The sequence below is a fragment of the Neovison vison genome, chromosome 7 (assembly GCF_020171115.1).
Source record: "Neovison vison isolate M4711 chromosome 7, ASM_NN_V1, whole genome shotgun sequence".
Taxonomy (NCBI): Eukaryota; Metazoa; Chordata; class Mammalia; order Carnivora; family Mustelidae; genus Neogale; species Neogale vison.
This window is the reverse complement of record NC_058097.1, coordinates 57,707,473-57,760,869: the sequence shown is the minus strand read 5'-3', so window position 1 is coordinate 57,760,869 and position 53,397 is coordinate 57,707,473. Positions and strand designations below refer to the sequence as shown.

Here is a 53,397-nt window from a genome sequence, read left to right as displayed (position 1 = left end):
CGTTGTAAACTGTTGGCTTTATTCATCCATTTGTGGATTGGGCAGTATCCCATCTGGCAAGTAGAGGGGAGCGCCAAAGCGCTACAGGAAAGGAAAGGTTTTTAAAGGTTGGACAAGAATATCATAAACAGATAAAAAGGGATTATGTCAGATGAGGTCACCTTATTGTAGGAACAAGAGAGTCCTGTTAGGAGAATCCCTCATCTTTCTTTGGAGGGTGGAGAGACCCCATCTATGTAGATTGTCTTTTTGGTACTAACCAGAAAATCCCTGAATGAGCTCAGAAACTATTTCTGGGGGAAGTTAAAAGGGCAGTGTGCTTTGGTATTATGCCCTGGTTTGATGACATGGTCTAGCTGAAGTGACTGCATTTGGGCCCATGGTTTCCTCTTTCACACCCCTTACAGGTCTGGTGAGATTTAAGGACAAGGATGGTAGGTCACACTGAATTTCAAGGACAGTGATGTAGTTAGCCTCTGGTTCCACACTAAAACTCTCTTGCCTGTATTGTGATTGTGTCCCATCTATTGAGGAACATTTTTTAAAAGATTTTATTTATTTATTTATTTATTTTAAAGATTTTATTTATTTATTTGACAGACAGAGATCACAAGTAGGCAGAGAGGCAGGCAGAGATAGAGGAGGAAGCAGGCTCCCTGCTGAGCAGAGAGCCCGATGCGGGACTCCATCCCAGGACCCTGAGATCATGACCTGAGCCGAAGGCAGCGGCTTAACCCACTGAGCCACCCAGGCGCCCCAGAAGATTTTATTTATTTATTTATTTGACAGGCAAGGATCACAAGTAGGGGGAGAGGCAGGCAAAGAGAGAGGAGGAAGCAGGCTCCCTGCTGAGCAGAGAGCTCCATGTGGGGCTTGATGCCAGGACGCTGGGATCATGACCTGAGCCGAAGGCAGAGGCTTTAACCTACTGAGCCACCCAGGCGCCCCAATTGAGGAACACTTTTTAAAGATTTTATGTATTTGTTAGAGAGAGATTGCACACAAGCACAGGGAGCAGCAGGCAGAGGAAGTAGCTGAGCAAGGAGCCCAATGAGGGACTGGATCCCAGGACCCTGGGATCATGACCTGAGCTGAAGACAGATGCTTAACTGACTGAGCCAACACTTTTATCCATATATTTCCATGTACTCAGTACCTTTTAGGAGTCTGACATTATCCCAAACATAGTGCAATTTAACCAATGCTGTTTTGGGTACTGAACACTTGTTTGGAGTGTTGCAGTTGGAGCAAGTGTGCAAAGGGAGAATCTGAGCCCTAAAATAAAGGGTTATATGAACCCGATGAACTCACCTCCTTGCTGGGAACTGGCTCTTCTTTCTTGAGGCACTGGCATTAGTGTCACTTTAGGAATTGAAGTTATCTCCAAAACCAGTGGTGAAATGCACATTTTGGGAAGCATTTCATTAACGTTTATTGAGCTACTTCAAGACAGTGGCAGGGTAGCTATGGGGAAAGCCACATTCCATTTTCCTACACATTGATAAAAGCTTAGAAACAATCATAATCTCAGAGTACTTTTATTTATTTTTTTTTTATATTTTATTTATTTATTTGACAGACAGAGATCACAAGTAGGTAGAGAGGCAGGCAGAGAGAGAGAGAGAGGAGGAAGCAGGCTCCCTACGGAGCAGAGAGACCGATGCAGGGCTCGATTCCAGGACCCTGGGATCATGACCTGAGCTGAAGGCAGAGGCTTTAACCCACTGAGCCACCCAGGCGCCCCTCAGAGTACTTTTAGAAGAAACCTTAAGAAGTGGGAAAGGATAGAATCAAACTGAGCACGTGACTCTGCTAGACTAATGTGGCTGGTCATTCTGTGGCTTTTATCTCCAAATTTTGACCTTTTCATTCTTGAAAATATTGAACAATGCTGCTGTCATCCTTCAAAGTAAACAGCCAGTCATTTTACTAGCAAATTGAGTTTATTCAGGAATGACAAGAATTTCAGGACAGCAGGGCAAAGCACAAGCAAGTCTGAAGATGTAGAAGGAAAGTCAGCTTGTATGAGGGTTTAAGAGAAGCATGGGGAGGTTTGATCTCAATAAAGGTTTATTGAAAAAAATGAATTTCTAGTTGTGACAATGTTTCATTGGCTGCGTGGCGGCCCTGGTTAGTGTGTGGTTGCTGGGGCACCATCCTTTTGGTTCAAAGAAGATTAAATTCCTACTGAGAAAGCAACCTCCCTTGTCAAGTAAAAATAATATTGCTATTTCCGGCTGCTTAATCATTCCTCCCTGTGTAAATGCTCCATTTTATTTTTTTAATAGTTCTTACTTATTTATTTATTTGGGCAAGAGAGAGAAGTGGGGGAGGGGAGAGGGAGAGACAGGGGCTAGATCTCATGATCCCAAGTTCATGACCTGAGCCAAAATCAAGAGTCAAATGCTTAAGATTGAGCCACCCAGGTGCCCCATTAAAGGTCCATTTTGAATGTGGTTTCCTTCACTAATTTTAACACCACTTTGGAGACTTAAGGAGGAAATTTATGATACCCAGAATAGTTAAAATGAGAGGGAAATTGAAATGTCATGTTTAGGGGCACCTGGGTGGCTCAGTAACCTGGACCAGTTAAGTATCTGCCTTGGGCTCAGGTCATGACCCTGGGGTTCTAGGACCAAGGCCTGTGTCAGGTTTCCTGCTCAGTGGGGAATCTGCTTCTCCCTCTCCCCCGCCCCTCCCCCTGCTTGAGCTCTCTCCCTCTCTCAAATAAATAAAATCTTAAAAGAAGATTTTATTTATTTATTTGAGAGAGAGAGGTCACAAGTAGGCAGAGAGATAGGCGGAGAGAGGGGGATGCAGGCTCCCCGCTGAGCAGAAAGCCCGAAGCAGGGTTAGATCCCCGGACCCTGAGATCATGACCTGAGCTGAAGGCAGAGGCTTAACCCATTGAACCACCCAGGCTCTCTCCCTCTCCCTCTCTCAAATAAATAAAATCTTAAAAAAAAAAAAAAAAAAAAAGAGGGCGCCTGTGTGGCTCAGTGGGTTAAGCCGCTGCCTTTGGCTCAGGTCATGATCTTAGGGTCCTGGATGGAGTCCCACATCGGGCTCTCTGCTCAGCGAGCCTGCTTCCCTCTCTCTGCCTGCCTCTCCATCTACTTGTGATTTCTCTCTGTCAAATAAATAATAAAATCTTAAAAAAAATGTCAAAAAAAGAAAAAGAACTGTCATGTTTATTCACTGTTCTAACAAATGTGCACTGACACATACTCGTGTCTCAGGAGCTCTGGTAGATGCGTAGGAGAAATTCAGGCACAAGACAAGCAGTCCTGCCTTCAAATGCCTTGTATTATGCTCAAGGAAAACTCAGGAAACAGGAAAGCAGAATTACTGCTATAGTCTATGTTAGAATGAGGTAGGCACAACGGAAACAAGGAGCACACTTGCACACTTGCTCCAACGGCAAATGGCAATGATTTTGCGAGAAAAGGAGTCCAGGTATAATAACCCACTGGGCAGAAAGGAAGCCCTCGTTAATAACAGCATCACTGAACAAGGATGAGTCCTGCAGTTTTTATTTTTTTCAGCTGAAAATTTCAAAGACCTTATTTGTGCAAACACCAAATGCATTCAGATGGCTCCAAACCAAATTAGGTAAAGGCTTTTGTAGACCAGAAGGGAAAGCAAAGCAACACATTATGTGACTGCCTATTGCTTAAGGAATTGTCTTACTTGGAAAACCAGGTGACTGTTTTGTGTGTATGTGTTTTGTTTTTTTTTTAAAGATTTTATTTATTTATTTGACAGAGAAAGATCACAAGTAGGCAGAGAGGCAGGCAGAGAGAGAGAGAGGAGGAGGAAGCAGGCTCCCTGCTGAGCAGAGAGCCCGATGCGGGACTCGATCCCAGGACCCTGAGATCATGACCTGAGCCGAAGGCAGCGGCTTAACCCACTGAGCCACCCAGGCGCCCTGTGTGTATGTGTTTTAGGTAGGCTCCCTGCCCAGCACGGAGACCAACGTAGACAGCTTTGCATGACTGGGCATTTGTAGGTCTCACCATTTACGCACTTATAAGACTTTGCTCCCGGTTGGGTTTCAGTTTGCCTCTGTAGGTGGTAGAGCATTGGAGCACTGGCATCCAGGGACCTCTTTGCTGATTTGCAGTTCCAAGCAAAAGAAGCCAGTGGCTGGTGGCTTCCTGTGGCCTCTCTGCCCTGGAGACCCTGGGACTCCAGCCCTTTAAGCCTTTATCCTGCTTGGCTCACTGCAGAGGCACTCAGCAGATGTGCGTGAGAACCCTTGGCTCTGCTGCTCCTCACAGAATCCCTGTACTGGAGCGTGCAGGGAGGCAGCCTGGCCTTCTCGGAAAAACCTGTTTTCAGTTTCACCTCTGCCCTGTCCTCTCCATCAGCTTTACCTCAGCTCACTGGAAATGCTCATTCTCATGCACCTGGGTGGCTCAGTGGGTTAAGCCCCTGCCTTCAGTTCAGGTCATGGTCTCAGGGTCCTGGGATCGAGGCCCACATCAGGCTCTCTGCTCAGCAGGGACCCTGCTTCCCCCGCTCTCTCTGCCTACTTGTTATCTCTCTGTCAAGTAAATACAAATCTTTAAATTAAAAAAAAAATGCTCATTCTCAGCCCACAGCCAAGACCTCTTGACTCTTTGGTGGTAGCCCAAAAATTAGGTTTTTAAGAAATGTCTTGATAGAATAGATGCAGAGTAAAATATTCCATCTGCTAGTTGTGGTTCCTGAAGACAGGGCACTTATCTTTGTCATTTACATGAGTCTTTTCTATAGTGGCAGGATTTCAGAACAGAGGCTGCAAAATTTATTAGCACACATTTATTCTCTTAATTAAAAAGTAGTGTTTAGAATGTCTGATTGTCGGGGCACCTGGATGGCTCAGGGGATTAAGCCTCTGCCTTCAGCTCAGGTCATGATCCCAGGGTTCTGGGATCGAGCTTCCCCCCCTCTCTCTGCCTGCTGCTCTGCCTACTTGTGATCTCTGTCAAATAAATAAATAAAATCTTAAAAAAAAAGAATGTCTGATTGTCTGCTATTAATTGGCTACTACTCCTTTATGAACATTGAAAGTGAAAAGCTTCTAACTGAAAGATCCCCCCGGGGCTCCAAGCACCCCGGAATGGACCCCTTCGGACCCAAAAACCGAGCCGAGTCCACTGGTCAGATGCAAACAGCACGAGGTTTATTGAGTAGACACAGGCACCTGCGGGCGGTCAAGTCTTAGGAGAACTCGCGCGCCAGCCCTTTGTTCAGGGCCTTTTTATGGGGTTTGGGGAAGCGAAAGCATACGTACAGAAGCGGAAGCATGGTTACAAAGTTTTCATTGGCTGGTTTGAATGTAAAGGCATACTTGGCGCGCGGGAATACCCCTGATTGGTTCGCTCAGCATCCTTCATTTACATAGTGGGAAGTTACTTTCATTGGTCGTTAACAAAAGGGAAACAGACAGTATTGGCTAGATTTCAATCCTTCCTTAGCATGTAGACTGACCATCGGCATTGGCCAGACTACAATCCCTTATTAGCATGTAGACTGACCATCGGCATTGGCCAGACTACAATCCCTTATTAGCATGTAGACTGACCTTTCAACATTCCTTGTAGTATCTTATCACTTTTTACAACATGGGAGGATTGTTTAAGGGAGTGGGAGAAGGGGGTGTTGGCTAAGCAAAGAGAAGGGGGAAGGAGGGGGAAAGGGAGGGAGAAAACCCTTTTCATAACCACTCTACCTGGTGCAGAAAAACAATGTTTGCAGTATGGTATACTTTTAAAATTGCCTTTTCATATGAATGGATCACTCTGTGTGTGTGTCTGTTTTCAAATACCTGTTTCCAAAACCCAGTTTTGGCTGCCTAGCACTTCAAAAGTCAATACTGAAGAGACAAGTGGTGATTGGAAATGATCATAATCTTTACTCAGGAGGCTGGCTACCTAGGGAGAAGGTGGACTCTCATACAAATGCCAGCTCTGAGGTTTCTGCCTTGCCGGCGGGTTTTTAAAGTTAGGACACTGAACCAGTATAGGGAGTACATTGGTCCACAACATTTCTTGACTACATGCAGATTTGATGGTACTATCTATAGATGGGATCACAGTGCTGGGAGGTTGTGCAAGGGGTCTGGTTCCTTAGTACTTACAGGTTGTGCAAAAGGATCTGTATTGCTTTGTGGCATTCACAAGTGCTCAGCTCATCCTAGGAGAGAATGCATGATCTACAGATAAACAGGTGAATCAATCATGTAGGCTAAGGTGCTTGTTAAACCTTCAAGATTAATAGTTTGCCTGGAGGGCCTGAGGTGGCTTCACCCATAGTTTTTCTTACTATTAAACTTTCTAGTCAGGTTCTTCTTTCCAGCTTGCCTCTTCACTCAGATGGAAGACCCTGCTGGCAAGGCATCCCCGAATGGGAACCAAAACTACACCCTGTAGCATGAAGGACTGCCCTGAGCCAGTAAGTCCCCACCCATAGACTGACACCAGGACAAGGATCTGTTTGAGTTTCTCTGCCTACCTGCAAGTGAAAGATCCCCCCGGGGCTCCAAGCACCCCGGAATGGACCCCTTCTCAGGAGGAGACCCCCGGACCCAAAAACCGAGCCGAGTCCACTGATCAGATGCAAACAGCACGAGGTTTATTGAGTAGACACAGGTACCTGCGGGCGGTCAAGTCTTAGGAGGACTCGCGCGCCAGCCCTTTGTTCAGGGCCTTTTTATGGGTTTGGGGAAGCGAAAGCATACGTACAGAAGCAGAAGCATGGTTACAAATTTTTCATTGGCTGGTTTGAATGTAAAGGCATACTTGGTGTTTGTAGATTGGCTAGTTCAAATGTAAAGGCATACTTGGCGCGCGGGAATACCCCTGATTGGTTCGCTCAGCATCCTTCATTTACATAGTGGGAAGTTACTTTCATTGGTCGTTAACAAAAGGGAAACAGATAGTATTGGCTAGATTTCAATCCTTCATTAGCATGTAGACTGACCATCGGCATTGGCCAGACCACAATCCCTTATTAGCATGTAGACTGACCATCAGCATTGGTCAGACTACAATCCCTTATTTGCATGTAGACTGACCATCGGCATTGGTCAGACTACAATCCCTTATTTGCATGTAGACTGACCTTTCAACATTCCTTGTAGTATCTTATCACTTTTTACAACATGGGAGGAATGTTTAAGGGAGTGGGAGAAGGGGGTGTTGGTTAAGCAAAGAGAAGGGGGAAGGATGGGGAAAGGGAGGGAGAAGACCCTTTTCACAAGTACCCACTTACCTTGGCCCCACATTTTCCTTCTATAAACCCGGAAGTGTTTGGAGCACTTTGGAGTCAGTCTTTGGGAGGTTAGTCCACTGTCTTCCTTCCATTGTCCTCACTAAGATTCCTTTCTTAGCCCCATTTGTTCCTCGGCCTCTGGATTTTGTCATGAGACAGGGACCTAACCTAGTACAATTGGTGCACTAAGGGTAGGTGCTCTCGCACCCCTGTGCCCGGACACACAACCAAGTCATAATTTGTGGACAAACTCGGGCCTCACGTTTTTCCCTTAAAATGATCGCGGACAACCTAATCCGCTGTTTATTCCAGTCTACACCCTGTCACCCGAAAGAGGCGCCGGAGCGGTCCTGAAGGTGCACACAGGAGGAATGAAGGACTCACCTGCGGACTGTGCTGTGTCCCTGAGGGGCACGGATGGCCAGAGCTCTGGACAGAGCACTGCCTTAAGGACTGATGGTGGGAACTTCGCCTCCAGCTAAGTATGGGTACTCAACAACTTCGAGGTGTCTCCTCTGATGAAGTTCTAGAACCTAGGTGAGGTTCGGTGGGCTGAGGTCCGGAGCCGATGACCAAGAAAGAATTCTTGAGACATCTTTGGTGCAAAATGGTGGTTTATTAAAGCACGGGGACAGGACCCGTGGGCAGGCAGAGATGCAGCCGCCGCCGGTTGTGAGGGATGGCAGGTTATGTACCCTGCAGTTGGGGGAAGGTGGGGGGGAAGGTGAGGGGAAGGGAGGTTTCAATGGAGTTTTCATATGCTAAAGAGGGCCTACAAGGTGCCAGGACGTCAGAGGCATACCGGAGGCCTTGCCCTTGTGGCTTGATCAATGTTGTCTTTAGACCAGCTATTAACATTAAGATAGCTGGGAGACTTTTTGGTGGGATGTCACAATCCTGCTATCAATCGCCTTTGTTAGTGAGATTTAGGACATTTGTAAACCAAGGGAGACTCCTGTCTAGCAGGATTGTGAGCTCTGCAAGTTAACTATTTGCTTATTGTTCATGGCAGTCAGGGCTGCCTGAGGGATGCTACACATATGACAGAGGGGGAGCGGATGGAGAGGGGGGTGCAAGGCGCCAGCTTTTGTTTGGTCTTCAGCCATCCCCGTGCTCCCTCATCATCCTCTGTGCACCACCCCTGCCTCCCAGACGGTACCAGGGCCTCCCAGCCCGCACCAGGACCCCCTGGCAGACCCCTTCCTGGCATAGCCTCGGAGATGAGACCATGATTCCGCGTGTGTCCGTGGGGTGGGAAAGGCCTCCGCATGTTCCCACACGCCCCCCTTAAGGACCCCTTTCTTTCTGGTAGAGGCCCCACAGGGCCTCCACTCCTTTACTTTGAGTGGAGAGGGAGGCCAGCCCCCACCCCCGCCGCCGGGGCGGAAATCCCTGTCTTTTCCGGGAGAGGCCCCGCCCCACCCGGCTCCCAATCCTTCCTGGCCCGGTGAGTGGGGGGAGACCGGAAGTGGCCCAGCGCCCGTGCCCCATCTCCCGCCCAGCGGGCTTCTCCGTGAGACAGCAGTCTGGAAACACAAACCAGATTGGCTGCGAGATGCACGGAAGGTCGACACTGGGGACCCGCAGTCAACTACTACAGAAAGAGATGGAATTAAATCACTTGGAGGCTGGCGTTCTACGGTGAGAATTTCTTCCAGGGTACTGGGTGGGATCGGAGGATGCGACTCTGAACTCAGCAGGTGGACACGAAAACCTTGTCGCTCTCAGGTGAGACCGTCCAGACAGATCACCAGTCAGGGTGTTCAGGGACGTCCCTTCACTCTGGACTGTCAAGATTAACGTCTTCTGCCTCTGAGGTTCCTGAAGACCTCCAGTCAGCTCCCAGCCCCCACAGCTGTTGTCTGCCTGGCCTTGTCACATCTCCTGCACACGCCAAGGTTTAGTTTTCCTCCAAACACCCAAGTAGTTTTTCAGCGCCTTCTCAGCACATCCATTCTCACCATGGGAGAATTTAGTTTGTAAATAGGCAAATACTATAGAGTGGGGCTGGATTTTTTGTATTTCTGAATCTGCACGTAACAAAGTCCCGACGTGATGGTAAGAATGCACCCTAAACTTAAACGTGTGTTTTTTTGGTCATGACAGTGCAGGATACAAAAGTACCCGAGGAAAAATAATGAATAGCCTTCTAGTATTCAGAAACAGTTACTCCATATAGAAAAATGATGATCAACCTATTTAAAACCCAGGACAACTCCAAAATAGCGCTACTAAAAAACAATACCCTTGAACTCTACACCAAAACTAGTGTGCTATATTAGTTTTAGCTAATTGCATTTAAATAAATAAAATACTCAACTTAGTAAGTCTGAAGATCAGATTGTCTCTACTGAACCATTATGAATTGGACAGCATCCCATCTAACAAATAGAAAGGGAATCAAAGGGCCAGAAAAGTTTTAAAGGCAGGACAAGCAGGACAAGGACGTCATGAAAACAAAACAAAACAAAACAAAAATTATTTTGGCAAAGTCACCTCCTTTTGGGGGAAAGTGGAGACTTCTTAGGAGAATTACCTTACCACCGGGACCAGGAAACTTTAGACTGACTGAGGAAAAGTGAAAAATTGCAATCACATTAGCTATCAAGTCCCGGTTTGGCGATACAGTTGTAGCAAAGTGACTCCATTCCAAGCCTGTGGTTTTCTTTTATTTATATATATATTTAAAGATTTTATTTATTTATTTGACAGAGCAAGATTACAAGTAGGCAGAGAGGCAGGCAGAGAGAGAGAGAGGAGGAAGCAGGCTCCCTGCTGAGCAGAGAGCCCGATGCGGGACTCCCCAGGACCCTGAGATCATGACCTGAGCCATGAGGCAGCGGCTTAACCCACTGAGCCACCCAGGCGCCCTGTGGTTTTCTTTTAAAGATGTCTTTGTTTTACTGTCTTATTTGTAAATGAAAAGGAAAATAATTGTAACTCACATACAAGAAAATAGGAAAATGATGTTAATGGAAAAGAAATAAAAAAGATTTCCAACCGGCAAGTAAGACATTAAAAATGCTCGGGACGCCTGGGTGGCTCAGTTGGTTAAGCAGCTGCCTTCGGCTCAGGTCATGATCCCAGCGTCCTGGGATCGAGTCCCGCATCGGGCTCCTTGCTCTGCAGGGAGCCTGCTTCTCCCTCTGCCTCTGCCTGCCACTCTGTCTGCCTGTGCTTGCTCTCCCTCTCTCTCTCTCTGACAAATAAATAAAATCTTTAAAAAAAAAAAAAGACATTAAAAACGCTCAAAATCGTGAATCCTTCAGGAAATGCAATCAAAACTATACCACAGTTATTACGTTGCGCAAAATTAAAGGATGGCCATATCGAGTATTGGCAGGGTTGCAGAAGAAGTGGACTTTTCATCCACTGCTGATGCAAATGCAAAAGTGAACAATCATTTTGATTGCAGTGCAGTTTTTTCAAAAGTTAATATTCACCTGTCCTGTGACTCAGGTACTGAACATTAAGTTACTGTTAATTTTAGTTAATTAAGTTAATAATTAAATTGTTTAGTTAATTTACTAAATTGTTAATTCAGTTAATTTACTAAATTGTTAATTTAGTTAACTGTTAATTTAGTTAATTAAGTTGATTAAGTTACTGTTAATTTTATTTTTCAAAAATAAAAACAGCTTACATCTATATAAAAGTACTGACACAAATGTTTTTGACTCCTTTATTTTCAACAGGCAAAATCTGGAAATAACTTAAGTGCCCATAAAAAAAATGAAAAAAAACAAAAAAACAAAAAAACAAAAAACAGCGGTATATGCCAACATAAGGGTGTTATCTAGACAGAAAAGTGAGCAACTTGCAGAACATCACTGATGAAAAACTAATTACATACCACAAAGGAAATCACAGAGGGGTGGGGAAGAATTCATTCCAAATATATAAATAACAAAAAGTGGATGGTTCCCATTGTAAAACAAATTACAGTGGTTCCCTGGAGAGGAGGGTAGGGTAAGGAGAGACTGTAGTAGGCCAGAGGTAAATAAAGCATGACATATATGGTCATTTTCAGGATTATCATGGTGGCAGAGATTCATATCCTTGTCAAAATTTATCAACTGTACACTCTTAAATATATGCAGTTTATTAGCATCTGTAATTTAAACCTTTATATAGTTTTAAAAATTGGCTCAAAATAAAAATAGATCTGGTAACCTTATGCTGACAGTACCACCCTGTTCCATGTCCTCTGGGCTTCAGTCTTACCTCAGTGTCTGCAGACACAGGCAGCAGTGAAGGATGGTTCCGCTGGTGTTAACAGGAACACTGCCTGGATCTTAAGGGCCACATCAACAAACTACTGACTCCCCCCATCCCTTTTACTCTCTTGTATTCCTCTCTGTGTAGTACTGGCCTGGACGTGGAGAACACAGGGGCTTAAAGGATCGCCAATAGCTTCCAGTTATTTTCTCTGACAATGACTTTACCTACACAAGATAAATATGCCTGGAGGTCCTGAGATTTGTGTACACACTGATCCTAGTCATTGTCACAGAAACTTGTCTGGATCCATTTCTAGAAGAGGCACATTCCATCCAGTTGGCTGCAGCCTCCTCCCCTTCCTGTTAAGTGTTTCTGTACCAATTATGGTTTCTCCTGCCCACTGTGGTCTTTCAACCAGTGACCCAAGCCCAATGGATTGTGGACATCAGGGCACATGGCTGCTTGTAAAGCCGGGGTTAATAGTGCTGACATCCCCTGTAAGACCCCCTTCGAGTAAGGGAAGAAATTCATGTCACTGGCAGAAGCACTAAGAGTCTCACACCTGCTCCCTCCTGGGGCTCGTCACTGAGGCTCCTAAAACACACGTCATCCAGACCTGAAATGAAAAACAGAAAGCCCCGCAGATTTTGCTAGGAGGCTGTGAGGCAGCAATCAATGCAAATTTAGTCCAAACTGGCAGGCTACTGGCACAACCTGGCTGGCTCAGTAGAGCTTGATTCTTGATCTTGGGGTTTGAGCCCCAAGTTGGACATAGAGTTTACTTAAAACAAAACAAAACAAAACTGGCAAGCTATTCCCTGCCATCCTTCACTTTCTCCTCAAGCACAGCTAGTTTGAGACTCTTAGAAGTTTACCATTTGATGCTTGTTGAGCCCAAATCTATTTATAAACTACTCTTCCACACAGTAAGTAGAACATTCATGATTAAAGACTTAAACAGTAAGGCCTTGATTATCATTTTATCCAAATCAATGTGGAGAAGACAGTTCTCCAGTTTGTGACTTGGAAGCTGGAAAAACTCATTACAAGAATCACATGCGACCAACATGTTCCTGAAAAAAGGTAGCCATTCTCTGTAAGCTGCCGGCCAAACTCATGATATTCTCTGGGTCATCACTGATGCAAGTCCATGACATGAAGGTATTCAAGGAGGAGGGAAAGCTGACCCCCAAAAGACCTCAAGTTATTGCTAATCTGCTCCAGTTCTAAGAAGAGAGGTCAACTTCTCTGAGTACACTGGGGTGAAGACTGATGTGCACTGTGTGGACCTACCAGTTGGCAGAGGTGAAAGGGTCACAGAACTGTCAGTTAAAAAAATCTAGAGAGCTCTCTGGACAATTCAGAAAATGCGACATGGCCACACAAACTTACAAGATAAATTTAAGGAATTTCCCCACCGTAGAAGATTCAAATCAGGCAAAAGTCTCCTCAAAGAGTTTTCACCAGTGGCATTATGCTGAATAAGGAAATTGCATATTCATTATAGAACCATGCCTTTCTCTAGTGTGAACTCTCCAATGTTGAGAGAGGTTAGATTTTCCCCTAAACGATTTCCCACATTCACTGCACTCATAAGGTCGTTCTCCAGTGTGAACCCTGTGATGGTAAGAGAGAGCAGTACGAGTGATAAAAGATTTCCCACATTCACTGCACTCATGAGGCCTTTCTCCAGTGTGAACTCTCTGATGATAATGGAGGGCAGTACTACTTATAAAAGATTTTCCACACTCACTGCATTCATAAGGCCTCTCTCCTGTGTGAATTCTCTGATGATAATGGAAGCTGGAACTAAAAGTAAAAGATTTCCCACATTTGTTGCATTTGTAAGGGTTTCCTCCATTATGAATTCTCTGGTGTATTGAGAGAGAATGTTTTTGTCGAAAGGATTTCCCACATTCACTGCATTCATAAGGCCTTTCTCCTGTGTGACCTCTGTGATGATACCTGAGTGCAGAGCTAGAAGTGAAAGATTTCCCACATTCACCGCATTCATAAGGCCTTTCTCCTCTGTGGGATCTCTGATGATAACTAAGGGCAGAGCGAGAGGTAAAAGACTTCCCACATTCACTGCACTCAAAAGGTTTTTCTCCAGAATGAACTCTATAATGATACTGGAGTTCATACCTACAAATAAAAGATTTCCCACATTCATTACACTCATAAAACCTTTCACCTGAATGAACCCTTAGGTGCATATTGAGGCTATTTCTTCGGGTGAAGGACTTGCCACATTCACTGCACTCATGAGGCCTTTCTCCAGTGTGAACTCTGCGATGATACTGAAGAGCACTATGAGTGCTGAAAGATTTCCCACACTCACTGCACTCATGAGGCCTTTCTCCAGTGTGAACTCTCTGATGATAATGGAGGGCAGTACTACTTATAAAAGATTTTCCACACTCACTGCATTCATAAGGCCTTTCTCCTGTGTGAATTCTCTCATGATAATGGAAACTGGAACTGCAAGAAAAAGATTTCCCACATTTGTTGCATTTGTAAGGGTTTCCTCTACTATGAATTTTCTGGTGTATTGAGAGAGAATGTTTTTGTCGAAAGGATTTCCCACATTCACTGCATTCGTAAGGCCTTTCTCCTGTGTGACCTCTGTGATGATACCTGAGTGCAGAGCTAGAAGTGAAAGATTTCCCACATTCACCACATTCATAAGGCCTTTCTCCTCTGTGGGATCTCTGATGATAACTAAGGGCAGAGCGATAGGTAAAAGACTTCCCACATTCACTGCACTCAAAAGGTTTTTCGCCAGAGTGACTTCTATAATGATACTGGAGTTCATACCTACAAATAAAAGATTTCCCACATTCTTTACACTCATAAGGCCTTTCACCAGAGTGAACCTTTAGGTGCATGTTGAGTCTATGTCTACGGGTAAAGGACTTGCCGCATTCACTGCACTCATAAGGCCTTTCTCCAGTGTGAACTCTGTGGTGATAATGGAGAGCAGTACGAGTGCTAAAAGTTTTCCCACATTCACTGCACACAAAGGACTGTCCTCCAAGGTGGACACCCTGGTTCCGTGTATCTGTGTGTTTGGGACCAAAGGCGTTCTCACATCCTCCCCAAGCACCACAACTGTTTTCGCGTTGTAACGTTGCCCTGCACTGGGGGATCGTGTGAGGCTTCTCCCCAGTACGAGTGGCCTCTTGCCCCAGATGCCCCGAGCCGGACAGCAAGTCCTTCTCAACCTCTCCACAGGTAAAGGGCTTTCCCGAACCACCGGATCCCAAGCTCTTGACAGCAGAGTCCCTGTCCACACGGCTCCTGAATGGTTTTGCTCCCGTGGGCTGCTCCTGCTGCTGCTGCTGCTCCAACTTCACACTGAAAAAAAATCGTTTCCCGCAGGCCCCACAACTCAACCGTTTCTGGCTGTTTTCTTTGCCCTGGAGCTCAGCCAAGTGGAAAATGTCTTTCAAGACGGGACCACACATCTCACAGGGGTGGGTCTTCTGGGAAGACAGAGCAGCCCTGGGTGTCCCGGTCTGTGAAACGCCTATAGAAGCGCTCTGTGCAAAGGGGGCCTCCTCATCCTCTGCTCCACAGCAGCAACCTGAAAGCAGAAAAACGCTGGTGAAACACGTGCTGGCTGAAGCGTGGGGTGATCATGTGTGGTCACGCATCTGGCTCATCTGGGCATGAGTGTATGGCAGGCTTTTCCAGACACCAGAGATGGAACACAGTTGAAGGAGTGGCCGCTGAGCACTCCTGGGCCCCTAAGGCCAAAGTATCGTGGCACGCGCACTAGCCAGAAGAATACAAAACTAAGGTATGACACGAGGTAGAGAGCCAGGATCTACAACTTACTCTCTGTCCACAGCTTCATGTTGGCCTGTTTCTTGGCCGAGTAGAAGACTGTGGGAAAATCTACTTACAAGAAATTTGCTGCTGTTCAAAGTCAATTTAAGCATATGTCAACATCTCATGGCAAACTGGCCAAGTGTGGATGCTGGGGTACACAGAAAGGAAAGAGCACTGGGAGAAATGGGTGAGATGTAGAGGCCTTAGAAGCTCCGATTAACCCCACACTGCAAGTCATGGAATTACCAAAGGAGTAGATCCCAGAAGTCCACAAATTGTTAACAGTGAAGAAGGAAAGGCAGAAACGGGGTGTGGCCACTGGCAATCAAACCAGACTCTGGCTGAACAAACAAAGGTGCCCAGTATGATCTGAACACAGAGCTGATATCATACCTTTCCCAGCTGCCATTCACGAGAAACAGGGCCCTGTGCCTGTGAGCACACCTGGTCACGCTGGAGCATGTCCATGCTATGACACACAAAGGACTCTTCCCTATAAACCTTCCTGAGCGGGACGCCTGGGTGGCTCAGTTGGTTAAGCAGCTGCCTTCGGCTCAGGTCATGATCCCAGCGTCCTGGGATCGAGTCCCACTTCGGGCTCCTTGCTCGGCGGGGAGCCTGCTTCTCCCTCTGCCTCTGCCTGCCATTCTGTCTGCCTGTGCTCGCTCTCTCTCCCTCTGTCTCTCTCTGATAAATAAATAAAATCTTAAAAAAAAAAAAAAAAAACACCTTCCTGAGCAACTACAGGGTACTAGGAGGCTAGAAATACTGTAGGAAAGGGAGTCTGGGTGGCTCTGTTGGTCATCTGACCCTTGATCACAGCTTAGGTCTTGATTGCAGAGTTATGAGGTCAAGCTCTGTGTTGGACTCTGTGCTGGGCTCTGTGATGGGTGTGGAGCCTACTTAGGAAAAGAAGAAAAAGAAAAGGAAAGGGAAGGAAAAAAAAAGGAAAGAAAGGAAAAGGAAAGGAAAGTAAGGAATGGAAAGGAAAGAAAAGAAATACTGGAGGAAAACAGGCTAAGTGGATGGCCAGCACTGTCCCAGAGCTACTCAGGATACAAAGGACCCAGAGAAGCACCCTATGTGACTGATGTCAGCAGAATGGTATTAGTGGAGATACCATCCTTCACCCCACCAAAAATGAATTCAAGAGCTGCCCATGAATGACATTAGCTTCAGAGGGATCAAAAATCCAGTTAAGACCAATTACTACACAGTGGGGGATAAAGGAGAGCACAAGCATGCAGAAAGGACAGCTGGAGACTTTATTAGCAGAGATGTGGGGGCGGGTCAGAAGGGCTGGTCCTGTCTGTATCAGTTACACCAGGCAGGTGCTACTGTGGTCCCTGCTCAGCCGACTCACGCCACCTTCCGCACAGGGGACACTGGCATTCTATGCCACTGAGTTGACCAACATGCATCACTGTCATGGACCCAGTGGCTATAAATCTCCTGCATCCGGCTCCCCCTGCTCCAGAGCTGCTGCTGTGCACCTCCAGGACAAGGACCGTGACTGCACCCCCCCAAAGCTGCATGTGTCCTGGGCCCCAGATCTTCATTCCAGACCCTGACCCCCAGTTGCATCGGGTCCACTGACGACTCAAGGGAGTGGAAATACCCTCTAGATAGGCTAGCCTGATGCCAGGGCCTCACAGCCACTGGGTCTCCATGCACACACAGACACCCAACTTCATGGCTGCAACTCACAAAGCAAATGAACACGACTGAGTTGTAATCAGTGTCCCAGGGCCCAAAACTGCTGTCACTCTGAAAAAGCCCGCACACCAGACCCTCTTCTGTGGCTGCTCCACGAGTGCCAGCCCATCAGACGCCAGGGCCGCTGCTACCACCCCAGGGTACCCAAGACTCGGACTCGGCACTGGCCTCAACTCTGCCACGATACTCTCCTGGAAAAAAGCCACCAGGTTTTCCTCAGAAATCTCCTCTGCTGCTTTGGACACTGCAGCCTTGGCCATAAGGCTCCCCCTTCCCAAGGCCTTGCCGGTGCTGACGGGGGCCAGAAAGTTTGACGTTGGGCCCTCCCCAGGTCCAGAATGGCCATAACCCATGAAGCTGACACCCTTGCACCCACCTGTCAGTGAAGGACCCTCCTGACCAAAAGTACCACAAACTCTGGAAGGAGTGACCACATCATCAAATGTGCAAACATGAACGCAAGGATGTAAGAAAACAAAAAATCAAGGAAACAACACCATCAAAGGAATACAGTAATTCATCAGAAAACAGAGTCAAGGAAATGGAAACATGAGACCTATGAGACAAAATTCAAATTAATTGTTTTAACAAAGTTTAGTGAGGCACAAGAAAACACAGGTTGGGGCGCCTAGGTGGTTAAGTAGGTTAAGCCTCTGGTTTCAGCTCAGGTCATGATCTCAGGGTCCTGGGATTGAGCCCCACATCAGGCTCTCGGCTCAGCAGGGAGCCTGCTTCCCTCTCTCTCTGCCTGCTGCTCTGCCTGCTTGTGATCGCTCTGTCAAATAAGTAAATAAAATCTTAAAGAAAAAAAAGGAAAAGAAAACACAGGCAGACGACTCAACAAAAGATGATACAAAATAAACAAAATAAGCTGTTCAACAAATATACAGAAATCATAGAAATGGGGGCACCTGGGTGGCTCAGTGGGTTAAAGCCTCTGCCTTCGGCTCAGGTCATGATCCCGGGATCCTGGGATTGAGCCCTGCATCTGGTGGTCACTGGTGGTCAGATGCGGCTGAGCGGAGTGAGTAGCAGACTCACTGGAGAGTTGCATGCTGGAGGCATGCCTTCATCCAGGTGCCTGCATGCCCCAGGGGCTGCCCTGCAGAGGTCCCAGACATCAGCAGAGAGGAGTGGCAGGGTGTGCAGTCACGCCATACTCTATGCCCGCGATACAGGAGAGTTTCGGGTGTGCCCACTCTCCAAAAGGAGGGTCAGATATAAGCAGTGACACATGAATCAATTAATAGTTGGCGACAGTCCACCCAATCACTGATGGGGCTCCTAATATGAGACTACAGGCAGCTGGGAAGACATCAAAATATGAGGACATGGAGCACTACTAGAGCATAATACATAACTGTACAACACTGAATCCTCTTAATGCCACCTCTCTCTTAAGAAGTAGGATGGCAGGTAACAAGTGGGACAGAAGAATGTTTCTGTCTTTCTAAACAGACTATCCTTAATGAACTGGTCTCTGTAGCAGAACTGTTTGACTCATTTTTTTTTTTTTAAGATTTTATTTATTTGAAAGAGAGAGAGCATGAGAGGGGAGAGGTCAGAGGGAGAAGCAAACTCTGCTTCTGCTGAGCAGGGAGCCCAATGAGGGACTCAACTGTGATACCCCAGGATCATGACCTGAGCTGAAGGCAGTTGCTTAACCAACTGAGACACCCAGATGCCCCTCAACTCATTCTTTATGTTAGAAAACTTCCCACAGGGCTGTACCAGCATAACCAGACTGTGCTTTTGAAGTCTCTTCTTACCAGTTACCAGAGTGACTTATGTGACCTTCCACTGTTGGGACTTGATTAGGTGGATATTAAACTCATCAGGCACGATTCAACCAACCAGAACCAAGATGGTATATGTATTTGTTTTATGTCTTAGGTGTCTAGCTCTGAGAGATCAACCAGATGGAAATGCCGGAGATCCATTTCATTTGCAGCGAAGATGCTTTGCTTTGCTTCTGTCAAAGGATAAGGACTATGGAAGGCTTAAACCACAAAAGTTTAGTTTTGTTGTACTCTTGTATTACCCTTGTTTTCTGAGGATTCAAACTTACACCTATTCCATCAGAAGAAACATTTCAATAAAATGTCCTTTGAATATTAACTACTATAATCATCTGATGACTTTCTTTTTTTAAAGATTTTATTTATTTATTTGACAAAGAGAGATCACAAGTAAGCAGAGAGACAGGGAAGGTGGGGGAAGCAGGCTCCCCGCTGAGCAGAGAGCCCGATGCAGGGCTTGAACCCAGGACCCTGAGATCATGACCCAAACCGAAGGCAGAGGATTAACCCACTGAGCCACCCAGGCACCCCCATCTGATGACTTTCTTATCCTCTAACTAAAAGTTATTCATTTGAGATGCTGTTTGGTTAGAATCAAGGTCCCTTATATATTTATGATACAGGTGATGGAAATCATCCCAAAGTGGCTATTTTAGAATACATACAGGGGCAGCTGGGTTAAGCGTCTGGTTTTGGCTCAGGTCATGATACTAGGGTCCTGGGATCAAACCCTACATCGGGCACTATGCTCAGCGAAGAGTCTGCTTCTCCCTATCCCTCTGTCCCTCCCCTCTGCTTATGCTCATGCATGCTTTCTCTCAAATAAATAAAATCTTTAAAAAGAGGGAGAGGATACATGTAGAGAAATGACTTTAACTAGTATAATATAAACTACATAATAAAGTGGAAATTTCATATATTTGCAAAAATTCTGTGTTGGTAAAAATTAACTTAACCTCCGGTATTAAATGTTTACATTAAAAGAAGATGGTGACACTGTCCCATTAAAAAAACAGGGGTAAAGAGGAAGAGCCCAAGATGGTGAAGGAGTAGAAGACTTTAGATTTGTCTGATCCCAGGCATTCAGCTAGATAGCTATCAAATTATTATGAACACCTGTGAACTCAACTGGAGATCTAAGGAAAGAACTGCTGCACGTCCACAAATAGAAAAGCGACCATTGTCTGTGAGGTAGGAGGTGTGGAGAAGGGAATTCGAGGTACTACATCAGAAGATAAACCATGGGGGTAGGATGCCTCTGGAAGCAAGCCAACGGAAAGTGATATATCAGAAGTATACAAAATCAGAACGTTTAGAAGGCTGTTCCAGTGAGGGATGTCCCTGCCTAAAAGGAGCTCAGGTGGTGAGCAAGGTAGAATCCTAGGTGGGACAGTGTAGTCTCAGGATTCCCGGGGGGTCACAGAAAGAACTGGGGTCCCTGAGTGCAGCAGAATTCCCAGGCACTAGAGTGGGGAACCCGGCTGCAATCAGGGAGCCCAAGAGTGGGGTCTCAGCTCAGTGCTTCCATAAACCATGAACTGCCACACAGTAGGGCAACCACTCTCTGAGCAGGGGCTCAGGAAGCAGCAGAGCCCTAAAGAGATCCCTCTTCCTCTCAAAGGGAGGAACAGCATGCATGCACACCACAGGAGTCTACAGAGTTTGGAGACTCTGAGCAAGGTCACAAGTGCTTAGTCACAGGCTGGGTGAGCACGGAGTGTGGCTAGAGACCAGGGAAACAGGAGTGATTGCCTGCTTTTCCCTGAGGATGCACTGAGGAGTGGGGGGGCATGAGGTTTCAGTTCTGGGTCTGGAGATTGGGAAGCCACCATTTTCCCTGCCATCCTCTCAAGCTGCAGGGAAAGCCTTCAGGGAACAAAAGCCACATAGAGCAATCCAGAGCCCCTGACTTAACCATGCCTTCTGACAAGGGGGTGCAATTCCTCCCAGGGCAGACACCTGAGAATCAGTGCAACAGGCCTCTCCCTCAGATCAGCAAGTTTAATGATCACACAGAACTGCAAAACTCTAGCACTAGGAGAAAACGGTACATAGAATCCATGATTTTTTCTTATCATTCCTTAGACTTTAGATTTTACATTTCTTTTCTTTTTCCTTTGAAACGATTTATTTTAGCAACTCTTTTTAAAAAGTCTCTTTTTATTTTCATTCTTAGAGTTACATTCTATCCACTCACTGTTTTAATTTTATTTTCGTATTTAAATTTTATTTTCTTTACAATTTTGCGATGCAGTTTCTTCTAACAAACTTACCAAAATACATACAGAATCTAATGTATTGCTCTCTTTTCTTTACTTGTCTGATTATATTCTTTTTTTAAGTCTTTTTAAATTTTCATCCTGATAGTTACATTTTATTCCTTCAATGTATTTAATTTTATTTTTGTATAATAAGTTTTTCTTTCTTCACAATTTTGAGATGTAGTTTCTTCTAACAAAAAGACCAAAATACACCCAGGATATAGTGTATGTCATCCTATCTGTTTATATACTTTCCATCTTTTTTTTTTTTAAAAAAAAATGTTTTTTAAAGTTTTATTTTACTCTTTCATTGATTTTGATTTTTTAAATTTTATTTTTGTACATACATGGTTTTTGTTCCTTACACTTTTGCCATCTAGTTTTCTAACAAACAGACCAAAATACACACAGGATCCAGTGTACCTCTCTGTTCTATTCACCTGTCTGATTATATTCTCTTTTATTTTTTATTTTTTATTTTATTTTATATTTTACTTTTAAAGATTTTATTTATTTATTTGACAGACAGAGATCACAAGTAGGCAGAGAGGCAGGCAGAGAGAGAGGAAAGGAAGCAGGCTCCCTGCTGGGTAGAGAGACCGACGTGGGGCTCGATCCCAGGACCCTGGGATCATGACCTTAGCCGAAATTAGAGGCTTTAACCCACTGAGCCACCCAGGTGCCCCTCTCTTTCACTTTTTAAAAATGTTTATATATTTTCTGGTTTCGGGTCTCTTCTGATTTGTTTAGTGTATATTTCTAAGGGGCTGTTGTTGTCATTTCAGTATTCTGTCCTCTCGTTCATCTAGTCTTCTCTGGACAGAATGACAAGACGGAAAAACTCACCTCAAAAAAAAAGAACAAGAGGCAGTACTGACAGCCAGGGACCTAATCAGTATGGATATAAGTAAGATGTGGAACTAGAGTTTAGAATAACAATTCTAAAGATACTAGCTGGGCTTGAAAAAAAGCATAAAAGACACTAAAGAATACTTTCTGGAGAAATAAAAGAACTAAAATCTAGTCAAGTCAAAATCAAAATGGCTATCGAGATTCAATAAAAAATTAAAGTTCTAAGGGTGCCTGGTTAAGTGTTTGCCTTCAGCTTAGGTCATGTTCCCAGGGTCCTGGGATCGAGCCCCACATCCGTCTCTTTGCTCAGTGGGAACCTGTTTACCCCTCCCCCTCTGCCTGCTGCTGCTTGTGGTTGTGCTTGCTCTCTCCCTCTGTCAAATAAATAAAATCTTTAAAAAAAAAAAAAGGAGGTTCTAACTGCTAGAATAAACGAGGCAGAAGAATTAGTGATATAGAAGACAAAATGATGGATAATAAAGAAGCTGAGAAAAAGAAAGATATACAACTACTGGATCTCAAGGGGAGAATTTGAGAGAAAAGTGATAACATAAAGTGAAACAATATTAAAATAATTGGGATCCCAGAAGAGGAAAGAGAGGGGCAGAGCAGAAAGTATATTGGAGCAAATTATAGTAGAGAACTTCTCTAATCTGGGTCCATCCAGGAAACAGGCATCAAAGTCCAGGAGACACAGAGAATACCCCTCAAAATCAATAAAAATAGGTCAACACTTCAGCATATTAATAGTGAAGATTGCAAACCTCAGAGACAAAGAGAAAATCCTGCAAGCATCTTGGGGACAAGAGGTCCATAATCTTCAAGGATAGAAACATTAGGTGGGCAGCAGACCTATGTACAGAGACCTGGCAGGCCAAAAAGAACTGGCATGATATATTTAGGGTGCTAAATGAGAAAAGCAGGCAGCTTAGAATACTTTATCCGGCAAGGATGTCATTCAGAATAGAAGGATAGATAAAGAGCTTCCAGGATGAAGAGAAAACAAAAGAATTTGTGGTCACTGAAACAGCCCTGCAAGAAATATTAAAGGGGATCCTTTAAGTGAAGAAAAAGCCCAAAAGAAACATAGACCAGAAAGGAACAGAGAAAATATGTGGAAACTGTAAATATTCAGGTAATAAAATGGCACTAAACTCTAATGTTTCAATAGGTACTCTGAAGGTAAGTGGCCTAACTGCCCCAATCAAAAGACACAGGGTACCAGATCGGAAAAAAAAGCAAGACCCACTGTAGGCTGTGTGCAAAAGATTCATTCTAGGGACGCCTGGGTAGCTCAGTTGGTTGGACGACTGCCTTCGGCTCAGGTCATGATCCCGGAGTCCCGGGATCGAGTCCCACATCGGGCTCCCAACTCCACGGGGATTCTGCTTCTCTCTCTGACCTTCTCCTCGCTCATGTTCTCTCTGTCTCTCTCTCAAAAAAAAAAAAAAAAAAAAAAAAGAGATTCATTCTAGACACGTAGACACCTCCAGAGTGAAAGTGAGGGGGCAGAAAACCATTTATCATGCTAATGGACATCAAAAGAAAGCTGGGGTAGCAATCCTTATATCAGACAAATCAGATTTTATTTTTTTAAAAAGATTATTTATTTGACAGAGAGAGAGAGAGATATCACAAGTAGGCAGAGAGGCAGGCAGAGAGGCAGGCAGAGAGAGAGAGAGAGGAGGAAGCAGGCTCCCCGCTGAGCAGAGAGCCCGATGTGGAACTCGATCCCAGGACCCTGAGATCATGACCTGAGCCGAAGGCAGCAGCTTAACCCACTGAGCCACCCAGGTACCCGACAAATCAGATTTTAAACCAAAGTGTAATAAGAGATGAGGACGGACATTATAATATAATTAAAATGTCTATCCAACAAGATCCACCAATTGTAAATTTTGTACCCTCAAGATGGGAGCAGACAATTATATAAACTAATTAGTAACAAAATTAAAGAAACACATTAATAACAATACAATTATAGTAGTTTAACACCCCACTCACTGCAATGGACAGATCATCTAAGAAGATCAAGAAGGAAACAGTGGCTTTCAATGACGCACTGGACCAGATGGACCTCAAAGATATATGCAGAACATTCCATCCTAAAGTAATAGAATATACACTCTTCTCGACTGCACATGGAACATTATCCAGAACAGATCCATTCTGGGTCACAAATCACGTCTCAACTGGTACCTAAAGATTGGGATCATTCCCTGCATATTTTCAGACTACAATGCTTTGAAATTTGAACTCAATCACAAGAAGAAAGTTGGAAAGAACTCAAATACAGTGAGGCTAAAGAGCATCCTACTAAAGAATGAATAGGTCAACAGGAAATTAAAGAATTTAAGAAATTCATGGAGACAGATGAAAATGAAAACAGGGAGCACCTGGGTGGCTCACTGGGTTAAGCCTCTGCCTTCAGCTCAGGTCATGATCCCAGGGTTCTGGGATTGAGCCCCACATCAGGCGCTCTGCTCAGCGGGGAGCCTGCTTCCCCCCACCTCTCTCTGTCTGCCTGCCTCTCTGCCTACTTGTGACCTCTGTCAAATAAATAAATAAAATCTTTTTTTTTAAAAAGATTTTATTCATTTATTTGTCAGAGACAAAGGGAGAGAGAGTGAGCGAGCACAGGCAGACAAAGAGGCAGGCAGAGGCAGAGGGAGAAGCAGGCTCCCCGCCGAGCAAGGAGCCCGATGTGGGACTCGATCCCAGGACCCTGGGACCATGACCCGAGCCGAAGGCAGCCGCTCAACCAACTGAGCCACCCAGGCGTCCCAATAAATAAAATCTTTTTAAAAGAAATGAATATAGAACTGTTCAAAACCTTTGGGATGCAGCAAAGGCAGTCTTATGAGGGAAGTATAGAGCAATACAAGCCTTTCTCAAGAAAAAAAGAGAGGTATCAAATACACAACCTAACCTTACACCTAAAACAGCTGTAGAAAAAGAACAGCAAATAAAGCTTAACCCCAGCAGAAGAGAATTAATAAAAGATCAGAAACCAGTGAAATAGAAACCAAAAGAACAGTAGAACAGATCAAGAAAAGCAGGAGCTGGTTCCTTAAACAAATTAGTAAGATTGATAAACCCTGGCCAAACTTACCAAAAAGAAAAGAGAAAGGACCCAAATAAATAAAATCATGAATGAAAGAGGAGAGATTACAACCAAGACTGACAAAATACAATTTCGCAAAGAAATGGATGCATTCCTAGAAATGAATCAACTACCAAAACTGAAACAGGAAGAAATAGAAAACTGAACAGTCCCATAACCAGCAAAGGAAATTATAGCAGGAATCAAAAATCTCCCAAGAAACTAAAGTCCACGCCTGGATGGCTTCCCAGGGGAATTCTATCAAACATTTCAAGATTTAACACCTATTCTTCTGAAACGGTTTAAAAAAACAGAAATGGAAGGAAAACTTCCCCACATCTGGCTCTCTCCTCAGGAGGGAGCCTGCTTCCCTTCCTCTCTCTCTGCTTGCCTCTGCCTACTTGTGATCTCTGTCTGTCAAATAAATTTTAAAAATCTTTAAAAAAATAAATAATAAATAAACAATAAAAAACAAAAACAAAACAAAGCAAAACAAAACAAAACAAAACAATGACAACAAAAAACAAGACCCAACTATGTGCTGTGGATATTTGACTCACTTCAGCATTAAGAACAAAAAGAAGGCTAAAAGTGAAGGGAGCAAAAAATGTACTTCTTGCAAATGGAATACAAAAAGCAAGCAAAAATAGCAATACTTTTATCAGATAAAATAGACTTAGAGACAAAGTCATAACATAAGGATAAAGGAGCTAATGTATCGAGAGGATGTAACAACTACAAGTGTTTATGCACCAAACATCAAACTATGGAGCACCTAAACACAGGAAGCAAATATTATCAATGCGAAGGCAGATAGACAGTAACACTGTCATAGTAACAGAGGGCCTTCAAGGCACCTGGGTGGCTCAGCGGATTAAGCCTCTGTCTTCAGCTGAGGTCATGATCTGACCGCCCCAAGATGGAGCCCCACATCGGGCTAGCTGCTTGACGGGGGGCCTGCTTCCTCCTCTCTCTCTGCCTGCCTCTCTGCCTACTTGTGATCTCTCTGTCAAATAAATAAATAAAATCTTAAAAAAATAAATAAATAACAGAGGACCTTCAATATTCCCCTAACAACAATGGGTAGATTATCCAGACAGAAAAGCAAGAATACTTTGTATTTTAACTATACTTTAGATCAAATGGACTAGTAGGTATATAGAGAATATTCAATTCAACTGCAGAATAACACACATTCTCCTCAAGGGAATACAGAACATTTATTAGGAAAGATCGTATGTTATAAATCATGAAACCAGTCATAACAAATTTAAGAGGAATAACATCAGTTATCTTTACTGACCACAGTAGTATAAAATTAGGAATAAATAATAGGAGGAAAGCTCAAAATTCAAAAATATGTGGATATTAAACAATGCAATCATGAAAAACAAATGGGCCCAATTAAAAAAAATCTTGAAACAAAGAAAGCAAAAACACAAAATAATAAAGCTTAGAGAATACAGCAGTAGCAGTTCTAATAGGGAAATTTAGAGCAATCAAGCCCTACATTAAGGAAACGGTATCAAATAAGCAAATTTATAATTCAAACAAAACAAAAGAACAATTTAAGGCTGATGTTAGCAGAGGGCTAAGATCATAGAGGGCTGCAAAAAGCTTCAGCTCTAGGGGAAAATAGTATCTAGCCTCCTTTATACTTTTATTCTTTATTCTTTTTTTATTTAATTTTTTCAATTCTTTATCTTATTAACTTCTTTGCATTTCTATTTTTATACAGATTTTTAAACATTTATTTATTTATTTATTTTACTTTCATTGTATTATTTTTTCTTTCTTATTTGGGAACCTAGATTCTTTTAACAACCAGACCAAAACAAATACGGAATCTAATTTGGTGTTGTTATTGTTTTGTTTTTCCTTTTTCTTTCTTCTTTTCTTTTCTGCACAAAATGACAAGATGGAGAAATTCACCACAAAAGAAAGAACAGGAGATGGAGGTAGTACTCATGGACAGTGATTTAATCAATACAGATACAATTAAGATGTCTGAACTAGAATGTAAAATAATTATAAGGATACTAGCTGGGCTTGAAAATAGCATAGAAGACACTAGAGAATTCCTTATTGCAGAGATAAAAAAACTAAAATCTAGTCAGCCCAAAATTAAAAATGCTACAACCAAGATGCAACCCCAAGTGGAGGCCATAAAAATGAGGACTGAAAAGTGAGAGGAGTCAATCAGTGATACAGAAGATATAATTATGGAAAAGCATGAAGCTGAAAAGAAGAGGGAAAGAAAGGTAATGGACCACATACTTAGACTTAGGGAACTCAACAGCAAATTATTAAAAGGTGATGACACTTATAACATTGGAGTCCCAGAAGATGAAGAAAAAGAAAAGGGGGTAGAAAGTTTATTCAAACAAACTATAGCTAGAAACTTCCCTAATCTGAGGAAAGATACAGACATCAAAAGCCAACAGGCACAGAGAACTCTCATTAAATTCAAAGCCAGGACACCTTGGTGGCTCAGCTGACTAAGCATCCAACTTTTTTTTTTTTTTTAAGATTTTATTTATTTATTTATTTGACAGAGAGAAATCACAAGTAGACGGAGAGGCAGGCAGAGAGAGAGAGAGAGGGAAGCAGGCTCCCTGCTGAGCAGAGAGCCTGATGCCGGACTCGATTCCAGGACCCTGAGATCATGACCTGAGCCGAAGGCAGTGGCTTAACCCACTGAGCCACCCAGGCGCCCCTAAGCATCCAACTTTTGATTTCAGCTCAAGTCATGATCTCAGGGTTGTGAGATTTAGACCTGCACTGAGCTCAGTGCTGGGCATGGAGGCTGCTTAAGATTGTCTCTCTCCCTCTCCCCTCCTCCAACCTATTTTTATAAAAAATAAATAAATTCAATAAAAGCTGACCATCATCAAGGCATATTATATGTCAAGTTCAAAAAACACACAGGCAAGGAAAGAATCCTGAAAGCAGCAAGGGAAAAGAAAAGTCATCAACCTTCAAGAAGACAGATCAAGTTTGCAGCAGACATGTCTACTGAAATTTGGCAAGCCAGAAAGCCATGGAACTATTCAATGTGCTGAAAGGGAAAAATATTCAGCCAAGAATTCTTTATCCGGCAAGGCTGTCATTCAGAATAGAAGGACAGACAGTTTCCCAGACAAACAAAAACTAAAGGAGTTCATAACCACTAAACCAGCCCTGCAAGAAATTTTAAAGGGGATTCTCTGAGTGGAGGAAAAGAAACAAACAAAAACCTCCCCCTAAAAACCCCCCAAAAGCAAAAAAGACTAGAAAGGACCAGAGAACATCACCAAAAACACCAACTCTATAGACAACACCATGACACCAAATTCATATCATTCAATAATCACTGTAAATTTTAAAAAATATTTTATTTATTGGGTGCCTGGGTGGCTCAGTGGGTTAAGCCGCTGCCTTCGGCTCAGGTCATGATCCCAGGGTCCTGGGATCGAGTCCCACATCGGGCTCTCTGCTGAGTGGAGAGCCTGTTTTCCTCTCTCTCTCTCTCTCTCTGCCTGCCTCTCTGCCTCCTTGTGATCTCTCTCTGTCAAATAAATAAATAAAATATTTAAAAAATATATTTTATTTATTTATTTGACAGATCACAAGGAGGCAGAGAGGCAGGCAGAGAGAGGGAGAAGCAGGCTCCCCACTGAGCAGAGAGCCCAATATGGGGCTCGATCCCAGGAACCTGGGATCAATTCACTGTGAATTAAAATGGACTAAATGCCCCAATGAAAAGACGTAAGAATGGATTTAAAACAAGATCCATCGGGCGCCTGGGTGGCTCAGTGGGTTAAGCCGCTGCCTTCGGCTCAGGTCATGATCTCAGGGTCCTGGGATCGAGTCCCACATCGGGCTCTCTGCTCTGCAGGGAGCCTGCTTCCTCCTCTCTCTCTCTCTGCCTGCCTCTCTGCCTACTTGTAATCTCTCTCTGTCAAATAAATAAATAAAATCTTTAAAAAAAAAAAAACAAAAAAACAAGATCCATCAGGGCGCCTGAGTGGCTCAGTGGGTTAATCCTCTGCCTTTGGCTCAGGTCATGATCTTGGGGTCCTGGGATTGAGCCCTGCATCGGGCTCTTTGCTCAGCGGGGAGCCTGCTTCCCCCCCCTCTCTGCCTGCCTCTCTACCTACTGGTGATCTCCCTCTCTCTGTCAAATCAATTTAAAAAAAAAATAAATAATAAAACAAGATCCATCTATATGCTGCCCAGAAGAGGCTCATTTTAGACTAAAGACACCTGCAGATTGAAAGTGAGGGGATAGGGGCACCTGGGTGGCTCAGTGGGTTAAATCCTCTGCCTTCAGCTCAGGTCATGGTCTCAAACCTTTCCAAAAAATAGAAATGGGACGCCTGGGTGGCTCAGTTGGTTGGACGACTGCCTTCGGCTCAGGGCGTGATCCTGGAGTCCCGGGATCGAGTCCCACATCAGGCTCCCAGCTCCATGGGGGAGTCTGCTTCGCTCTCTGACCTTCTCCTCGCTCATGCTCTCTCTCACTGTCTCTCTCTCTCAAATAAATAAATAAAAAAATAAAAAATAAAAAAATAAAATCTTTAGAAATGGAAGGCGAGCTCCCAAACTCATTCTACAAAGATAGCATTACCTTCACACCAAAATCGGAAAAAGACCCCCCTAAAAAGGAGACTTATAGGCCAATATCATGATGAACAGGAATGCAAACACTCTCAATAAAATCCTAGCAAATCAGAGGCGCCTGGGTGGCTCAGTCAGTTAAGAGTCTGTCTTCAGGGGCGCCTGGGTGGCTCAGTGGGTTAAGCCGCTGTCTTCGGCTCAGGTCATGATCTCAGGGTCCTGGGATCAAGTCCCGCATCGGGCTCTCTGCTCGGCAGGGAGCCTGCTTCCTCCTCTCTCTCTGCCTGCCTCTCTGCCTACTTGTGATTTCTCTCTGTCAGATAAATAAATAAAATCTTAAAAAAAAAAAAAAAAAAGAGTCTGTCTTCAGGTCAGGTCATGATCCTGGGGATCCTGGAATCGAGCCCTGTGTCAGGCTCCCTACTCAGCGGGGAGACTGCTTCTCCCTCTGCCTCTGCTGATACCCTCACTTATGTTTGTGTTCTCTCTTGTCTCTCAAATAAATATCTTTTTCAAAAAAAAAAAAAAACAAAACCTAACAAATCAAATCCAACATTACATTAAAGAATTATTCACTACAATCAAGTCGGATTTCTTCCTGGGCCACTATGAGTGGTTCAAACACTGCAAATCAACGCCATACACCACATTAGGAAAAGGAACGATAAGAGACATATGGTCTTCTCCATAGATGCAGAAAAAGCATTCGACACAATACAGCATCCTTTTTTTTTTTTTTTTTAAAAGATTTTATTTATTTATTTGACAGAGAGAGATCACAAGCAGGCAGAGAGGCAGGCAGAGAGAGAGGAGGAAGCAGGCTCCCTGCTGAGCAGAGAGCCCGATGCGGGCCTCGATCCCAGGACCCTGAGATCATGACCTGAGCCGAAGGCAGCGGCTTAACCCACTGAGCCACCCAGGCGCCCCAGCATCCTTTCTTGATAAAAATGCTCAACAAAGTAGGGATGGAGGGAACATACATAAACATCAAAAAGGCCATATATGAAAGAACCACAGCTAATATCATCCTCAATGGGGAAAACAGAAAGCTCTACCTCTATAGTCAGGAACAAGATAAGGATGTCCACTTTCACCATTACTATTAAACACAGTATTGGAATTGTTAGCTTTAGCAATCAGAAGACCAAAAAATAAATAAATACACAAATAAAAGGCATCCCAACTGGCAAGGAAGAAGTCAAAACCTCACTATTTGCAGACGACGTGATACTCTGTAGAAAATCTGAAAGACTCCACCAAAAAACTGCTAAAACCAATACATGAATTCAGAAAAACTGCAGGATCCAAAAGTGATGTGCAGAAATCTATTGCATTTCTATATACTGGTTACTTCACCAGTAAAAAAGCAGCAGAAAAAAAGAAATCAAGGAATTGATCCCATTTGCAACTGTACGCAAAACAATAAGATACCCAGGAATAAACCTAACTAAAGAGGTAAAAGATCTTACTCTGAAAACTATAAACTATAGGACATTCATGAAAGAAACTGAAGAGGACACAAAGAAATGTCAAACAGTCCAAGTTCATGGATTGGAAGAACAAATATCATTAAAATGTCTCTACTACTCAAAGCAATCTACAAATTCTGTGCAATCCCTATCAAAATAGCATATTTCACAAAACTAGAACAAATAATCCTAAAATTTATACGGAAACACAAAATTCACTAAATAGCCAAAGCAATTCTGAAAAGAAACAAAACTGGAGGGATCACAATTCCAGATTTCAAGCTATATTACAAAGCTATAGTCATCAAGACAACATGGCACTGGCACAAAACAGACACATAGATCAATACAGAACCCAGAAATGGACCAACAACTCTATGGTCAACTAATCTCCCAAAAGAAAGAAAGAATATCCAATAGAAAAAAGTCAGTCCCTTCAACAAATCCTGTTGGGAAAACTGGACAGCCACATGCAGGAGAATGACACTGGACCATTTTCTTACACCATACACAAAAAAACAAATTAAAAATGGATGAAAGACCTAACTATGAGATAGGAAACCATCAAAATTCTGGAGGAGAACACAGGCAGAAACCTCTTTGACCCTGGCTATAGCAACTTCTTATTAAACATGCTGCTGGATGCAAGCCAAACAAAAGCAAAAATGAACTACTGGGACTTCACCAAGGAAAAAACTTTTGCATAGTGAAGGAAACAATCAACAAAACTAAAAGGCAGCCTACAGAATGGAAGAAGATATTTGCAAACAACATATCTGGTAAAGGCTTAGTATCTAAAACCTATAAAGAACTTACCAAACTCAACATCTCAAAACAAATAACCCAGTTAAGAATCAGGCAGAAGCGGGTGCCTGGGTGGCTCAGTGGGTTAAAGCCTCTGCCTTCGGCTCAGGTCATGATCCCAGGGTCCTGGGATCAAGTTCCTGCACTGGATTCCTTGCTCAGTGGGGAGCCTGCTTCTCCCACTGCCTCCTGTTCCCCCTGCTTGTGCTCATTCTCTCTGACAAATGGATAAATAAAATCTTAAAAAAAAAAAAAAAAGAAGACCTCCAGATGGCTAAGAGACACATGAAAATAAGCTTAACATCAAACATCAACAGGGGAATACAAATCAAAACCATTATGATACCACTTCACACCTGAGAGAATGGTTAAAATTAACAACACAGGAGGGGCGCCTGGGTGGCTCAGTCAGTTGAGCATCTGCCTTCAGCTCAGATCATGATTTTAGGGTCCTAGGATGTAGCCCCACATCAGGCTCCCTGCTCAGTGGGCTCCCTCTCCTCCCCGCTCCTGCTCTCTCGCTATCTCTGTCTCTCTCTCAAATAAATAAAATCCTTTTATTTTTAAGTGTCTAGGGGCGCCTGGGTGGTTCAATCAGTATCTGTGTTCAGCTCAGGTCATGACCTTGGGGTTCTGGGATTGAGCCCCGTGTTGTGCTCTCTGCTCAGATAGGAGTCTGCTTCTCCCTCTCACTCTCTCTCTGTGCTCTCTCTCAAATAAATAAATAAAATCTTTCCAAAATATTTAAAAAAAAAATACAGGAAACAACAGTTGTTGGCGAGGATGTGGAAAAAGGGGAAACTCATGGACTGTTGGTGGGAATGCAAAACAGTGCAGCCACTCTGAAGAACACTATGGAGGTTCCTCAAAAAGCTAAAAATAGAGCTACCCTACAGGCCAGCAACTGCACTACTAGCTATTTACCCAAAGGATATAAAAATACAGGTAAGAAGTGGTATATGCACCCCGATGTTTAAAGCAGCATCAGCAATAACCAAGTAAGAGAGCCCAGATGTCCACTGACTAATGAATGGATAAAGAAGATGTGGTGTGTGTGTGTGTGTGTGTATACACACATATATACAATGGAATATTAGCCGTCACAAAAAATGAAATCTTCCCATTTGTAACTATGTGGATGGAACTAGAGTATATTATGCTAAGTGAAGTAAGTCAAACAAAGATAGACAAATACCATATGATCTCACTCACTTATATGTGAAATTTAGGAAAGAAAAGAGATGAACATATAGGAGCGGGGAGAGAAAAAAGGAGAAAGGGAAACAAGCCATAAGTGCCTCTTAATGATACAGAACAAACTGAAGGTTGATGGCGGGAGGTGGGTGGGCAACGGGCTAGATGGGCGATGGCTATTAAAGAGGACAATTGTGATTCGGCGGCGGCTCCTGAGCAGACCGGTCTTCTCTAGCTCGCGCACCTCCCTCCGCTTCCTCTGCAACCATGTCTGACAAACCCGAAAGATTGAGATTGAGAAATTCGATAAACTGAAACTGAAGAAGACAGAAACACAAGAGAAAAATCCACTGCCTTCAAAAGAAACGAATGAACAGTAGAAGCAAGCAGGCGAATCATAATGAGGCAAGCACCGCCGATATGCACTGTACATTCCACAAACATTGCCTTCTTTACTTCTTTTCAGCTGTTTAACTTTTAAGATGCAAAGAGGTTGGATCAAGTTTAAATGACTGTGGTCCCCTTGTTCTTATCAAAGAATCTGAACTACTGACTGGGAAGCCAAACCTCCTATACATCGGCAGGGGAAGGAAAATAACTTGTATGCCGGCAAAGGAAGAAGCTGGGTGGGCACAACTAGTAGAAACTAAGCTGGTCCAAGGTGTCTTGTGGGCGATAAACTGCAGTTTAGTCAGAGTGCCATTTTTTGCTTTGAATGATTTTAAGTATTGGAATGCACAATTTTTTAATATGCAAATAAAAAGTTTAAATGTTAAAAAAAAAAAAAAAAAAAAAAAAGGACACTTGTTGGGACGCCTGGGTGGTTCAGTGGGTTAAGCCGTTGCCTTCGGCTCCGGGGGTCATGGGATCGAGTCCCGCATTGGGCTCCTTGCTTGGCAGGGAATTTGCTTCTCTGGCTACCTCTGCCTGCCCCTCTGCCTGCTTGTGTGTACTCGCTTGCGCTCGCGCTCTCTCTCTCTCTCTGGCAAATAAAAGAAATCTTTAAAAAAAAAAAAAAAGAGGACACTTGTTGTGATGAGCACTGGGTATTGTATGCAAGTGATGAATCATGAAATTCTACTCCAGAAACCATTACTACACTGTATGTTAACTAACAAAATTTAAATTAAAAAAAATAAAAAAGGCTACCATATGGTCTACCATTGCCATTTCCAGGTATTTACCCAAGAAAACAAAATCAGTATCTCCACAAAATATCTCCACACAGAGATAACCACTGAGGTATTATTCACAATAGCAAATATATGGAAACATCAGTAAGTGTGACTGAGTGTTTAATGTGACGAAGAACATTTAGTAGACACACACATGCCAGAATATTCAGCCACAAAAAAGAAAGCAAAACTGCCACTTGCATAACATGGATGCACCTAGAAAAGACTATGCTACGTCAAACCGCACAGAAAAGACAGCTAGTGTACGATACCACATATACGGAAACTCTGGAACAAACAAACAAAAACCCCAGAAACAGACTAGAATGCCAGAAGCTAAGGACTGGGGCACAGGGGAAGATGGTCAGGGATACAAACTTTCACTTACAAGAGGAGCAAATTCTGAGGGTTTAATGTTGAGTACAGTTGTTAATACTGTACTGTACACTTGAAATTTGGTAAGAGAATAGATATTAAGCTTTCTCACCACCACCAAGAAAAAGGTATTCTTAACAAATGATACGTGAATTGATTACCATCATTTAGGTAATAATTTCATATTGTATATCGAGTCATCATGTAATATACTTGCAATAATTAATTCTATTTGTCAATCATATTTCATTAAAGTTGAAGGAAGGGGGGCAGGTGGAAGAAGAGATGTAAATACTACCCGAAGGGGCGCCTGGGTGGCTCAGTTGGTTAAGTGACTGCCTTCAGCTCAGGTCATGATCCTAGGATCTTGGGATCGAGTCCCACATCAGGCTCTCTGCTCCTTGGAGAGTCTGCTTCTCCCTCTGACTTTCTCCCCTCTCATGCTCTCTCTCACTGTCTCTCTCTCAAATAAATAAATAAATAAATAAATAAAAAATTAAATACTACCCGAAGAAGCATACAGGACAGTCTTGAGAAGTAGTCCATGGTATACCTACACAGTGGCCATGCCAATGTCTCCCAATTTCAGGCACAGGCAGAAATGATGAAATGTAACCCCAAGGAAGGGTTCAAAACCCAGGCCACAGAAATGGCACTGATCTGAACACAGAGACCCAGCCAGGGAGAGGGCAAGCAAGGTGCATTCCATTAGCTTCACTCATGACCACTGGCCTCCAATCTTAGCCGATCAGGGCTCAGCACAGCGGGTACTGGGGCTGCGGGCAGACAGAAGGGCACATCAACAACTCAGGGCCAGCAACAAAAGCAACTGCCCAGAAAGCTGGGGAAGCACGCAGTTAACACAGTCCATACCAGAGAAGCACAAACCCTCCCCTGGAGAATGGAAAAGGGGAGTCCGCAGGATACAGAGTCCAGGGCAGGTCAAGGGGACGCTGAGGGCCTTACCCAGTGACGATACAAGTGCAAAGTTCTCCAGCATCACATGGTGGTACAGCCGTCTCTGAGCCTCATCAAGAAGCCTCCACTCCTTCCAGGAGAAGTACACGGCCACGTCCTCAAAGGTCACACCACACTACCATGAAAGGAATACATGGAACCCTGAGCATTCTCTCTCACTGAGAACCCACCAGCCAACCCAAACACCCACCCCAGTCTCTCCTGCCAGCCCAGCTCCCCTCCTCAGATAATACCAGGTCCTGGTGCCTCTAATGCTGCTCTCCTCTCACCTTCCCACCAATCACTGTTCAGTGCTCAGCAATAACACGCAGGGGTCACATGGAAGCAATATGGCCTACAAGTCCCAAACCCCTGCCAGGATATTCCCACGGAGTCTCCCAGGTCATGCCCTTAAGACAGCCAATTATAGGCCCTGCTCTGCCGGGAAGTCTTCAATACCAGGCCCAAACCTGAGGCCCTTAGCTCACACTTCTTCTCTATGTGTACATAATTTTGTAGACTGAACCTCTCTCATGACTTAGGACCCCACAGATGAACACCCACACCTTTCTGCTCCACAACAAAGGATTCTCCCTTGACTCACACTTGTACTTGACACATGACACCCAATGGATGTTTAACAAACACAAACAGGTTCCACTACCACCCCAGTACTCCCATGTATCCCAACTGAGGGAAAGCCTCAAATGCTGCTGAGAAGCCTCCTCACCTACCTCTAATTCTCCCTGCAATATGACACTCACAACCACTGTCAACTTAGGATATTCATAGACCCTCTTCTGTCCGGGATCGCCTCCAGCCGGGAAAATCCCCGCCATTACAAGATGGCGCTTGGCTCACTGCCAGCAAAATACGCTGCAAGTAAACAACGAACGTTCTGGTGAAGCCCGCCTAAAGGAGAACATAGTCATTGGCTGTTTCAAATAATCAGCATAGTAACAGGACTCTCATTGGCTCTCCCCATTATTGCTTGGCCCCTTATTGGTCACCCTGCTCACTGATTGGTCATGTAAGTGTATATAAGTGTGTAGACTTGCGGAAATAAAGAGAGAGAAGATACATCTGAACCGGGGCTTCTTGTCGTCCTTGCCAGTCGAGGGCGACACTCTTCTATTTCTGTGCCACCCATACTGTCCCTCAACAATCAGAACCCTCCACTCCAAACTGAACCTCTGTGAAAACCCCAGCACTAAAGGTCTCCCTGCCAGGCACAGCGAACCACAAATGACCACATTTGTCCAGACCTTAACAACCAGCAAGACTTTGAAACACCCCAGGCACCGTAAAAACTCATCATAAAATTCTGTGAAAACATACATCATCGAATAAAGAGCAGGCCCAATTTCACTCTCGGCAAAATTACTCTTGCGTGTTCTAGCTATCACTTGTCCCAGCATCCCACGGAAGGCTTGTCCATGTATCTGCCAGATCACTGCCTCTCTCCTTCACCTGTGTTCACAATGCCCAGCAACCCCGACCACGTGCTGAGCAGGAAAACCACTCTTCAGCACATGTCACTAGGTCCCTCTGAACTAAGAGGAGCATTGCCATGACACACTGCATTCCCTTCCTAAATGTGATCCAAGTCTCCACCCTGGTCCACACAGCAGCCATCCCTTTTCAAACTCTCCATCATGAATCTTTCCCCCAGTTTCCCAAAATTTCCTCTCCAGCTGCCCATGTGATGCCATTAATCACACTTCTCTGAAACATCAGAGATTGTAAACAATGTCAAAACAACTTAGGTATCCCCAAAGACAGTTAACCTACTGCTGACTTCAACAGCTGATGATGAAGGCTTTCATATTTTCTGCTACCAGGACCTGTGAAAACTAACAATGGAAAATCTCACAAATTGGTATCAGGAGGTTGCAGGCTTGAGGGGAGATCTCAAACAGTATCACAGTGATCAACTGCAGACCAAAGAGGAAAAGACAAACTTGGCCTTATGTGGGGCACTCCTTCATTACCCCAAACCCAGAAAGACAGTCTTTCCCGATCACCCACCCAACAGTCAGCCACCGGGAAGACACGACTCCCACTTTACTCCCGTCGCCCTCAGAGTTGGTAACAGCCTTCCCGACTTCGCCCCTTTCCCTTAAAAAGCACGACCTCCCCCCTCTTCTCCACACTGGCTTCTGCTTTGACTCGGATTCTTCGGTCCCAATCGCTGTTCCCTGTCGCTCCCACAAAAACAACTTCTCTGCGGGTAAAGTGTCCGCAGTTTTCTCTTCAAGCGTCACCGACCAAAAGCCCCGGAGTTCCTCTCACTCCCTCCGTTCTCCTCTCCCCTGCGACACCCACAATTCGCCTCAGCCCTTCTCCGAAAACAGACCAACAGCAGCCGGTTCTCCAACATCCAGGGCGGATACGGGGGCGGTCCGGGCCACTACCTGCGACCACCGCGAGTCCCTCCTGCTGCGCGCCCTACCTGCGCGCCTCCGCTGCCGCCTCCGCTGCCTCCGCGGCTGCCTCCGCGGCCGGAGAAAGCTCCCTGACACCCGGGTTAGACCACCTCCCCTCACCGCCAGCAGACACGGCTTCGGCAGGCAGCGCCGGCGCACGCCTCACCAGCCGCGCCGCACTCTGCTCCTGACAGAACCAACGCAGCCGCGCCGTCCCCCGTTGGTGGCGCGGGCCCCCCGCAGTCCCCGCCCCCGCGGCCCCTCAGCCCGGAGCCCGCGCCTGCACGCAGTCCGCCGGCGCTCCCACACAGCGCCCCCCCCCCACCGGCGCCTCCCTGTCCCGGACACCGGGGCCTGGGCCGAAGGGCCGCGAGCAGGCGCCCCGCGCTCGGGCCTTCGGGGTCTGGGTGGGAGGCCGACGGGGAGGGCCCGGGGGACGAGCTTTTACCTCAGCCGAGTCCCTGGGTGCGGCTGCCGCCATCACACTCGGTGGGCCGGCAGCGGGCCGGAGGGGAGCGGACACCTGGGCTCAACTGTGTGCGGCAAAGGAGGCGCCGCTCCTCTTGTCTTCAGCGTCAATTACCCAGATCCCGAACCGCGCTCGGGAACCTGAGGAGATACACAGTCCTAACCTGGAACTACAACCCAGCTGGCGGGGATGAGGCCGGAAGTCCCGCCCCGAGCGAATGCGCACGCCTAGAAAGGCCGCGTTCTGCTCTGGGTACTGAGACTCTTCGGGGTAGTGTGGCTCCCAGAGCTCGGGGTTTCCGGTAGGGCGTCCTCCACCAGGAATAACCCAGCTTTGGTCACGTGGCACCCCGAGGGATGCTGGAAAGTGAAGCTTCTACCCAGGATTGGCTTAGCTCCTTGTTAAAGGCGGAGAAGAGCCCTTCTTTCAGATTCCATAAAGCTCAGGCCGCTCGCAAAGAAAACTATTCTTTTAGATGCTCTCAAATACTTTTACTGGGGTAAATGACGATATGTATCATTTCGTCCAGCGTTTCAGAAAGAAATGAGTCTGTGCATCGGTGAAAAGATCTTGTTGCTCCTCAGATATTTGCACCCTGAAACATTAGTCAGTTTTGGACTTGGTTAAGAATACAAAAAATGCCTTGTTAAACAACAAAATTCAGCCCAGTACATTGTAAAGGTCGGCTGGTTTTATCCACCGATTTCTTAATTGGGCAGCCTCCCATCTAGCAAGTAGAGGGCAGCTCCAAAGCGCTACAGAGAGGGAAATTTTTTTTTTTTTAAGATTTTATTTATTTATTTGACAGAGAGAGATCACAGTAGGCAGAGAGGCAGGCAGAGAGAGGGGAAGGGAAGCAGGCCCCCTGCTGAGCAGAGAGCCTGATGTGGGGCTCCATCCCAGGACTCTGTGACCATGATCTGAGCCAAAGGCAGAGGCTTAATCCACTGAGCCACCCAGGCGCCCCTAGGGAAATGTTTTTAAAGGTAGGGCAAGAATACCATAAACAGAAAAAAGGAGTATGTTAGATGAAGTCACCTTATTGGCAGAAAAATAGAGTCTTACTAGGAAAATCCCTCATCTTTCTTTAGGGGATGGAAAGGGTCCATCCCTCTGGCAAACTACCTTTTTGGTGCTGACCAGAAAATCCCTGACTGAGCTTGAAAACTAAATTTCTGGGGGAGGTTGGAAATGCATTGAGCTTAGGTATTCCACCCTGGTCTGGTGACATGATGGAGAAAAAGCGGCTCCACTTGTGGCCTGTGGTTTTCTCTTCCACACCCCATACAGTACACGATGTTGAAGGACAAGGAATGGTAGGACACCCCAAATGAAGTGGTCAATGACGCCGTCAGCCTCTGTTTCCACACTAAACCCCTCTCGCCTGTACAGTGATTGTGTCGCATCTATCAAAGAACACTTTTACGCCTATATTTTTACTCTGTATTCTCAGATTTACTTAATTCCTTTTAGGAGTCTGACATCATCCCAAACATAGTGCAGGTTAACTGATGCTATTTTTGGTACCGAACAAGTCTTGCTATTTTTCAGTTGGAGCAAGTGTGCAAAGGGAGAATCTGAACCCTGAAATGAAGGGTTGTCTGAACCCAAAGATCTCACCTTTTTTTTTTTTTTTAAGATTTTATTTATTCACTTGAAAGAGAGAGATTACAAGTAGGCAGAGAGGCAGGCAGAGAGAGGAAGGAAAGCAGGCTCCCTGCTGAGCAGAGAGCCGGACATGGGGCTCAATACCAGAACCATGGGATCATGACCTGAGCGGAAGGAATAGGCTTTAGCCCACTGAGCCACCCCATGATCTCACCTTATTGCCGGGAAGTGATACTTCTTTCTTCAGGTACTGGTAATACTATTGCTTTAGTACTTGAAGTTATCTCAGAATAAAACAGCAGTGAGATACAGACTTCAGCTGTTTAAAGACAGGGGCAGAAATAGTTATGGGGAATCCCACATTCCATCTCCCTACACATCGGTAAAAGCTAAGAAACGGTTATAACCTCTGAGAACTTTGAGAAGAAGGTTCTAAGAAGTCTGAGAAAAGACAGACTCAAACAGAGCATGTGACTGCTATACCAATGTACTTGATCATTCTGAAGCTTTTATCTCCAAAATATGGTTTTTTCATTCCTGAAAACATTGAGAAATACTGCTGTCAATCAACCAGGGTGCCTGGGTGGCTCAGTGGGTGAAGGGTCCAGCTCTGGATTTCGGCTCAAGTCAGTCTGACTTCTGATGCTTGGCATAGAATAAAGCTTTGCATAACTTTCTCTTTGTCTCAGTCTCGTTCCTTTGATAACAGACCCCAATACTCTGATGCTTTTTACTAGAAAAGGGATGGGGAGGACCGCCAAGGAATCACATTCTTGGCTGACATCCCCTGTTTGTCTTTGATTTGCAATCCACTTAGCATGGACCTACAGACTCCAGTTCTCACATTTATTTTCCTTCCTGTTTCTGAGTACATCCCTTATGCATACCCAACCCAGGGATGGCCTGGAAACCAACCTATTAACAAAAATCCTTCCTCACCAGCCTCTGTCATCTTGCTTCCTGTGCACTAAGTCAATTTTTTTTTTTTTTTAAGTAGGCTCCACACTCAATGTGCAGCTTGAACTCTGAGATCAAGAATCACATGCTCTACCAACTGAACCAGGCAGGAGCTCCCTGCTTAGTCACTATTACTTGAATTAGAATCAGGGGTCATATTAAATATCCCATTCTCATCATGAACTGGAAACATTTCACAAGTATTGTACCTGAAAACACTTTAAAGACTCCACAGAACATACTCATGGGAGGTTTTCTTAAAAGCGAAGGATGTAACATACCAAGAGAAGAAAATGCAGGGCCATACTTGGGGTCAAACATCCACGCAGTTTCCCAGATTTTTATTCACACACTCTTGTGATTCACTCCCAGACTACACCACAAATATGTGAGTGATGAACACTGGCTTCCAGAGTCAGAAGATTCCAGTAGGAGTTTTTATGCCTCTCTGGTAACACAGTCAAGCCAAACTATCTAACCATTATGCCAGTTGGAAACCATCAGCAACAGGACCGGGACAAGGTGTGGTCGGGAAATTTTTGGATATTAAACAACACGGCCCTTATCTTAGCATGTGTCTTAGTGGTAAAGACAGATACTCAGAAGTCCCTAGAAGTAAACCTGGAACTTTTTAGTCCAATTTTAAAACAATTCTTAGATGAAATAAATGCACACTATATCAGAATGTGGGGAATTCTGCTAACATAGTAATTACAGGGAAACTTACAAAATGACAGTATTAGAAGGGAGTTCTCATATAAATAACATAGTCCATCTTAAGAAAATAGGAAAAAGGCAAATTAAATCCTCCAGGCAACCTTATAATACTCCACTTTCTCTTCTTGCCTTGGGGGTAGTCCTGCCTCAGTGGCAGCATAAACTGGCAACTCAGGAAAGCTGTTTCTATACGAGTCACCAAGAACATTGATTAAGCTGGGACGCCTGGGTGACTCAGTCAGTTGAGCATCTGCCTTCAGCTCAGGTGGGTATTCCAGGGTCCTAGGATTAAGTACCTCATCGGTCTCCTGGATCAGCAGGGAACTTGCCTCTCCCTCTGCCTACCACCTTCCTTGCTTTGTGCTCTCTCTGACAAATAAATAAATAAAACCTTAAAAAAAAAAGAATATTGGATAAGTCACAAAAGCCACATCCCTGGAATCCCAGATCTCCCGTCTCTCAATCCACTTTCCTGCCGCCACAGCAACAGTTCTGACCTGAGGCATGTATGGCCTAAGGGAATCCACGAAATATTTGGGTTATTTGTCCTGCAAGGGATCTTGGCCAGAGGAGACAGCTCTGGAAGTCCTGAAAATTTCTCTATCTTCTCCTGCTCAGCCACGATACGGGAGTACTATGAGCAGGCGCCTGTCGTGGGGAGCCCTCCCAGGGTGCTGCAATCACTCTGACTCCGTGTTAATCGCGCTTTGTTCCTGTGTCCATTATAGCCCCAACTTGGCTCCTGTAGGTCTTCCCACCAGTGACTCCCACCTACTGAATTCTGAACTCGGACTTCTTGCCAGGTACCAGAGGCCAGACTCTTCTTAATAGCATCTGGGGATATGAAACATTCCATGGGGACAAGGGACCAAACTCACTCTGCTCTCAGATGCAATGGAGGTTATCACAACCCCCTTCCTACAGTTACTTAGGGACTCACGAATTGAAGGCTGCCATGACAGGTCTCCCAAAGCTCCTAAGGCTTTCCTAGAAGACTTTGGGTGGCAACACAAATTAGGTCAAACCTGGTGTGACAGCTTTTCTCTGCCATCATGTCCTGAGACATGGAAAACTGGGGCCTCCCATAAACTTTATCCTTTCATGTTTGCAGAACACAGGTGTGTCTCAACACACTCCACACAATGAGAACTCTCCAGATTAAAAGCAGCTCAAAGTGGGGCACCTGGATGGCTCAGTCAATTAAGTGTCTGCCTTCAGCTCAGGTCATGATCCCAGGATCCTAGGATCGAGCCCCATGTTGGGCTCCCTGCTCAGCGGAAAGCCTGCTTCTCCCTCTCACTCTGCCCACCCCCCACCACACTCAGACCCTCTCTCTCTAATAAATAAATAAAATCTTGAAAAAAATAAAAATAGCTCAAGAATAAGCCCTTTATTATTGCACTCACACATGAGTGATGTGAGGTATGTGCTTCCAGGGCTGAAGGCCGTGAGACTGCACACATCCACAGTGAGCATCACACGAGATGAGAAAGTCCATGAGGATAAATCTTTGCAAGCTACCTGGAAAACCCATCTTGTGTGCTGATTTTTTCCATGCCTAACCCAGACAAAAGTAAGGAAATGAGCCCCCCCATGTACCATGGAGGTCGATCATGACTCCTTCTAGGGACTATGGAGACAGCACAGGTCCGCCTGCCTAAGCATGCTGGAGTGACCGACACACACCGCAGGACTCGGGCTGATGGTAATAGCGGGATGGCTTTTAGCACTGACAAAGGGCCCTGGCAATTTACAATGTGCATACAGGTCCTGATATCACTGATGTATCAGGCACTTACAAAGAGCCTCCCCAGCGCAGAAGTTCATACATGTGAGGTACCACTTCTGAATGACGGCACCCTCACAAAGCCTCTCTCGCAGCTCCTCTCTGATGAGAGCTGCTACACTGAACAAGGAGATGGCACATTCCCTGTACCGCTGAGGCCTCTGTCTGGTGTGGATTTTCCAGGGCTGGATAAAGTTTGGTCCGTGGTAAAGGCTGTCATAGGTCTGCTGCCAGGAATTCGCAAATGGATAATAAGTTGGGGTAATGGCTAAAGGATTTCCCGCAACTGCTGTGGTATTAAGGCTTTTCTCCAGTATGAATCTTCTGATGGAGAACAAGAGTGTGTTTGCGGATAAACTCTTTCCCGCATTTGCTGCACACGTAGGGCCGTTCTCCAGTATGAACTTTCCAGTGCCGAATGAGATTTGGCCTTTGGGTAAAGGCTTTCCCACATCTGCTGCATTCATAAGGATTCTCTCCAGAGTGAACCTTCTGGTGCTGAATGAGTTTAGAGATGCAGCTAAAGGCTTTCCCACATCGGCTACACTCATAATCACTGCTGTGAATTCTCCAGTGTACATTAAGGTGGGAACTTTGGCTAAAGGCCTTCCCACATTCGCTGCACTCATAAGGCCTTTCTCCAGTATGAGTCCTCTGGTGCAAAACAAGTGTGTGTTTGCGGCTGAACTCTTTCCCACATGTACTGCATACATAAGGCCTTGCCCCTGTGTGCACTTCTTGGTGTCTAATGAGGTTGGACTTACTACTGAAGAATTTTCCACAATTTCTGCACTGGTCGAGTCTTATACCAGTGTGAACTCGCCTGTGTTCAATCAGGCCAGAGACCTGTCTAAAGAATTTCCCACATTCACTGCACTCGTAAGGTCTTTCTCCAGTGTGTATGGTCTCATGTTTAAAAAGGTCACAGCTTTGGCTAAAGAATTTCCCACATTTGCTGCACTCATAAGGTCTTTCTCCAGTATGGATTCTCTGGCGCCGAGTAAGTGTGTCTTTGCGGGTGAACAATTTCCCACATTCGAAGCACCTGTGATGCTGCTGTCCAGGGTGAAGGGCTCCCCCAGGCCTCGTCCTCTTGTGGGGCCTCATCCTAATATGGGAGACCTGGTGCTGAAGAAGGTCTGAGGTGGCTGGAAAGTCCCTTCTACCCTCACTGTGTGTACAGGTCTTCTCTGGCACATGGAATCTGCAGCTTTTTGCAGAGCCACTGTCCTCGTCTCTTCTGAAGGGTTTCTCTGCACTGTGGTGCTGATGGACGTTTGCCCTGAGCCCAGAAGGCTTCCAACAGGCCCCACCACTGTGTGGTTCCAGCCTGGCTTCCTCCCCCTGGTATTCAGTCAGGTGTAAGATTTCTTTCAATATTGAGCCAGATCCATCCCAGGGATAGAGCTTCAGACCTGCCACCGGAGTCCTGACCGGTGACACTCCTTCTAAAGAAACACTCTGCTCAGGGGACGTGGCCTCATCCTCCACCACAGACCAACCACCTGGAAGCAGAGAAGTACTGTTGACATGCATGTCACACTTACTGGGAGGGGCGACCCTATTGTTAATATGTATGCGACACACCTGGGAGTACCTCAGTGGGACCGTTTATAGGACAAGAGAGGTAGGGAAGGTTGAGGAAGGGGTTGCAATGTAGAACTGGGTCTCCAAAAGTCACTGAATGAAGGGAGCCTTCTGAGGACAAGGATATGTGGACAGAGAACAGCAAGTGGCTTCCAGTAGGTCTCTGGCTGTGGAGATGGGAAAGTGCTATGCAGAATGGCACATGCAAGCCCAGGAAGACCCACTAACAAGTGTGTATCTGGGGCTCAAGGGATACTTATTTATTTATTTTTCTTTATTTTTTCTTTTTTTTTTATTTAGAGATTTTTATTTATTTATTTGACAGACAGATCACAAGTAGGCAGAGAGGCAGGCAGAGAGAGAGAGAGAGAGAGAGAGAGAGAGGAGGAGGCAGGCTCCCTGCTGGGCAGAGGGCCCAATGCGGGGCTTGATCCCAGGACTCTGGGATCATGACCTGAGCCGAAGGCAGAGGCTTTAACCACTGAGCCACCCAGGCGCCCCTCAAGGGTTATTTAAGGGGGTGTGCACATCTCATGACACGTTAAATGTAGGCCAATGCTGCAGAACAATGCAGACCCGGGGGGGCGGGTGGCCTGGATGCGGGGCAGATAGAACACGGCAGGGGCCTAGAAGCAGACAGGAGATAAGTTGCAGTATCAAGAATGGGGAAGGATGGGTAGAAATACGGTGTAGCCAGCAGCCCTGAAGTCAAACAGTGGTATGAAAAGTTAGTACTGCTAGTTTTGAATCCAACCTTGATATCATGCCCTTCCCTCGCATCCACTCACCAGGTCCAGGTCCCTTCCAAGTCTTCCTTTCTGTGGCTGGAGCCATATCCACCTGGTCAGCTATCCGGGGATCTGCCCTCTGCTCCAGTGGGGTAAGTACGTGCGATCTGGAGGATATAATTCCTAAGAGAGACAAATGACAGGTGAGCGGCCACTACTGGACAGAGCAAGGCATCCTATGACACTCCGTAAGTTAAAAAAAATTATTACCAAAAAAATTATTACCAAAACAAAACAAAAATCCACATCCTTGGCAGTGGGGTGGGGGAGGGCGCCTGGGTGGCTCAGTTGGTTGAGTGTCTGACTGGGTTTGAGCTCAGGTCATTATCTCGGGGTCATGGTATCAAGCCCCACATTGGGCTCTGCACTCAGCATGGAGTCTGCTTGGGATTCTCTCCCTTTCCTTCTGCCCCTTGCCCCACTCATGCTCTCTCTGTCTGTCTAAAATGAATAAATAAAATCTTTACCAAAAATTGTTTTAAACCTAGAAGAAGGGTTTTGGAGGAACTGCACAAAGATACCCATAAGTAGTGACTACGTGAGTACCTGTAACTCCTGGTACAATTAAGCTCCAGAAAATGTCCCCTACAGAAAGGGAGCAGAACCTTAGGCATAGCAGTGCCATCATTCTGGACAGATTCACCAGGCCCCCAAAAGGAGCACAACTATGGGATCCATTGGGCAAACCACACCTCATGCCTCTCAACCCTTCACTGCAAGGCTTCAGGACTGGCTCGCTAGGAGATGAGAACACTCCATACAGCGCAAACCAGGCACCCACAGCCGCTACTCCAGGAAACCTGGCAAGGAAGCAGAGCCTATGACCTGCCCATGGGAAGAAGAGAGCAGACCCTGGAGAAAAAGAAAAAGCAGATGGGATTGGCATGCAGACCTTACCCAGTGAGGCTAAAAGTGCAAAGTTCTCCAGCATCACATCCTGATATAAAAGTCTCTGAGAATCATCAAGAAGCATCCATTCTTCCCGGGAGAAGGACACAAAAACATCCTCAGAGATCACACAGACCTGCAATGACATGGCCAGCACAGTCCAGAAGTCTCTTGACTGAGTATCTCCACTCTGTCTACTCACAACAATGTCATGCTCACCCTCTTCCCCCCATGCCAGCCAATCCCCCTGGGGGACCCTAAATCATGCCAGGACATAAGCCCAGCTCCCTGTTCTCATGGAAGCCCCTGGGAACGGGGCTGCAGGACCATCAGTTCCCACTCACTCCTATCGTGCACATCAATTCTCAGACCACACCTCTCACGCAGCTTCTGTTACCCACCACGACTCTTCTCCCCCATACCAGAGACAGCACACCAGACTCCTCACATGTGTCACTCTGCACACAGCGTGGAGAGAATGCTTGGCAATACCAAGCATTTAACTGGGATCCCATCCTGCCCCAAACCTCCAGTGGTCCCAACTGCCAAAGGAAAGCCCTCAGTCCTGCTTGAAGACCTCCTGATCTGGACCTTCTCTTCAGTCTCAGGCACCCAGGACTATACACATATTTCAGGTACCCTCAGCCTTCTTCCAGTTCTCCACTGCATACTGTTACAGTTTCCTGTAGCTGCTGTGACAAATCATTACCAGCTCTGCAACTTACGTCAACACAAATTTTTCTTCCTACAGTTGTAAAGATTTTTTTTTTAAGATTTTATTTATTTATTTGACAGAGAGAGATCACAAGTAGGCAGAGAGGCAGGCAGAGAGAGAGAGAGAGGAGGAAGCAGGCCCCCCGCTGAGCAGAGAGCCTGATGCGGGACTCAATCCCAGGACCCTGAGATCATGACCTGAGCTGAAGGCAGTGGCTTAACCCACTGAGCCACCCAGGTGCCCCAGTTGTAAAGATTATAAATCCAAAATGGGATTCACCAGGATAAGATCAAGATGTCATCAGGATCGTGTTCCTTCTGGCATTCTACAAAAAAATCTTTCTTCATCCTTCCCAATTTCTCAAGACCTTCTGCATTCCTTGACTCCCTGCCCCTTCTTCAACTTCAAAGCCAGCAATTATTATCACTCTGACCTGTTTACTTCCTGAAATCTTCTCTGACTCTATCCTCCTGCAAATACATTGGGCCCAGTGGTAATCTCTTCATGTTGTTAATATACTTAATTTAATCACACACATTGAAATCCCTTTTGCCACATGAGGTAACACAGCCAGAGGTTCAAGGGATTAGACTATGGGTGGCTGGGGTGCCTGGGTGGCTCAGTGGGTTAAAGCCTCTGCCTTCCGCCCAGGTCATGATATCAGGGTCCTAAGATCGAGTCCCGCATCTGGCTCTCTCTGCTCAGCGGAGAGCCTCCTTCCCCCCTCCCTCTGCCGACTCTCTGCCCACTTGTGATCTCTCTTTCTCTGCTGAACACATAAATAAAATCTTAAAAAAAATGTAAACTAATGTTAAAAAAAAAAAAGAACATAGATGGTGTGGGAGGCCATTATTTTATCTATTATACACATGCTGTGCCCTCACAGTCTGACCTTCCTATCCCCAGCTAATCCTCTGAACATTCATTTGACAACTGATGTTGCCCTTTCAGTTGACGGCTGCGGTATGTTCACAACTTTGAGTCTTCTCTGCCTCCCCCCCCCACCTCCCACAAAGCACTTTGGTAAACAAAACAGGCCCCAGTAAAGTAACAGAAAATACAACCTGTTCTGCCCCCTTCATAGCAATCAATATTGCTGACATAGCTCATCAATACTCATTGGAACTACAGGCCTAGTCTTCTTGGATCTCCTGCGGTGTGACCACATATAAATATAGCATTCTTCCAGTTATAAAATAAGCCATGGGTGAAAAGTATAAGAAATACAGTCAATAATACTGTAATAATTTTGTACAGTGACTACACTTACCTTGCTGAACATTCATAACGTATTTAACTATTAATTCACTACTGTGGAAATTAACAAGGGAAACCTCACTAAAATGGACTTGGGAGGTGCGGGAAGGGGGCCTTTCAGATGCCTGACCACTCAGCGGCATCTGCAAACACAAGAGGAGACAGACCTTGCACATGGAAACCACTATGCTATACCATAAGGGGGAAAGGCTTTCCTCAACCTCGTCCCAACAGCCAGCCAATGAGAGAGGATCACAGTTCTCAGCCCAACCAACGAGAGAGGATCACACTCAGCCCAGCCAATGAGAAGCAACTATCCTTCAAACTCCCAGATTACTTCAGCGGCCTTTTTGTAAGAATCTTCCCAGCTTCCCCCTTTCCCCTAAGAAGCGGATTACTCTCCTCTGTTTGGGAGACTTGCAGATGGTTTTGCCATAGTGTGCCTGACCCGCAGTTCTCCTGCCAGTCCCAAATAAACCCATCTCCTGCTGACAAAATAACTGGCAGTTTTATTTTTACAGTTAACACTATACTGTACACCTGAAACTAATACATCAACTGTACTTCGACTAAGATTATTAAAATAAATAAAAATAAAGTTGTTTTTTTAAAAAAACGAATAAATAAGTACAAACATACACACACACACACACCTCTGCAACAACCAGCAGAAGTCAAACCACAACCACTGCAGCAACTGACCTGGAGCGACAAGAGCCAGTAGAAAGCGCCATCTTCCCGAAATTCTGTGCCTGCTTCCCATCTGGGCCAGTCAGCTTTCCCACCGCCTTGCCTGCCTCTAAGTCTCAGCCAAAGTGATGGTGCCAGCAAGCTCTAAATCAATAGCCTCTGCTTGTTCCCCGCTGGGTGGGCTTCTTTTATTTCCACCCCCGCCGCCACCATCACCCCAGCCCTCCACCATCTTCCACAGTCTGCAGCGGGGGAGCCTGCTGAGCCTGCTCCAAGTTCCCATGGCTCCCGCCACCCTCAGAACAGAGGCTGAGCTCACCCTTTTGGCTTGGATCCTGGCCCTCTGCTGTCTCCACCCGAAAGGAATGAGACCTGTGGTTTCAGCAGGTCTCATTCTCACCTCTTGGAGGTGAGGCAGAGCTCAGCCTCACCTCCAAGCGCCTCGACCTGCCTACGATGGGTTTCTCTCTCTGGGTCCTGTTGGGGAATCTCTCCACGTAACTGCTTGTTTGGATTGAGTTCATGTCCTCAGGGCCCACAGACTCAATTCCGTGGACGGAATGAAGGAAGACGAATCCCATCTGATGGAAGGTGAGCACAGAGCCACGAGCTCAGTCCTTCCTGGAGCCTGTGGATAAAACAGGAGCAGCAGCACAATGGCTGGACATGGAGATCCTAGTGTACCCCTTGGTCACTCTACACCCCTAGAAACCAACATACCACATGGGGCTCTAATAATCTTACAGCGCAGGGGCAAAAAAAACAGTAGCCAGAATAGCCACGATGGCTGCCATTTGGACCTGGACCTTGTCGTGATGTCCAAGGTGTGTGAAGACCTCCACTTGTGGTGCAAGTGAACTGTGGGCTCTGTCTTCCTTGTCTCTTTCATTGTCTCCTCTGGGGTGGGGGTGGGCCTCCGGAGTTTTGTGATCCTCCTCTGGAACCAGGTCACACTCACTGGCTTCACCCTGATGTTCTGAGGCAAGTTCGCTACCTCCTTCCCTGTCTTTCTGAATGTCATCAGTGGTCTTCACATCCCAGCATCCCCCATCCCTGGACCCAACCCAGGAAACTTCAGGACCCCCTCCTAAATCTGAGGACATTAGGCTCTACAAGAAAGTGTGCTCAAGACAGGTCTTTTCCAGTATGTGACCTCTGGTGGGGGCTGGGGTGGGACAATGACCTTGACACTGCTGCCTCTTAACCACTAACCTTTGTGTGCTTGGCCAGCATCAGCCCAATGGCATTATGCAGCTGACTTATAGGGCCAGGGGCGAGAAGGGTGCCTCTGTGCCACCAGCTGCACAGGCTTAGCCAAGTTACTAGTATGTTGATTTTAGAAGAAGCAACACATTTTAAAATCCTTTTTTTGAATCCTTCTTCCCAGGATGAGAAAAGATTTGGAAGCAGCTTGGATAACTGTGCCCAGGCTGGCAGCACAACTAAGTGCAGTTCACACCTGTTTTGCTGACTGTGTCGGGATAAAGGCTGTAGAGTCCCCCGGGTCTCCTGGGATTGCCCAAAGGGGATCAATCTCGAAGCTAAGCATATCCAATCAGTGCCCGTGACTTTCCTCCACAGCTCAAAGGGCCTCTGTGCACCTTTCCGTCCTATAGCTTTGGTCATGTTAGAGAGGCAGAATTTAGGATTCCCTTGATTTCCTGCACACGGGTTTCACACTATTTGAATTAATCTGAACCCTGCCCTCTGGTGGGGCTGGGGGGGGGGTTGCTCCATGATCTCTGACTAACCGTAGTTCCCAGCAGTCAGCTGTCTCCTCTGCCTGTGGGAATCCTGCCTTAACTCTCTGAGCAAGTCTCCCAGGTTGGCCCACCTGCCTCCCAATACACAGTCCTCTCTGAAAACAAACCAACAAAACAAAACAACAGAGCCACCACGAAGATAACTCCAGAAGTTCTGCTGTAACTGAAGCATAGACAGAAAAAGACCCCTCTCCTGGGCCATCACTGGTGGGGAGTTGCCACCTCACAAAGCAGAGCCTTCTGGGTATTGTAGTAACCACCACTCCAAGGGGCTCAGGAAGGAAGCCAGGGTCATCAGCTGGTGGAAGTTGAAGGTACCATTTACTGAAAGCCTAAGGTATGCTGAGCCTGCCAGTTGCTCCCAAGCCATATTTTGCACTCCACACCTCCTCTTCAAGTCTCCAGCAGGTGGACCATGTCCTAAGCCATGAATGAACTGTCTCTGGCTATTTCAGAGGTTCAGGATTTGTATATCCCAGCCTCACCCTCCTAATCATTTTTAAAGATTTATTTATTTGAGAAAGAGAAAAAAGAGAGAGAGAACCCACAAGTAGATTGTCCACTGAGCGTGGAGCCCAACCTGGGGCTCAATCCCAGGACCCTGAGATCATGACCTGAGTGAAAACCAAGAGTCAGACACTTACCCCACTGAGCCACCAGGTGCGCCTCACGGCTCCTAATTTGGGACATGAGGTAAACAGTTTTACCTCTGTGATACAAAACAAAAAATGAAGACAAAACTTCCCTGGCAGACCTCTGTGATGATATTTACATGTTCCTCACATGTAATGCTACATTCTTTAAAATGACAAGAAAAAATATTACCTACATCTCAGTGATGTTATATATAAATGAACCTCATCACCACAAAACAGGGCTCTCATGCACCCATGCAGTGGAAATGAATCCAGATTGCCTACCTGCAGAGTTAAAGACAGTATCTATCAAAACTCATACCCATACCCAGACTAACAAGTAGCCTTAACAGGAATGGTTAAAAATTTTACAGGATGGCATAGTGTGTACAATCTGTGACATTCAAAATTATTCCAAGAGAAAAGTTATCAAACATACAGAATGCTGTTATACATTTTGAGTAGCCCACTGCACGAAGGTTATGTTTTTCTAAGCAAAGTAATTCAAGGTTTACAATTTAAGAAATATTTTTTCCTTTGGAATAAATGGCAGCTAAAGGAGGACGTCATTTAAAATTTTGTAGCACACTTCTTCTAGATCTTATGTTCAAATTCAGTAATGTTGAACTTGAATTATAACCAATCATGTGGTGTTTGGGTTCAAATTGGCAATGCAATCTGGCTGATGGCATCTGACTTCAGGGCCTGAGCTCTAGAGCAAAGCTAATTGGGTTTGCAGCAAGTAATCCCATTACTGACTATGGTTCCTTAGACAGGAGGCCTCACCTCTCTAAGCCTCCATCTCCTCATCGCTGACATGGGGGAAACAATAGCATCTAAAACACAGGGTGGTTGGGGTTCTTGCCTGGGGAACTACAAGCTATCTTTGGGTCATTCTCCCAACACCACTTGAAACCCTTCACATTGGAAGAAAGTAACTCCTGACCACCCACACCCTCTTAACCTGCACTAATGATTCAGAAGGTTCTGTGCGCTCATCTCCAGTGGGAACCAGAAACTCACCCCTCAAACCTCTCCAACTGTCCTGAGGTAAACTGGGTCTCAGGGAGTCTCTCTAGTCTATGGATGCTCAGACTGAATTCCTGACCAACACTCACCAGGTTCCATGTCGAAGAGGTCCATGTCCTTTAATACTGAAGACCCAAGGGAGTACTGTACACTTCCAGGGAGAAAAAGTGAAACCACCAAATTCTATGGAAAATACTACACCATTTATTTAGGACACCTTTAATTTCTCTCAGCAGCAGTGTTTGTAAGTTTCAATAATGAAGTTTTCAATAATATTCAGACAACTTTGTAGTTTTCAATAAAGCATTTGGAAATGAATGTTAATGTTAATGAAAGAAATTAAACATTTCATATTCATTACTAAGAATTTTATTATTTGATGGTATAGAATTGATCTGTAAAAATTTTATCATTCAGTTGTGTTCTACACATTGTTGACCACTAGACTACAGTTCACTCACATCTG

At 45.3% G+C, this 53,397-nt stretch overlaps 2 protein-coding genes and 1 pseudogene across 3 annotated transcripts; 1 reads left to right on the top strand and 2 right to left on the bottom strand.

Moving 5' to 3' along the window:
* Positions 1 to 10,913: 10,913 nt before the first annotated feature.
* On the bottom strand, positions 10,914 to 38,704 carry LOC122912088 (zinc finger protein 256-like). 2 transcript variants are annotated; one of them, XM_044257422.1, is made up of 3 exons: positions 38,491 to 38,704; positions 35,626 to 35,752; positions 10,914 to 15,064 (listed from the first exon to the last, which is right to left on the bottom strand). In XM_044257422.1, exons 1-3 carry the CDS (start codon positions 38,521 to 38,523, stop codon positions 12,951 to 12,953), a joined length of 2,274 nt encoding a protein of 757 aa, XP_044113357.1. In that variant the 5' UTR covers positions 38,524 to 38,704; the 3' UTR covers positions 10,914 to 12,950. The 2 variants fall into 2 exon arrangements, with proteins under 2 accessions (XP_044113357.1, XP_044113356.1); XM_044257421.1 differs by lacking the exon at positions 38,491 to 38,704 and adding an exon at positions 36,351 to 36,463.
* LOC122912119 lies at positions 33,296 to 33,510 on the top strand (annotated as a pseudogene).
* Positions 38,705 to 43,168: 4,464 nt separating the features above from the next.
* Positions 43,169 to 46,990, bottom strand: ZNF671 (zinc finger protein 671). The gene is made up of 3 exons (XM_044260124.1): positions 46,852 to 46,990; positions 45,955 to 46,077; positions 43,169 to 45,084 (listed from the first exon to the last, which is right to left on the bottom strand). The coding sequence occupies exons 1-3, from the start codon at positions 46,988 to 46,990 to the stop codon at positions 43,877 to 43,879; spliced, it is 1,470 nt and encodes a 489-aa protein (XP_044116059.1). The 3' UTR covers positions 43,169 to 43,876.
* Between the last annotated feature and the right edge of the window lie 6,407 nt (positions 46,991 to 53,397).

Excerpts from the sequence above, each read along its gene's own strand:
- LOC122912088 (XM_044257421.1), bottom strand. The coding sequence starts at position 36,455 with ATGGCGGGGATTTTCCCGGCTGGAGGCGATCCCGGACAGAAGAGGGTC. Across the intron at positions 35,753-36,350 it reads TATTGCAGGGAGAATTAGAG|TGTGGTGTGACCTTTGAGGA; the intron begins GTAGGTGAGGAG and ends CTTTCATGGTAG. Across the intron at positions 15,065-35,625 it reads TGCACTTGTATCGTCACTGG|GTTGCTGCTGTGGAGCAGAG; the intron begins GTAAGGCCCTCA and ends TTCTGCTTTCAG.
- ZNF671 (XM_044260124.1), bottom strand. The coding sequence starts at position 46,990 with ATGTCATTGCAGGTCTGTGTGATCTCTGAGGATGTTTTTGTGTCCTTC. Across the intron at positions 46,078-46,851 it reads TGCACTTTTAGCCTCACTGG|GAATTATATCCTCCAGATCG; the intron begins GTAAGGTCTGCA and ends TGTCTCTCTTAG. Across the intron at positions 45,085-45,954 it reads TTGGAAGGGACCTGGACCTG|GTGGTTGGTCTGTGGTGGAG; the intron begins GTGAGTGGATGC and ends CTCTGCTTCCAG.